This window comes from Hordeum vulgare, chromosome 2H (genome assembly GCF_904849725.1).
Source record: "Hordeum vulgare subsp. vulgare chromosome 2H, MorexV3_pseudomolecules_assembly, whole genome shotgun sequence".
NCBI classification, from domain to species: domain Eukaryota; kingdom Viridiplantae; phylum Streptophyta; class Magnoliopsida; order Poales; family Poaceae; genus Hordeum; species Hordeum vulgare.
In genome coordinates this window covers 565,550,581-565,622,669 of record NC_058519.1, presented here as the reverse complement: position 1 = coordinate 565,622,669, position 72,089 = coordinate 565,550,581, and the positions used below count along the sequence as shown (strand labels likewise).

Here is a 72,089-nt window from a genome sequence, read left to right as displayed (position 1 = left end):
CCTGCTCGTCCTCGAGTAGGGAAGTGATAAATAATGAATTTTTGATGTGGAATGCTACCCAGCATAGTTGTCCTTTGCAACTTCTTTCATGTGACATGAATGTTCAGATCCGTAAGATTCAAAACAACAGTTCGCTATTGACATGAAAACAACAATACTTCAAGCAAACTAGCAAGGTAATCATGAACTTTCAAAATAACAAGGCCAAAGAAAGTTATCCCTACAAAATCATATAGTCTGGCTATGCTCCATCATCCTCACACAGCCAATGTAAATCAGGCACACCCCGGTATTGGCCAAGTAATTGTTTTCGCACTCTTACTTTCTCAAACTTTTTATAACTATCACGCAATACATGAGCGTGAGCCATGGATATAGCACTATAAGTGGAATACAGTGTGGTGGTGGTTGTGAGACAAAAAGGAGGAGATGGTCACATTGACTCGGCATATCAAAAGGCTATGGAGATGCCCATTAATATATATCAATGTGAATGAGTAGAGATTGCCATACAAAGGATGCACTAGAGCTATAAGTATGTGAAAGCTCAAAAGGTAAACTAGTGGGTGTGCATCCAACTTGCTTGCTCACGAAGACCTAGGGAAATTTTGAGGAAGCCCATCATTGGAATATACATGCCAAGTTATATAATGAAGATTCCCACTAGCATATGGTGGTGACGAAACGAGAGGCTCTCAATCATGAAAAACATGGTGCTATTATGAAGCACAAGTGTGGAAAAAGATAGTAGCATTGTCCCTTCTCTCTTTTTTTTTATTTGGGCTCTTAGGCATCTTTTTTTTCTCTTCTCTTTTTTTATTTGGGCTCTTTGGCCTCTTTTTTTCCTCACATGGGACAATGCTCTAGTAATGATGATCATCACACTTTTATTTACTCACAACTCAAAGCTTAGAAATGACTCTATAGGAAATGCCTCCGGCAGTGTACCGGGATGTGCAATGATCTAGCTTGGCGCATGACGTTGAAACGTCTTGCTAGCTATCTTAAGATCATTCAATGGCAATATGAGAGTGACAGCTCAAGTCATGAGACGGAACGGTGGGAGTTGCATGGTGATAACCCACAAGTATAGGGGATCAATTGTAGCCTTTCTCGATAAGTAAGAGTGTCGAACCCAACGAGGAGCTAAAGGTTGGAGAAATATTCCCTCAAGTTCTATCGACCACCGATACAACTCTACGCACACTTTACGTTCGCTTTACCTAGAACAAGTATGAAACTAGAAGTACTTTGTAGGAGTGATAGGATATGCTTGCAAGAAAGTAAAGAACACGTAAATAAAACTAGGGGATGGTTAGATAAAGAAACAACTACGAGTGTCTAACGAGTGTGGAAAAGTGGTGGTAGGAGTTGCGGAATTGTCCCTAAGCAATTGACTACGTTACTAGATCGATAGCAAGTATCATGTGGGAGAGGCCTCTGCTAGCATGTCATCCCTTACTTGGAATTCTATGCACTTATGATTGGAACTATTAGCAAGCGTCTGCAACTACTAACGTTCATTAAGGTAAAACCCAACCATAGCAATTCATCAATCACCGATAGGACAACGATAATCTACTAACACATCATAGGATAGCAACACATCATTGGATAATAATATGTAGCATAAAGCACCATGTTCAAGTAGAGGGTATAGCAGGTTGCAGGAGAGTGAACCGTGCATCACCTCGCATTGATTCTTCTTCCCACAAATCATAAATATTCCAAAAAAATCCCCGTAAGTTTTTATTACGTTTGGACTTTGTTTGGTATGGATATTCTGCGAAACAAAAAACATGCAACAAACAGGAACTGGCACTGGGCACTGGATCAATATGTTAGTCCCAAAAATAGTATAAAAAGTTGCCAAAAGTATATGAAAGTTCTATTATATTGGCATGAAACAATCAAAAATTATAGATACAACGGAGACGTATCAGCATCCCAAGCTTAATTCCTGCTCATCCTCGAGTAGGTAAATGATAAAAAAGATAATTTTTGATGTGGAATGCTACCTAGCATAATCTTGATCATATAATCTATTCATGGCATGAATACTAAAACAAGAGTGATTCAAAGCAATAGTCTATCATTTGACATAAAGACAATAATATTTCAAGCATACTAACAAAGCAATCATGTCTTCTCAAAATATCATGGCCAAAGAAAGTTATCCCTACAAAATCATATAGTCTGGCTATGCTCCATGTTCCCCACACAACGTATTTAAATCATGCACAACCCCGGTTTTAGCCAAGCAATTGTTTCATACTTCAGTATTCTTAAAATTTTTCAACTTTCACGCAATACATGAGCGTGAGCCATGGACATAGAACTATAGGTGGAATAGAATATGGTGGTCGTGGAGAAGACAAAAAACGAGGAGATAGTCTCACATCAACTAGGCGTATCAACAGGCTATGGAGATGCCCATCAATAGATATCAATGTGAGTGAGTAGGGATTGCCACGCAACGGATGCACTAGAGCTTATAAGTGTATGCAAGCTCACAAAAGAAACTAGTGGGTGTGCACGCAACTTGCTTGCTCACGAAGACCTAGGGCAATTTTGAGGAAGCCCATCATTGGAATATACAAGCCAAGTTACATAATGAAAATTTCCCACTAGTATATGGAAGTGAGAACATAGGAGACTCTCTGTCATGAAGATCATAGTGCTATTTGAAGCACAAGTGTGGAAAGAGGATAGTAGCAATTGTCCCTTCTCTCTTTTCTCTCTTTTTTTGTGGGCTCTTTGGCCTCTCTTTTATATATATATATATATATTATTTTGGTGGGCATCTTTAGCCTATTTTTTGTAAATGGGCTTCGCTGGCCTCTTTTATTTCCTCACATGGGACAATGCTCTATTAATAATGATCATCACACTTACAATTCAATACTTAGAGCAATGATGACTCTATATGAAATGCCTTCGGTAGTGTACCGTGACAATGATCTAGCATAGCAATGACATCAAAAACGGACAAGCCATGGAAACATCATGCTAGCTATCTTACGATCATGCAATGGCAATATGGAAGTGGTGGCACATGTCATGAGACGGAACGGTGGTAGTTGCATGGAAATATATCTCGGAATGGCTATGAAAATGCCATAATAGGTAGGTATGGTGGCTGTTTTGAGGAAGGCTATATGGTGGGTGTAATGCACCGGCGAAAGTTGCGCGGTAGTAGAGAGGCTAGCAATGGTGAAAGGGTGAGAGTGCGTATAATCCATGGACTCAACATTAGTCATAAAGAACTCACATACTTATTGCAAAAGTCTATATGTCATCGAAACAAGGTACTACACGCATGCTCCTAGGGGAAAGGTTGGTAGGAGTTAACCATCGCGCGATCCCGACCTCCACACAAAGGATGGCAATCAATAAATAAATCATGCTCCGACTTCATCACATAACGGTTCACCATACGTGCATGCTACGGGAATCACAAACCTTAACACAAGTATTTCTACGAATACACAATTACTCACTAGCATGACTCTAATATCACATATTTATGTCGCAAAACTATTGCAAGGAATCAAACATATCATATTCAGTGATCTACAAGTTTTATGTAGGATTTTATGACTAACCATGTGAATGGCCAACTCCTGTTAACTCTCTAAATAGGTATAAGTGAAGCATGAGAGGTTAATTCTTTCTACAAAAGATATGCCCCGCTCTAACAAATATAAGTGAAGCAAAAGAGCATTCTGCAAATGGCAGTTTTCTATGTGTAGGGAAACAGGCAATCCAAACTTCAAAAGATATAAGTGAAGCACAAGAAGCATTCTGTAAATCCAACCTAGGACTATCTCATACCAGCATGGTGCAAAAAAGAAAAAGGAAAAATAAACACAAAAGACGCTCCAAGCATTTGCACATATCATGTGACGAATTAAAATATAGCTCCGAGTAAAATTACCGATAGATTGTAGACGAAAGAGGGGATGCCTTCCGGGGCATCCCCAAGCTTAGACGCTTGAGTCTTCCTTGAATATTACCTTGGGGTGCCTCGGGCATCCCCAAGCTTAGGCTCTTGCCTCTCCTTATTCACTCATCCATCATGCTCTCACCCAAAATTTGAAAACTTCAATCACACAAAACTCAACAAAACTTCGTGAGATCCGTTAGTATAATAAAATAAATCACCACTTCAAGTACTGTTGTGAACTCATTCTAAATTCATATTTGCATTATATCTACTGTAATCGAACTTCACCATGGTTCATACCCCCCGATACTACCCATAGATTTATCAAAATAAGAGAACAATGCATAGAAAACAGAATGTGTCAAAAGAGAACAGTGTGTAGCAATCTGTATATTCCGTATACTTCTGATATTTCAAAAAATCTGAAAAATTACGAACATCTGGAAAATTTGCATATAAATCAGCAGCAAAAAGAATAAACTCAAAAGATCTTCCAGAATAAAAATGAAAATTAATTTCGTGAGCAGAACGTTTCTGTCTTTTCTCAGTGTGATCAAACAACTATCACCCAAACTAATCGTAAAGGCTTTACTTGGCACATTATTTTTAAAAACACAAAAGAATTGTACAAGGGGATAATTATTTTTGTGAGAAACTTCCATGAAAAATTCTACATTGTTTCCATGAGCATGAACACAAGTGTTCAAGGTCGACCCTCACTTCCGCAATGCATCACCTTTCAATCGCTTCTCTTTTTGAAAAAGTTTTAAGTTCCCCTTTATATTTTTTTGTTTTTAAACTAAATAAAAGCACCCAACAGAAATAAATGACTCTCTAAAACTTCCGGGTTGTCTCCTAGGCAGCGCTTTCTTTAAAGCCATTAAGCTAGGCATAAAGTGCTCAAGTAATGGATCCACCCGGATCCCAAGGTATATCAAAGCCAATTTTAATTAGCAATGATTTGAAATTTAGTAGTGAGCACAAGGTAACATATACCAAGCAATGACGAAGTCTAACTCTCTTCCTATGCATTGGCATGTCATAAAAGAACAATTCATGCACACCAAGTAAAGGCCAATACATAGCATAAGCAGTTTCTTGCAATTTTGTCGTATTGGAAACATAGAGAGGTGGAGATGTAGTACCTCTCTCATAATAATTGCAAGTAGGAGCAGCAAGCACATGCATATTATATTCATCAAAATCATCATGTGTAACATAAGGAACTATAGCTAGCTCATCTTCATAAGCATCATTCATAATGGCATCATGGCCACAAGCATAGCAAGCATCAAGTTCATCAAAAAGGAATATTTCAAACGAATCCAAGGGATCATAGCATTCATCCTTCGGTAAGAACGAAGGGAAATTAAATGATGTATGAGTAGAAGAGTTACTCTCATTAGAAGGTGGACACGGGTAGCTAGTCCGCTCTTCCTCCTTTTGTTCTTCGCTCTCCTCTTCATCTTTTTCATCTAATGAGCTCACAATTTCAGCATTTTCTTCTTCCATAGTGTCCTGCAAAATAATAGTCTCTTCTTGGGCAGCATAGGATTTCTCCTTAAATCATTCAATATGGGCATTATATTCATAATTAGTATAACAATAAGGAAGCATAGCCAAATTTTCAGCTCGGTAAGGAGCATCATCATTATCATCACACCTTTTAAACACAGCCTCAATTTCATAAGCACCCATAAAAGCAACAAACTCTTCTATTTGATCCACATCATAGTAATAATATATACCAGTAGCATAAGAAGCCAAGGTTCTATGATCATTAAATTCACAAGAAAAGGGAAGGTGCGGAGCCTTCATCCTAGAGGAACAAGTAACACCATATCTCTTGCATAGTTCCCAAGCATACCATTTCAACAAATGGATTTGATCCCACAAAAGTTTCCCTTTTTGAGTCAAGCGATAATCCCTAAAGTATTCACGTTGATCCAACGTGTATCCCATTATATAATTGAATGGGGATTTCTCAGGATTATTAAAGAAGTGCATATTATTTTCCACATAACGAGCCTCGAGGGTTTTAGGAGGTTCCCCATCTCCATGAGTAGCAAGTACACCTAATTTTTTGGTATTTCGTGTTCCATATCCATAACTAAAGATAGAGAACAACTTAGAACAGCAAATAAATCTACTTAGTGATAAAGCAAACAAGCACGCACGAGAATATTCACCCCACGCTATTGCTCCCCGGAAACGGCGCCAGAAAAAGGTCTTGATAACGCACAAGTATAGGGGATCAATTGTAGCCTTTCTCGACAAGTAAGAGTGCCGAACCCAACGAGGAGCTAAAGGTAGGACAAATATTCCCTCAAGTTCTATCGACCACCGATACAACTCTACGCACACTTTACGTTCGCTTTACCTAGAACAAGTATGAAACTAGAAGTACTTTGTAGGAGTATAGGATAGGATTGCAAGAAAGTAAAGAACACGTAAATAAAACTAGGGGCTGGTTAGATAAAGAAACAACTACGAGTGTCTAACGAGGGTGGAAAAGTGGTGGTAGGAGTTGCGGAATTGTCCCTAAGAAATTGACTACGTTACTAGATTGATAGCAAGTATCATGTGGGAGAGGCCTCTGCTAGCATCCATCCCTTACTTGGAATTCTATGCGCTTATGATTTGAACTATTAGCAAGTGTCCGCAACTACTAACGTTCATTAAGGTAAAGCCCAACCATAGCAATTCATCAATCACCGATAGGACAACGATAATCTACTCAGACATCATAGGATAGCAACACATCATTGGATAATAATATGTAGCATAAAGCACCATGTTCAAGTAGAGGGTACAGCGGGTTGCGGGAGAGTGAACCGCTGAATTTAGATGGGGAAGACGATGGAGATGTTGGTGAAGATGACGGAGGTGTTGGTGTAGATCGCCGGCACACGATGATGTCCCGGGCGGCGTTCCGGCGCCACCGGGAGAGAGGGGGAGAGAGCTCCCCTCCTTCTTATTCTTCCTTGACCTCCTCCCTAGATGGGAGAAGGGTTTCCCCTCTCGTCCATGGTCTCCATGGTGGCGGAGGGGCGAGAGCCCCTCCGAGATTGGATCTCTCTCTCTGTGTCCTTCTATTTCTGCGCTCCCAGATTCTACATTTCACCGTTTCTTAAATTCCCGGAGATTCGTAACTCCGATTGGGCTGAAATTGTAACACGATTTTCTTCCGGATATTATCTTTCTTGTGGTGAAGGAAGGGCTCCAACCACCTTAAGGAGTGGCCAAAAGCCTGCCTGCCGCGGGCCCACCCCTGGTCGTGGCGACACAGCTTGTGGGCACTCTGTGCATCGCCTCGCGTTGATTCTTCTTCCCAAAAAAAATCCCCGTAAGTTTTTATTACGTTTGGACTTCGTTTGGTATGGATATTCTGTGAAACAAAAAACATGCAAGAAATAGGAACTGGCACTGGGCACTGGATCAATATGTTAGTCCCAAAAATAATATAAAAAGTTGCCAAAAGTATATGAAAGTTGTAGAATATTGGCATGAAACAATCAAAAATTATAGATACGAAGAAGACATATCACATGGCAATATATCTCGGAATGGTTATGAAAATGCCATAGTAGGTAGATATGGTGGCTGTTTTGAGGAAGGCATTTGGTGGATTTGTGTACCGGCGAGAATTGCGCGGCACTAGAGAGGCTAGCAATGGTGGAAGGTGAAAGTGCATCTATACCATGGACTCACATTAGTCATGAAGAACTCACATACTTGTTGTGAAAGTTTTTATTAGTAATCGAAACAAAGTGCTAAACGCATGCTACTAGGGGAAGGGTTGGTAGGTGTTAACCATCGCGCGATCCCGACCTCAACACAAAGGATGACAATCAATAGATCAATTATGCTCCGACTTCCTAACATAGCGGTTCACCATACGTGCATGCTACGGGAATCACTAACTTCAACACAAGTATTTCTAAATTCACAACACCCTACTAACATAACTCTTAGTATTACCAAATTCACGTCTCAAAACTAATTGAGAGGAATCAAGAACTTCTCTTTCTACTCAATGCACATGAAGATTGGAGGTTTTGTATCCTCTTTGGGTACCTATCACCTTTGGTACTACTTTCATAGCATAAGCCAACTACCAAGTCACGCACCGCCGTGCTCTAAAAGATCCAAGCGAAGCACATAGAGAAAAATTATCTAGCTCAAAAGATATAAGTGAAGCACAATGAGCATTCTAGCAAAAATCACGATGAGTGTATTTCTCTCTCAAAAGGTGTGCAGCAAGGATGATTGTGACACAACAAAAAGAAAAGACTCCTACGATACAAGACGCTCCAAGCAAAACACATATCATGTGGTGAATAAAAATATAGCTCCAAGTAATGTTACCGATGGATTGAAGACGAAAGAGGGGATGCCTTCCCGGGGCATCCCCGAGCTTAGGCTTTTTGGTGTCCTTAAATTAGGCTTGGGATGCCTTGGGCATCCCCAAGCTTGAGATCTTTCCACTCCTTATCTCTTTGTCCATGAGAACATCACCCAAAACTTAAAAACTTCACAACACAAAACTTAAACAGAAACTCGTGATATCATTAGCACAAGAAAACAAACTACCACCTCTTTAGGTACCGTAGAAATCTTGATTTCTATTTATATTGGTGTTGGGCTACTGTATTCTTACTTTCCCATGGCTAGTACCCCCCGATACTAACCATAGTTTCATCAAAACAAGCAACCAACTCAACAAGAACAGAATCTGTCAAAAACAGACCAGTCTGTAGCAATCTGTATACTTCGTATACTTATGGTGCCTCAAAAAATCTATACAATTACTAAGGTCTGGGAAAAAGCATATCAATCAGAAGCTAAAAGAATCAACTCAAAATCTCTTTCTGAATAAAAATGAAAAATCATCTCGTGAGCGAAAAGTTTCTGTCTTTTTCCAGCAGGATCAAACAACCATTACCAAGACTAGTGATAAAGGTTTTTCTTGGCTCAAACACAAAAAGAAACACAAAAAACACAATCACAACAGAATTATGAAAGTGTGGATGCAATAAAACAGAAATAAAAAGATAAATTCATTGGGTTGCCTCCCAACAAGCGCTATTGTTTAACGCCCTTAGCTAGGCATAAAAGCGATAGAATCACGTATCGTCGTCTTTGGTGCTCAAACCATAAGTAGCCCTCATCATAGATTTATAAGGCAATCTTATTTTTTTTCTAGTAAAGTGTTCCATGCCCTTCCTTAAAGGAAATTTAAATGTAATATGCCCTTCCTTCATATCGATGATAGCACCAATAGTCCTTAGGAAAGGTCTACCAAGAATAATAGGGCATGTAGGATTGCAATCAATGTCAAGCACAATGAAATCCATGGGTACATAGTTCCTATTTGCAATAATAAGAACATCATTGATCCTTCCCATGGGTTTCTTGATAGTAGAATCAGCAAGATGCAAATTAAGAGAACACTCTTCAATCTCATTAAAACCCAGAATATCACATAAAGACTTTGGAATCGTAGAAACACTAGCACCCAAATCACACAAAGCATTGCACTCATAGTTTTTGATTTTGATTTTGATGGTAAGTTCCCACTCATCATGAAGCTTTCTAGGTATAGAGACTTCCAATTCAAGTTTCTCTTCAAGAGATTTTATCATAGCTTCGACGATATGATCGATAAAGGCTTTGTTTTGGCTATAAGCGTGTGGAGAGTTTAACATGGATTGCATCAAAGAAATGCATTCAATCAAGGAGCAACTATCATAATTGAATTTCTTGAAATCCACGGTAGTAATTTCATTACTACTCAAAGTTTTAACGTCTTCTACTCCACTTTTAATGCTTTTAGCATCAAGATAGATGGACTCCGAATCATTGGGGCACTTTTCAACCAAAGTGGATTCATATCCAACCCCATAATCATTAGTTTTGACACAAGAAAACAAAGATTCAATGGGAGTCACATCAAGCACTTTAAGATCTTCGTGATTCTCATCATGAGAACACGCCTTTTTAAGCCATTCATGTCTAGCACGAATTTGGGCGGTTCTTTATTGGATCTCAATCATGGAAACACGCACAAAGTTTCTGTTGGGGAACGTCGCATGGGAAACAAAAATTTCCTACGCGCACGAAGACCTATCATGGTGATGTCCATCTACGAGAGGGGATGAGTGATCTACGTACCGTTGTAGATCGTACAGCAGAAGCGTTAGTGAACGCGGTTGATGTAGTGGAACGTCCTCACGTCCCTCGATCCGCCCCGCGAACAATCCCGCGATCAGTCCCACGATCTAGTACCGAACGGACGGCACCTCCGCGTTCAGCACACGTACAGCTCGACGATGATCTCGGCCTTCTTGATCCAGCAAGAGAGACGGAGAGGTAGAAGAGTTCTCCGGCAGCGTGACGGCGCTCCGGAGGTTGGTGATGACCTTGTCTCAGCAGGGCTCCGCCCGAGCTCCGCAGAAACGCGATCTAGAGGAAAAACCGTGGAGGTATGTGGTCGGGCTGCCGTGGAAAAGTCGTCTCAAATCAGCCCTAAAACCTCCGTATATATAGGTGGGAGGGAGGGGAGGAGGCAGCCTCAAAACCTAAAGGTTTGGCCGAAATTGGAGGTGGAGGAGTCCTACTCCAATCCTACTTGGAGTAGGATTCCACCTTCCCACTTGGAAACTCTTTCCACCTTGTGTTTTTTCCTTCTCAAACCTTATGGGCCTTAGTGGGAACTTATTCCAGCCCACTAGGGGCTGGTTTATCTCTTCCCATAGCCCATGAGACCCCTTGGGGCGTGACACCCCTCCCGATGGTCCCCGGCACCCCTCCCGGCACTCCCGGTACACTACCGATGAGCCCGAAACTTTTCCGGTAATGCACGAAAACCTTCCGGTAACCAAATGAGGTCATCCTATATATCAATCTTCGTTTCCGGACCATTCCGGAAACCCTCGTGATGTCCGTGATCTCATCCGGGAGTCCGAACAACATTCGGTAACCAACCATATAACTCAAATACGCATAAAACAACGTCGAACCTTAAGTGTGCAGACCCTGCGGGTTCGAGAACTATGTAGACATGACCCGAGAGACTCCTCGGTCAATATCCAATAGCGGGACCTGGATGCCCATATTGGATCCCACATATTCTACGAAGATCTTATCGTTTGAACCTCAGTGCCAAGGATTCGTATAATCCCGTATGTCATTCCCTTTGTCCTTCGGTATGTTACTTGCCCGAGATTCGATCGTCAGTATCCGCATACCTATTCCAATCTCGTTTACCGGCAAGTCTCTTTACTCGTTCCGTAATACAAGATCCCGTAACTTACACTAAGTCACATTGCTTGCAAGGCTTGTGTGTGATGTTGTATTACCGAGTGGGCCCCGAGATACCTCTCCGTCACACGGAGTGACAAATCCCAGTCTTGATCCATACTAACTCAACGAACACCTTCGGAGATACCTGTAGAGCATCTTTATAGTCACCCAGTTACGTTGCGATGTTTGATACACACAAAGCATTCCTCCGGTGTCCGTGAGTTATATGATCTCATGGTCATAGGAACAAATACTTGACACGCAGAAAACAGTAGCAACAAAATGACACGATCAACATGCTACGTCTATTAGTTTGGGTCTAGTCCATCACATGATTCTCCTAATGATGTGATCCCGTTATCAAGTGACAACACTTGCCTATGGCCAGGAAACCTTGACCATCTTTGATCAACGAGCTAGTCAACTAGAGGCTTACTAGGGACAGTGTTTTGTCTATGTATCCACACAAGTATTGTGTTTCCAATCAATACAATTATAGCATGGATAATAAACGATTATCATGAACTAAGAAATATAATAATAACTAATTTATTATTGCCTCTAGGGCATATTTCCAACAGTCTCCCACTTGCACTAGAGTCAATAATCTAGTTCACATCACCATGTGATTCCAACGAATCCAACACCCATATAGTTATGGGGTCTGATCACGTCTTGCTCGTGAGAGAGGTTTTAGTCAACGGTTCTGAAACTTTCAGATTCGTGCGTTCTTTACAAATCTTTATGTCATCTTATAGATGCTGCTACTACGTGCTATTCGGAAATGCTCCAAATATCTACTCTACTATACGAATCCGTTTCACTACTCATAGTTATCCGGATTAGTGTCAAAGCTTGCATTGACGTAACCCTTTACGACAAACTCTTTAACCACCTCCATAATCGAGAAAAATTCCTTAGTCCATTAGTTACTAAGGATAAATTTCGACCGCTGCTAGTGATTCAATCATGGATCACTCTCTGTACCTCTCAACATACTTTGAGTCAAGGCACACTTCAGGTGCGGTACACAGCATGGCATACTTTAGATTCTACGGCTAAGGCATAGAAGACGACCTTCGTCTATTCTCTTTATTCTGCCGTGGTCGGGTTTTGAGTCTTACTCAAATTCACACCTCACAACGCAACCAAGAACTCCGTCTTTGCTGGTCTATTTTGAACTCTTTCAAAAACTTGTCAAGGCATGCATCTTGTTGAAACTTCTATTAAGTGCTTTCGATCTATCTCCATAGACCTTTGATGCTCAACGTTCAAGTAGCGTAATCGAGGTACTCCTTTGAAAACTTATTTCAAACAACCTTGTATGCTTTACAGAAATTCTACATTACTTCTGATCCACAATATGTCAACCACATATACCTATCAGAAATTCTATAGTGCTCCCACTCACTTCTTTGGAAATACAAGTTTCTCATAAACCTTGTACAAACCCAAAATCTTTGATCATCTCATCAAAGTGTATATTCCAACTCCGAGATGCTTGCACCAGTCCATTGAAGGATCACTGGAGCTTGCATACTTGCTAGTATCTTTAGGATCGACAAAACCTTCTGGTTGTATCACATACAATGTTTGCTCAAGGAAACCGTCGAGAAAACAATGTTTTGACATCCTACGTGCAATATTTCATAAATAATGCATCAACAACTAACATAATTCTAACAGACCTTTAGCATCGCTACGAGTGAGAAAGTCTCATCATAGTCAACTGTTTGATCTTGTCGAAAACATCTTTGCGACAAGTCGAGCTTTTCTTAATAGTGACTTATCACCATCATCGTCTGTCTTCTTTTAAAGATCCATCTTTACTCAATAGTCTTATGACCATCAAGTAGTTCTTTCAAAGTCTACACTTTGTTTTCATACATGGATCCTCTCTCGGATTTCATGGCTTCCAGCCATTTGTCGGAATCTGGGCCCACCATCGCTTTCTCCATAACTCGTAGGTTCACTGTTGCTCAACAACATGACCTCCAAGACAGGGTTACCGTACCACTCTGTAGTAGTATGCGACCTTGTCAACCTACGAGGCTTGTAGTAACTTGATCCGATGCTTGATGATCACCATTATCAGCTTCCACTTCAATTGGTGTAGGCGCCACAGGAACAACTTCATGCGCCCTGCTACACACTGGTTGAAGTGTTGGTTCAATAACCTCATCAAGTTCCACTACCCTCCCACTCAATTCTTTCGAGAGAAACCTTTCCTCGAGAAAGGATCCGTTTCTAGAAACAAACACTTTGCTTTCGGATCTGAGATAGGAGATGTACCCAACTGTTTTGGATATCCTATGAAGATGCATTTATCCGCTTTGGGTTCGAGCTTATCAGACTGAAATTTTTTCACATAAGTGTCGAAGCCCCAAACTTTCAAGAAACGACAGTTTAGATTTCTCTAAACCTCAGTCTATACTGTGTCATCTCAACGGAAATACGTGGTGCCCTATTTAAAGTGAGTGCGGTTGTCTCTAATGCATAACCCATAAACGATAGTGGTAATTCGATAAGAGACATCATAGTATGCACCATACCAAATAGTGCGTGGCTATGACGTTCAGACACATCATCACACTATGATGTTCCTGGTGGCATGAACTGCGAAACATTGTCTTAACTGCGTACCAAAACTCGTAACTCAGATATTCATTTCCATGATCATATCGTAGACAGTTTATCCTCTTGTTACGACGAACTTCACTCTGAAACGGAATTGAACTTTTTCAACATTTCAGACTTGTGATTCATTAAGTAAATACTCCTGTATCTACTCAAATCGTCAGTGAAGTAAGAACATAATGATATCCACTACGTGCCTCAGCACCCATTGGACTGCATACATCAAAATGTATCACTTCCAACAAGTTACTATCTTATTTCATCTCAATGAAAACAAGGCCTTGCTCATGTGGTATGATTTGCATGTCACTTAGTGATTCGAAATCAGGTGAGTACAAAGATCCATCAGCATGGATCCTCTTCATGCAATTTATACTAAGATGACTCAAGCGGCAGTGCCACAAGTAAGTGGTACTATCATCATTAACTCGTATCTTTTGGCACCAATATCATGAACATGTGTAACACTACGATCGAGATTCAATAAACCATTGAAGGTGAATATTCAAGAAAATAGAGTAACCATTATTCTCCTTAAATGAATAATCGTATTGCAATAAACACGATCCAATCATGTTCATGCTTAACGCAAGCACCAAATAACAGTTATTTAGGTTTAACACCAATCCCGATGGTAGAGGGAGCGTGCGACGTTTGATCATATCAACCTTGGAAACACTTCCAACACGTATCGTCACCTCTCCTTTAGCTAGTCTCCGTTTATACCGTAGCTTTCATTTCGTGTTACTAATCACTTAGAAACCGAACCGGTATCCAATACCCTCATGCTACTAGGAGTACTAGTAAAGTACACATCAACATCATGTATATCAAATACACTACTTTCGACTTTTGCCAGCCTTCTTATCTACCAAGTATCTAGAGTTGCTCCGCCTCAGTGACTGTTCCCCTCATTACAGAAGCACTTAGTCTCGGGTTTGGGTTTAATCTTGGGTCTCTTCATTAGTGCAGCAACCGTTTTGCCGTTTCACGAAGTATCCCTTCTAGCCCTTGCCTTTCTTGAAACTTAGTGGTTTTACAAACCATCAACTATTGACGCTCCTTCTTGATTTCTACTTTCGCAGTGTCAAACATCGCGAATCGCTCAAGGATCATTGTATCTATCCTTGATATGTTATAGTTCATCACGAAGCTCTCACAGCTTGGTGGCAGTGACTTTGGAGAACCATCACTATCTCATCTGGAAGATTAACTCCCACTTGATTCAAGTGATTGTCGTACTCAGACAATCTGAGCAAACGCTCAACGATTGAGTTTTTCTCCTACTTTGTGGACAAAGAATCTTGTTGGAGGTCTCCTACCTCTTAACAAGGGCACAAGCATGAAATCACAATTTCATCTCTTTAGAACATCACTTATGTTCCGTGACGTTTTACAACGTTTTCGGCCCCTTGCTTCTAAGCCATTAAGTATTTTGCACTGACCTATCGTGTAGTCATCAGAAACGTGTATGTCGGATGTTCATAGCATCCACAGACGACGCTCGAGGTGCAGTACACCAAGTGGTGCATTAAGGACATAATCCTTCTGCATAGCAACGAGGACAATCCTCGGTTTTACAGACTCAGTCTGCAAAGTTTGCTACTATCAATTTTCAACTAAATTTTCTCTAGGAACATATAAAAACAGTAGAGCTATAGCGCAAGCTACATCGTAATTCGCAAAGACCATTAGACTATGTTCATGACAATTAGTTCAATTAATCATATTACTTCAGAACTCCCACTCAAAAAGTACATCTCTCTAGTCATTTGAGTGGTACATGATCCAAATCCGCTATCTCAAGTCCGATCATCACGTGAGTCGAGAATAGTTTCAGTGGTAAGCATCTCTATGCTAATAATATCAACTATACGATTCATGCTCGACCTTTCGGTCTCATGTGTTCCGAGGCCATGTCTGCACATGCTAGGCTCGTCAAGCTTAACCCGAGTGTTCCGCGTGCGCAACTGTTTTGCACCCGTTGTATGTGAACGTTGAGTCTATCACACCCGATCATCACGTGGTGTCTCGAAACGACGAACTGTAGCAACGGTGCACAGTCGGGGAGAACACAATTTCGTCTTGAAATTCTAGTGAGAGATCACCTCATAATGCTACCGTCGTTCTAAGCAAAATAAGGTGCATAAAAGGATTAACATCACATGCAATTCATAAGTGACATGATATGGCCATCATCACGTGCTTCTTGGTCTCCATCACCAAAGCACCGGCACGATCTTCTTGTCACCGGCGTCACACCATGATCTCCATCATCATGATCTCCATCAACGTGTCGCCATCGGGGTTGTCGTGCTACTCATGCTATTACTACTAAAGCTACGTCCTAGCAAAATAGTAAACGCATCTGCAAGCACAAACGTTAGTTATAAAGACAACCCTATGGCTCCTGCCGGTTGCCGTAGCATCGACGTGCAAGTCGATATTATCCATTACAACATGATCATCTCATACATCCAATATATCACATCACATCGTTGGCCATATCACATCACAAGCATACCCTGCAAAAACAAGTTAGACGTCCTCTAATTTTGTTGTTGCATGTTTTACGTGGTGACCATGGGTATCTAGTAGGATCGCATCTTACTTACGCAAACACCACAACGGAGATATATGAGTTGCTATTTAACCTCATCCAAGGACCTCCTCGGTCAAATCCGATTCAACTAAAGTTGGAGAAACCGACACTTGCCAGTCATCTTTGAGCAACGGGGTTACTCGTAGCGATGAAACCAGTCTCTCGTAAGCGTACGAGTAATGTCGGTCCAAGCCGCTTCAATCCAACAATACCGCGGAATCAAGAAAAGACTAAGTAGGGCAGCAAAACGCACATCACCGCCCACAAAAACTTTTGTGTTCTACTCGAGAAGACATCTACGCATGAACCTAGCTCATGATGCCACTGTTGGGGAACGTCGCATGGGAAACAAAAATTTCCTACGCGCACGAAGACCTATCATGGTGATGTCCATCTACGAGAGGGGATGAGTGATCTACGTACCGTTGTAGATCGTACAGCAGAAGCGTTAGTGAACGCGGTTGATGTAGTGGAACGTCCTCACGTCCCTCGATCCGCCCCGCGAACAATCCCGCGATCAGTCCCACGATCTAGTACCGAACGGACGTCACCTCCGCGTTCAGCACACGTACAGCTCGACGATGATCTCGGCCTTCTTGATCCAGCAAGAGAGACGGAGAGGTAGAAGAGTTCTCCGGCAGCGTGACGGCGCTCCGGAGGTTGGTGATGACCTTGTCTCAGCAGGGCTCCGCCCGAGCTCCGCAGAAACGCGATCTAGAGGAAAAACCGTGGAGGTATGTGGTCGGGCTGCCGTGGAAAAGTCGTCTCAAATCAGCCCTAAAACCTCCGTATATATAGGTGGGAGGGAGGGGAGGAGGCAGCCTCAAAACCTAAAGGTTTGGCCGAAATTGGAGGTGGAGGAGTCCTACTCCAATCCTACTTGGAGTAGGATTCCACCTTCCCACTTGGAAACTCTTTCCACCTTGTGTTTTTTCCTTCTCAAACCTTATGGGCCTTAGTGGGAACTTATTCCAGCCCACTAGGGGCTGGTTTATCTCTTACCATAGCCCATGAGACCCCTTGGGGCGTGACACCCCTCCCGATGGTCCCCGGCACCCCTCCCGGCACTCCCGGTACACTACCGATGAGCCCGAAACTTTTCCGGTAATGCACGAAAACCTTCCGGTAACCAAATGAGGTCATCCTATATATCAATCTTCGTTTCCGGACCATTCCGGAAACCCTCGTGATGTCCGTGATCTCATCCGGGACTCCGAACAACATTCGGTAACCAACCATATAACTCAAATACGCATAAAACAACGTCGAACCTTAAGTGTGCAGACCCTGCGGGTTCGAGAACTATGTAGACATGACCCGAGAGACTCCTCGGTCAATATCCAATAGCGGGACCTAGATGCCCATATTGGATCCCACATATTCTACGAAGATCTTATCGTTTGAACCTCAGTGCCAAGGATTCGTATAATCCCGTATGTCATTCCCTTTGTCCTTCGGTATGTTACTTGCCCGAGATTCGATCGTCAGTATCCGCATACCTATTCCAATCTCGTTTACCGGCAAGTCTCTTTACTCGTTCCGTAATACAAGATCCCGTAACTTACACTAAGTCACATTGCTTGCAAGGCTTGTGTGTGATGTTGTATTACCGAGTGGGCCCCGAGATACCTCTCCGTCACACGGAGTGACAAATCCCAGTCTTGATCCATACTAACTCAACGAACACCTTCGGAGATACCTGTAGAGCATCTTTATAGTCACCCAGTTACGTTGCGATGTTTGATACACACAAAGCATTCCTCCGGTGTCCGTGAGTTATATGATCTCATGGTCATAGGAACAAATACTTGACACGCAGAAAACAGTAGCAACAAAATGACACGATCAACATGCTACGTCTATTAGTTTGGGTCTAGTCCATCACATGATTCTCCTAATGATGTGATCCCGTTATCAAGTGACAACACTTGCCTATGGCCAGGAAACCTTGACCATCTTTGATCAACGAGCTAGTCAACTAGAGGCTTACTAGGGACAGTGTTTTGTCTATGTATCCACACAAGTATTGTGTTTCCAATCAATACAATTATAGCATGGATAATAAACGATTATCATGAACTAAGAAATATAATAATAACTAATTTATTATTGCCTCTAGGGCATATTTCCAACAGTTTCATCCATGTTGATTTTTGGAGGAGCACATCTAACTTTCAAAGCATCAACATCACAAGAAATCCTATCAACACTCTTAGCCAAATCGTCAATTTTGAGTAGTTTTTCCTCTATGGACGCATTGAAAATCTTTAAGTTGATGAACTCTTTGATATTACTCTCTAGATCAGAGGTTAATCTATTGTAATTTCCATGAGTATTGTTGTAGGAGTTGCTAAAGTTATTAGAGGAGTGACTAGGAAAAGACCTAGGAACATAGTTTCCTCTAAAAGCGTTATTGTTGCCAAAGTTATTCCTACCAACAAAATTAATGTCCAAGCTAGCGTTGCTACTCTCAATCAAAGAAGACAAAGGCATATCATTAGGATCCAAAGGAGCACTTCTACTAGCAAGCAAATTCATTAACTCATCCATCTTAGCACTCAACGAGTTAATTTCTTCTATAGCGTGTACCTTCTTACTAGTAGGTGACCTTTCAGTGTGCCACTGAGAGTAGTTCGTCATGATGTTGTCTCAGAGCTTTGTGGCTTCTCCTAACGTGATTTCCATGAACGTTCCACCTGAGGCGGAGTCCAAGATATTTCTAGAAGCGAAATTCAAGCCAGCCTAAAAGATTTGAATAATCATCCAAAGACTCAAGCCATGAGCGGGACAATTTCTAATCATTAATTTCATTCTCTCCCAAGCTTGTGCAACATGTTCATGATCAAGTTGCTTGAAATTCATGATATCATTACGGAGAGAGATGATCTTAGCCGGCGGAAAATACTTGGATATATAAGCATCTTTGAACTTATTCCAAGAATCGATACTATTTTTGGGCAAAGAAGAAAACCAAGTTTTTGCGCGATCTCGCAACGAGAAAGGAAAAAGCTTCAATTTAATCACGTCATTATCCACATATTTTTTCTTTTGCATATCGCAAAGCTCAATGAAGGTATTGAGATGGGATGCGGCATCTTCACTAGGAAGGCCACAAAATTGCTCTTTCATAACAAGATTCAGCAAAGCGGCGTTGATTTCGTATGACTCCGCACTAGTGGCGGGAGCAATCGGCGTAGTAATAAAATCATTATTATTAGTATTCGAGAAGTCACAAAGTTTGGTGTTTTCGTTCATGGTGACTTCAGCAAGCAAGCAAGCACACGAGCAAACAAAAAGCGGGCGAAAAAAGGGCGAACGAAAAGGCGAACGAAAAAGGCAAATTGCTGAAGTGGGGGAGAGGAAAACGAGAGCAACTCACAGACAAAGTAAATGCAAGAGATGAGTTTGCAAAACCTACTTAGATGAGTTCTTGACTTGATCTTCCTCCCCGGCAACGGCGCCAGAAATTCTTCTGTTGTGGCAACAAAAGTCCTTCCCTGGCGCGTAGGAATTCTTCAAGTTACTTCTCTGGTTTGCGTCGACTTTTCCATTCAAGAGGAAAGGGTGATGCAGCATAGGAGAAGTAAGTATTTCCCTCAGTTTGAGAACCAAGGTATCGAACCAAAAGGAGGGCTTCGTCAAGTCCAAAGTACCTGCCAAAAACAAACAAGCTTGCACCCAACGCTTCAAAGGGGTTGTCAATCCCTTCAAGATTGTTGGCAAAGTGAGATCTGAAGGCAGAAAGTGCAACGAAGTAAAAAAGTGTAAGGCTGGAAATATGGTGTGGAGTATACCCTGGGGGCCATAGTGTTCACTAGAGGCTTCTCTCATAATAGCAAATACCACGGTGGATGAACAAATTACTGTCGAGCAATTGATAGAACCGCGCAAAGTCATGACGATATCCAAGGCAATGATCTAGCATATAGGCATCACGTCCGAGACAAGTAGACCGATACTTTCTGCATCTACTACTATTACTCCACACATCGACCGCTATCCAGCATGCATCTAGTGTATTGAGTTCATGAAGAACAGAGTAACGCTTTAAGCAAGATGACATGATGTAGAGGGATAATCTCAAACCAATGATGAAAACCCCATCTTTTTACCCTTGATGGCAACAACACGATACGTGCCTCGCTACCCCTTCTGTCACTGGGTGAGGTCACCGCACAGTATGGACCATAAACCAAGCACTTCTCCCATTGCAAGAATCATAGATCTAGTTGGCCAAACAAAACCCACAACTCGAAGAGAATTACAAGGATATGAAATCATGCATAAGAGAGATCAGAAGAAACTCAAATAAGATTCATAGATAATCTGATCATAAATCCAGAATTCATCGGATCTCGACAAACACACCGCAAAAGAAGATTACATCGGATAGATCTCCATGAAGATCATGGAGAACTTTGTATTGAAGATCCAAGAGAGAGAAGAAGCCATCTAGTTACTAGCTATGGACCCGTAGGTCTATGGTGAACTACTCACGCATCATCGGAGAGGTCATGGTGTTGATGAAGAAGCCCTCCGTATCCGAATCTCCCCTCCGGCACGGCAGCAGGACGTGTCCCAGATGGGATCTTGCGGAGACAGAAGCTTGCGGCGGTGGAAAAGTAATTGCGATTGTCTCTTGATTTTTTTGGGAATATTTGGGAATTTATAGGCGCAAGATCTAGGTCAGGGGACCTCCAGGGGGCCCACAAGCCTGGATGGCGCGACCCCCCTGGCCACAGGGTGGGGGCTTGTGGGGCCCCTGGGGCTCTTCTGGCTTGGCTCCCAAGTCCTCTGACCTTCTTTCGTTCCAGAAAAAATCTTTTCGGGGATTTTCTTCTGTTTGGACTCCGTTTCAAAATCTCCTCTAAAAGGGGTCAAAAACATGGAAAAACAGGAACTGGGACTTGGCACTGAATTAATAAGTTAGTCCCAGAAAATAAATAAAAGGCATGCAAAACATCCAAAGTTTGACAAGATAATAGCATGAAAACATCAAAAATTATAGATACGTTGGAGACATATCACCCACTTAGTGACGTAATGAACAACAACTAGGATATGAGTATACCCGTTGGATTTTGGAAAAGGTCCCATATAATCAAAACCCCAAACATCAAATGGTTCAATGACAAGTGAATAATTCATAGGCATTTCTTGACGTTTACCGATATTACCTATTCTTTGACATTCGTCACAAGACAAGACAAACTTACGGGCATCCTTGAAGAGAGTGGGCCAATAGAAACCTGATTGCAATACCTTGTGTGCAGTTCTATCTCCCGCATGGTGTCCTCCGTAAGCCTCGGAGTGACACTTCTGTAGGATCTGTCCCTGTTCATGTTCAGGTATACAACGAATAATAACACCATCTACTCCTTTCTTATAAAGGTGAGGATCATCCCAAAACTAATGTCTCAAATCAAAGAAGAATTTCTTCTTTTTGGCTTGTATGTGAAACTAGGTGGTATATATTTGGCAACAATATAGTTTGCATAATCAGCATACCACGGTGTACTACGTGAAGTATTGATGACATTCAATTAATTATTAGGAAATCATTCATCAATAGGTCGTGGGTCATCAAGAACATTCTCCAACCTAGACAAGTTATCCGCTACGGGGTTCTCAGCACCCTTCCTATCAACAACATGCAAATCAAATTCTTGTAGCAAGAGAACCCATCAGATAAGTCTAGGTTTAGCATCTTTCTTTTCCATAAGGTACTTAATAGCAACATGATCAGTGTGAATAGTGACTTTGGAATCAACTATGTAAGATCTAAACTTTTCACATGCAAACACGACTGCTAAAAGTTCCTTTTCAGTAGTAGCATAGTTTCTTTGGGCACTGTCTAGAGTTTTACTGGCATAGTGAATAACATTCAACTTCTTATCAACTCTTTGTCCTAGAACAGCGCCAACAACATAATCACTAGCATCACACATGATTTCAAAAGGTAAGTTCCAATCAGGTGGTTGAACAATAGGCACAGTTATCAAGGCCTTTTTAACTATTTCAAAGGCTTCCTCACAATCATCGTCAAAAACAAAAGGAATATCCTTTTGCAAGAGATTGGTAAGAGCCCTAGAAATCTTAGAAAAGTCCTTAATGAACTTTCTATAGAAATCAGCATGACCAAGGAAACTTCTTATACCTTTGATATCTGTAGGGCATGGCATTTTCTCGATTGCATCAACCTTAGCCTTATCGACTTCAATACCTCTTTCAGAAATTTTATGTCCTAAGACGATGCCTTCACTAACCATAAAGTGGCACTTCTCCCAACTCAAGACAAGGTTGGTATCTTTACATCTCTGCAAGACTCGATCAAGGTTGCGGAGGCAATCATCAAAAGAAGATCCATAAACGGAGAAGTCATCCATGAAAACCTCAACAATCTTTTCACAAAAGTCAGAGAATATAGCCACCATACATCTTTGAAAGGTAGGAGGTGCATTACATAAGCCAAAAGGCATACGTCTGTAAGCAAAGGTACCGAAAGGGCAGGTGAAAGTAGTTTTCTCCTGATCAGATTGTGCAACTTGTATTTGGGAGAAACCAGAATAACCATCTAGAAAGCAGAAGTGTGTGTGTTTAGACAATCTTTCTAGCATTTGGTCGATAAAAGGCAAAGGGTAATGATCTTTCCTAGTGGCCTTATTCAATTTCCTAAAATCAATCACCATCCCATAGCGAGTAATAATCCTCTATGGGATCAATTCATCCTTATCATTAGGGACAACGGTAATACCTCCCTTCTTAGGGACGCAATGCACCGGACTTACCCAATCACTATGAGCAACAAGATAGATAATACCTGCTTCCAGGAGCTTTAGTATTTCTTTTCTTACTACCTCTTTCATCTTAGGATTTAATCTCCATTGATGATCGACAACTGGTTTGGAATCAGGATCGGTTTTTATTTTGTTCTGGCATAGAGTGGGACTAATGCCCTTAAGATCATCAAGAGTATATCCAATAACAGCACGGTGCTTCGTGAGAATTTTTAGTAACTTCTTTTCCTCATGCTCTGAGAGGCTAGCACTAATAATAACATGATATATCTCTTTTTCATCGAGATAAGCATACTTAAGAGTATCAGGTAACTGCTTAAGTTCAAACACAGGATCACCCTTTGGTGGGGATGGATCTCCAAGCAGTTCAACAGGCAAATTATTCTTAAAGATAGGATGTTGTTCAAAGATAACTCTATCTATCTCATTCATTTCATCCATACGCATATCATTTTCATGCTCAAGCAAGTATTGCTCCAAAGGATTAGTAGGAGGCATAGCAATAGAAGCTAGGGCAATAATTTCATCCTTACTAGGCAACTCTTTTTCATGAGGTTGTCTACCAAACTTGGAGAAATTGAACTGATGTGACACACCTTCAAAGCCAACAGTGACAGTTTGCTTCTCACAGTCAATATGAGTATTGACAGTATTGAGGAAAGGTCTGCCAAATATGATGGGACAAAAGCTATCTTGTGTGGTAGCAAGAACGAGAAAATCAGCAGGATACTTTGTTTTACCACACAAGACTTCAACATCTCTAACAATTCCCAAAGGGCAGATATTATCACTATTGGCAAGCTGAATAGTGACATCAATAGGTTCCATCTCAACAGGTGCAATCTCGTCTTTAATTTCATCATATAAGGATTGATGTATTGCACTAACACTAGCACCCATGTCACATAAACCATCATAACAATGATCTCCTATCTTAACAGAAACAACACGCGTGCCAACAACACGTCTATGTTTGTCTCTAGCATGTGGTTTAGCAATTCTAGCAGCATATTCATGATGTCTACTACGCAACCTTCTCCTTGTAGACGTTGTTGGGCCTCCAAGTGCGTAGGTTTGTAGGACAATAGCAATTTTCCCTCAAGTGGGTGACCTAAGGTTTATCAATCCGCAGGAGGCGTAGGATGAAGATGGTCTCTCTCAAGCAACCCTGCAGCCAAATAACAAAGAGTCTCTTGTGTCCCCAACACACCCAATACAATGGTAAGTTGTATAGGTGCACTAGTTCGGCGAAGAGATGGTGATACAAGTGCAATATGGATGGTAGATATAGGTTTTGGTAATCTGACATTACAAAAACAACAAGGTAACTAGTAACAAAAGTGAGCACGAACGGTATTGCAATGCGTGGAAACAACGCCTAGGGTTCATACTTTCACTAGTGAAGTTCTCTCAACAATGATAACATAATTGGATCATATAACTAGCCCTCAACATGCAACAAAGAGTCACTCCAAAGTCACTAATAGCGGAGAACAAACGAAGAGATTAGTGTCGGGTACGAAACCACCACAAAGTTATTCTTTCTGATCGATCTATTCAAGAGTCCGTAATAAAATAGCACGAAGCTATTCATTCCGTTCAATCTTTGATAGAGTTCGTACTAGAATAACACCTTAAGATACATATCAACGAAGACCCTAATGTCACCTAGATACTCCATTGTCACCTCAAGTATCCGTGGGTATGTTTATACGATATGCATCACATAATCTCAGGATCATCTATTCAACCAACACATAGAACTTCAAAGAGTGCCTCAAAGTTTCTATCGGAGAATCAAAACGTGTGCCAACCCCTATGCATAGGTTCCCAATGTCACGAACCCGCAAGTTGATCACCAAAACATACATCGAGTACTCACATGAATCAAACATGTGCCAACCCATATGCATAGGTTCCCAATGTCACAAACCCGCAAGTTGATCACCGCAGATAGACACGTGCAAGACATACATCAAGTGTTCTCAAAGACTCAATCTGATAAGATAACTTCAAAGGGGAAACTCAATTCATTACAAGAAGGGAGAGGGGGAAGAACATCATAAGATCCAACTATAGTAGCAAAGACCACGGTACATCGAGATCAAGACATCTCAAAAACACGAGAGAGAGAGAGATCAAACACATAGCTACTGGTACATACCCTCAGCCCCGAGGGAGAACTACTGCCTCCCCGTCAAGGAGATCGCCGGGATGATGAAGATGGCCAGTGGAGATGGATTCCCCCTCCGGCAGGGTGCCGGAACAGGCTCGAGATTGGTTTTTGGTGGCTACAGAGGCTTGCAGGTGGAACTCCCGATCTAGGTTTCTTTTGGGGGGTTTCTGTATTTATAGGAATTTATGGCGGTGGAATTACATCGGTTGGGCCCACGAGGAGGTCACAAGCGTGGTAGGTGCGGCCTAGGGGGGGTCGCGCCTCCCGGGCTTGTGACTCCCTCTTGGCTCTTCTCGCCTTCTTCCAAACCTTCGGGGGTCTCTTTTGGTCCCAAAAAAATCATTGTAATTTTTTATTACATTTGGACTCCGTCTGAAAAAGGGTCAAAAACACGGAAAAAACAGAAACTGGCACTTGGCACTGAGTTAATAGATTAGTCCCACAAAAGATATAAAATAGCATATTCATGCATATAAAACATCCAAAGTTGACAAGATAATAGCATGGAACCATCAAAAATTATAGATACGTTGGAGACGTATCAAGCATCCCCAAGCTTAACTCCTGCTCGTCCTCGAGTAGGGAAGTGATAAAGACTGAATGTTTGATGTGGAATTCTACCTAGCATAGTTGTCCTTTGTAACTTCTTTCATGTGACATGAATGTTCAGATCCATAAGATTCAAAAAAATAGTTTGCTATTGACATGAAAACAATAATACTTCAAGCAAACTAGCAAGGTAATCATGAACTTTTGAAATAACAAGGCCAAAGAAAGTTATCCCTACAAAAGCACATAGTCCGGCCATGCTCCATCATCCTCACACAACTAATTTAAATCATGCACAACCCAGGTATTGGGCAAGTAAATGTTTTCGCACTCTTACTTTCTCAAACTTTTTATAACTATCACGCAATACATGAGCGTGAGCCATGGATATAGCACTATAGGTGGAATAGAGTGTGGTGGTGGTAGTGAGACAAAAAGGAGGACATGGTCACATTGACTCTACGTATCAAAGGGCTATGGAGATGCTCATTAATAGATATCAATGTGAATGAGTAGGGATTGCCATACAAAGGATGCACTAGAGCTATTAGTATGTGAAATCTCAAAAAGGAGAACTAGTGGGTGTGCATCCAACTTGCTTGCTCATGAAGACCTAGGGCAATTTGAGGAAACCCATCATTGGGATATACAAGCCAAGTTATATAATGAAGATTTCCACTAGTATATGGTGGTGACAAAACGAGAGGCTCTCAATCATGAAGAACATGGTGCTATTATGAAGCACAACTGTGGAAAGAGATAGTAGCATTGTCCCTTCTCTCTTTTTCTCTCTCTTTTTTGTGTTTGGACTCTTGGGCCTCTTTTTTTATCTTTTTTTATTGTGGGCAACTTTGGCCTCTTTTTATTATTATTATTATTTCCTCACATGGGACAATGCTCTAATAATGATGATCATCACACTTTTATTTACTCATAGCTCAAAGCTCAGAACGATGATGACTCTATAGGAAATGCCTTCGGTAGTGTACCGGGATGTGCAATGATCTAGCTTACGATCATGCAATTGCAATATGAGAGTGACAACACAAGTCATGAGACGGAACGGTGGGAGTTGCATGGCAATATATCACGGAATGGCTATGAAAATGCCATAGTAGGTAGGTATGGTGGCTGTTTTGAGGAAGGCATATGGTGGGTTTGTGCATCGGCAAAAATTGCGCGGTACTAGAGAGGCTAGCAATGGTGGAAGGTGAAAGTGCATCTATACCATGGACTCACATTAGTCATGAAGAACTCACATACTTATTACGAAAGTTTTTATTAGTAATCGACACAAAGTGCTAAACGCATACTCCTAGGGGAAGGGTTGGCAGGTGTTAACCATCGCGCGATCCCGACCGCAACACAAAGGATGACAATCAATAGATCAATTATGCTCCGACTTCCTAACATAGCGGTTCACCATACGTGCATGTTACGGGAATCACTAACTTCAACACAAGTATTTCTAGATTCACAACACCTTACTAACATAACTCTTAATATTACCAAATCCACGTCTCAAAACTAATTGAGAGGAATCAAACTTCTCTTTCTACTCAATGCACATGAAGATGGAAATTTTTGTATCCTCTTTGGGTACCTATCACCTTTGGGACTACTTTCATAGCACAAGCCAACTACCAAGTAACGCACCGCCATGCTCTAAAAGATCTAAGTGAAGCACATAAGCAAAATGGTCTAGCTCAAAAGATATAAGTGGAGCCTAATGAGCATTCTAGCAAATTCACGATGAGTGCATGATAACCCACAAGTATAGGGGATCAATTGTATCGTTTGTCGATAAGTAAGAGTGTCGAACCCAACGAGGAGCTAAATGTAGGAACAATATTCCCTCAAGTTCTATCCACCACCAATACAACTCTACGCACACTTTACGTTCGCTTTACCTAGAACAAGTATGAACCTAGAAGTACTGTGTAGGAGTGATAGGATAGGCTTGCAAGAAAGTAAAGAACGCGTAAATAGAACTAGGGGCTGGTTAGATAAAGAATCAACTACGAGTGTCTAACGAGTGTGGAAAAGTGGTAGTAGGAGTTGCGGAATTGTCCCTAAGCAATTGACTACGTTACTAGATCGATAGCAAGTATCATGTGGGAGAGGCCTCTGCTAGCATGTCATCCCTTACTTGGAATTCTATGCACTTATGATTGGAACTATTAGCAAGCGTCCCCAACTACTAACGTTCATTGTTAAGGAAATCGGTAACTGGTAGCTGCTCGGTTGGCTTGGGAGTAGCGATTAATCAATGAATCGTCCTATTAACTGGATTAATCGGTCGGCCATTAATCGGTAGATTAAATAAGTACCTATGAACATATTCTAGTTTTTTATGTATTATACCCTATTCTCGTCCTGTCAGCTATGAGATATACCATAATAGGGTACTGTGTGATCAAATCCTAGCTATTGAGGAGCTAGAGGAGGATGGGAGAGGTTGCATGCCATATTTTTTGACCTTTTTGGCCTACGAGTTTGTAGGCCAACTAAGACTAATCGGCCTGACAACCTATTAATCGGTCTAACATGCCATTTAATTGACCTAACAAGCCATTTAACCGGTTCGACAAGTTAACTCGATGAATAGGTGTTATTCGAATCGGCCACCCAATGAGTAGAGATTAACTGGCCCATTAACTGATTAATCGGATGATTTCTTGAACAGTGCTAACGTTCATTAAGGTAAAACCCAACCATAGCAATAAGATATATTGGTCCCCCTTCAATCCCATATGCATCAATTTATATGCTAGGTTTGAAGCTTCTGTCACTCTAGCCTGCCAATACATAGTCCTATCAACATACAACTAACCCTATGGTGTGATCCACGCGCATGATCATATGATGGGCACCAAATGATAGCAACATAACCACAAGCAAATTAAACCAATCATAGCAATTCATCAATCACCGATAGAACAACGATAATCTACTCAGACATCATAGGATAACAACACATCATTGGATAATAATATGTAGCATAAAGCACCATGTTCAAGTAGAGGGTACAGAGGGTCGCGGGAGAGTGAACCGCTGAATATAGATGCGGGAAGATGACGGAGATGTTGGTGAAGATGACGGAGGTGTTGGTGTAGATCGCCGTCACACGATGATGTCTCGGGCAGCGTTCCGGCGCCGCCGGGAGAGAGGGGGAGAGAGCCCCCTCCTTCTTCTTCTTCCTTGACCTCCTCCCTAGATTGGAGAAGGGTTTCCCCTCTGGTCCATTGTCTCCATGGCGGTGGAGGGGCGAGAGCCCCTCCGAGATTAGATCTCTCTCTCTGTGTCCTTCTATTTCTGCGCTCCCAGATTCTATGTTTCACCGTTTCTTGAATTCTCGAAGATCCGTAACTCCGATTGGGCTGAACTTTTAACACGATTTTCCTCCGGATATTATCTTTTTTGTGGGGAAAGAAGGGCTCCAACTGCTTTAAGGAGTGGCCACAAGCCTGCCTACCGCGGGCCCACCCCCTCGCCGCGGCGACAAGGCTTGTGGGCACTCCGTGCATCGCCTCGCGTTGATTCTTCTTCCCAAAAATCATAAATATTCCAAAAAAATCCCCGTTAGTTTTTATTACGTTTGGACTTCGTTTGGTATGGATATTTTGCGAAACAAAAAACATGCAACAAACAGGAATTGGCACTCGGCACTGGATCAATATGTTAGTCCCAAAAATAGTATAAAAAGTTGCCAAAAGTATATGAAAGTTGTAGAATATTGGCATGAAACAATCAAAAATTATAGATACGACGGAGACGTATCAGCATCCCCAAGCTTAATTCCTGCTCGTCCTCGAGTAGGTAAATGATAAAAAGATAATTTTTAATGTGGAATGCTACCTAGCATAATCTTGATCATATAATATAATCATGGCATGAATACTAAAACACGAGTGCTTCGAAGCAGTAGTCTATCATTTGACATAAAGACAATAATATTTCAAGCATACTAACAAAGCAATCATGTCTTCTCAAAATATCATGGCCAAAGAAAGTTATCCCTACAAAATCATATAGTCTGACTATGCGCCATCTTCCCAACACAACGTATTTAAATCATGCACAACCCCGGTTTTAGCCAAGCAATTGTTTCATACTTTAGTGTTCTCAAACCTTTTCAACTTTCACGCAATACATGAGCGTGAGCCATGGACATAGCACTATAGGTGGAATAGAATATGGTGGTCGTGGAGAAGACAAAAAAGGAGGAGATAGTCTCACATCAACTAGGCGTATCAACGGGCTATGGAGATGCCCATCAATAGATATCAATGTGAGTAAGTAGGGATTGCCACGCAATGGATGCACTTGAGCTTATAAGTGTATGCAAGCTCACAAAAGAAACTAGTGGGTGTGCACCCAACTTGCTTGTTCACGAAGACCTGGGGCAATTTTGAGGAAGCCCATCATTGGAATATACAAGCCAAGTTATATAATGAAAATTTCCCACTAGTATATGGAAGTGACAACATAGGAGACTCTCTGTCATGAAGATCATAGTGCTATTTGAAGCACACGTGTGGAAAGAGGATAGTAGAAATTGTCCCTTCTCTCTTTTCTCTCATTTTTTTGTGGGCTCCTTGGCCTCTTTTTTTATTTTTTTTATTTTGGTGGGCATCTTTGGCCTCTTTTTTGTAAATGTGCTTCGTTGGGCTCTTTTATTTCCTCACATGGGACAATGCTCTATTAATAATGATCATCACACTTACAACTCAATACTTAGAGCAATGATGACTCTATATGAAATGCCTTCGGTAGTGTACCATGACAATGATCTAGCATAGCAATGACATAAAAAAACGGACAAGCCATGGAAACATCCTGCTAGCTATCTTACGATCATGCAATGGCAATATGGAAGTGGTGGCACATGTCATGAGACGGAACGGTGGTAGTTGCATGGCAATATATCTCGAAATGGCTATGAAAATGCCATAATAGGTAGGTATGGTGGCTGTTTTGAGGGAGGCTATATGGTGGGTGTAATGCACCGACGAAAGTTGCGCGGTACTAGAGAGGCTAGCAATGGTGGAAGGGTGAGAGTGCGTATAATCCATGGACTCAACATTAGTCATAAAGAACTCACATACTTATTGTAAAAGTCTATTAGTCATCGAAACAAGGTACTACACGCATGCTCCTAGGGGAAAGGTTGGTAGGAGTTAACCATCGCGCGATCCCGACCTCCACACAAAGGATGACAATCAATAAATAAATCATGCTCCGACTTCATCACATAACGGTTCACCATACGTGCATGCTACAGGAATCACAAACCTTAACACAAGTATTTCTAAAAAATATACAATTACTCACTAGCATGACTCTAATATCACATATTCATGTCGCAAAATTGTTGCAAGGAATCAAACATATTATATTCAGTGATCTACAAGTTTTATCTAGGATTTTATGACTAACCATGTGAATGACTAACTCCTGTTAACTCTCTAAATAGGTATAAGTGAAGCATGAGAGTTTAATTCTTTCTACAAAAGATATGCCCCGCTCTATCTAACAGATATAAGTGAAGCAAAAGAGCATTCTACAAATGGCGGTTTTCTATGTGTAGGGAAACAGGCAGTCCAAACTTCAAAAGATATAAGTGAAGAACAAGAAGAATTCTATAAAGACAACCAAGGACTATCTCATAACAGCATGGTGCATAAAATAAAAAGGAAAAATAAACACAAAATACGCTCCAAGCATTTGCACATATCATGTGACGAATTAAAATATAGCTCCGAGTAAAATTACCGATGGGTTGTAGACGAAAGAGGGGATGCCTTCCAGGGCATCCCCAAGCTTAGACGCTTGAGTCTTCCTTGAATATTACCTTGGGGTGGCTCGGGCATCCCAAGCTTAGGCTCTTGCCTATCCTTATTCCTTCATCCATCGTGCTCTCACCCAAAACTTGAAAACTTCAATCACGCAAAACTCAACAAAACTTCGTGAGATCCGTTAGTATAGTAAAATTAATCACCACTTCAAGTACTGTTGTGAACTCATTCTAAATACATATTAGCATTATATCTACTGTAATCCAACTTCACCATGGTTCATACCCCCCGATACTACCCATAGATTCATCAAAATAAGAGAACAATGCATAGAAAACAGAATGTGTCAAAACAGAACAGTCTGTAGCAATCTGTATATTCCGTATACTTTTGATATCTCAAAACATCTGAAGAATTACGAACGTCTGGAACATTTGCATATCAATCAGCAGAAAAAAGAATCAACTCGAAATCTCTTCCATAATAAAAATGAAAATTAATTTCGTGAGCAAAAAGTTTTGTCTTTTCTCAGTGTGATCAAACAACTATCATCCAAACTAATCGTAAAGGCTTTACTTGGTACATTATTTTTGAAAACACAAAGTAATTGTACAAGGGGATAATTATTTTTGTGAAAAACTTCCATGAAAAATTCTACATTGTTTCCATGAGCATGAACACAAGTGTTCAAGGTCGACCCTCACTTCCGCAATGCATCACCTTTCAATCGCTTCTCTTTTTGAAAAAGTTTTAAGTTCCCCTCTATATTTTTTTGTTTTTAAACTAAATAAAAGCACTCAACAGAAATAAATGACTCTCTAAAACTTCCGGGTTGTCTCCCAGGCAGCGCTTTCTTTAAAGCCATTAAGCTAGGCATAAAGTGCTCAAGTAATGGATCCACCCGGATCCCAAGGTATATCAAAGCCAATTTTAATAGCAATGATTTGAAATTTAGTAGTGAGCACAAGGTAACATATATCAAGCAATTACGAAGTCTAACTCTCTTCCTATGCATTGGCATGTCATAAAAGAACAATTCATGCACACCAAGTAAAGGCCAATACATAGCATAAGTAGTTTCTTGCAATTTTATCGTATTGGGAACATAGAGAGGTGGAGATGTAGTTCCTCTCTCATAATAATTGCAAGTAGGAGAAGCAAGCACGTGCATATTATATTCATCAAAATCATCATGTGTAACATAAGGAACTATAGCTAGCTCATCTTCATAAGCATCATTCATATTGGCATCATGGCCACAAGCATAGCAAGCATCAAGTTCATCAAAAAGGGATATTTCAAACGAATCCAAGGGATCATAGCATTCATCCTTCGGTAAGAACGAAGGTAAATTAAATAATGTATGAGTAGAAGAGTTACTCTCATTAGAAGGTGGACACGGGTAGCTAGTACGCTCTTCCTCCTTTTGTTCTTCGCTCTCCTCTTCATCTTTTTCATCTAATGAGCTCACAATTTTAGCATTTTCTTCTTCCATAGTTTCCTGCAAAATAATAGTCTATTCTTGGGAAGCATAGGATTTCTCCTTAAATCGTTCAATATGGGAATTATATTCATAATTAGTATAACAATAACGAAGCATAGCCAAATTTTCAGATCGGTAAGGAGCATCATCATTATCATCACACCTTTTAAACAGAGCCTCAATTTCATAAGCACCCATAAAAGCAACAAACTCTTCTATTTGATCCACATCATAGTAATCATATATAGCATTAGCATAAGAAGCCAAGGTTCTATGATCATTAAATTCACAAGAAAAGGGAAGGTGTGGAGCCTTCATCCTAGAGCAACAAGTAACACCATATCTCTTGCATAGTTCCCATGCATACCATTTCAACAAATGGATTTGATCCCATAAATGTTTCCCTTTTTGAGTCAAGCGATAATCCCTAAAGTATTCATGTTTATCCAACGTGTATCCCATTATATAATTCAATGGGGCTTTCTCAGGATTATTAAAGAAGTGCATAATATTTTCCACATAACGAGCCTCGAGGGTTTTAGGAGGTTCCCCATCTCCATGAGTAGCAAGTACACCTAATTTTTTTGGTATTTCGTGTTCCATATCCATAACTAAAGATAGAGAACAACTTAGAACAGCAAATAAATCTACTTACTGATAAAGCAAACAAGCACACACGAGGATATTCACCCCACGTTATTGCTCCCCGGCAACGGCGCCAGAAAAAGGTCTTGATAACCCACAAGTATAGGGGATCAATTGTAGCCTTTATCGATAAGTAAGAGTGTCGAACCCAACGAGGAGCTAAAGGTAGGACAAATATTCCCTTAAGTTCTATCGACCACCGATACAACTCTACGCACACTTTACGTTCGCTTTACCTAGAACAAGTATGAAACTAGAAGTACTTTGTAGGAGTGATAGGATAGGCTTGCAAGAAAGTAAAGAACAGGTAAATAAAACTAGGGGCTGGTTACATAAATAATCAACTACGAGTGTCTAGCGAGTGTGGAAAAGTGGTGGTAGGAGTTGCGGAATTGTACCTAAGCAATTGACTACGTTACTAGATCGATAGCAAGTATCATGTGGGAGAGGCCTCTGCTAGCATGTCATCCCTTACTTGGAATTCTATGCACTTATGATTGGAACTATTAGCAAGCGTCCACAACTACTAACGTTCATTAAGGTAAAACCCAACCATAGCAATAAGATATATTGGTCCCCCTTCAATCCCATATGCATCAATTTCTATGCTAGGTTTGAAGCTTCTGTCACTCTAGCCTGCCAATACATAGTCCTATCAACATACAACTAACCCTATGGTTTGATCCACGCGCGCGATCATATGATGGGCACCAAAGGACAACAACATAACCACAAGCAAATTAAACCAATCATAGCAATTCATCAATCACCGATAGGACAACGATAATCTACTCAGACATCATAGGAACAACACATCATTGGATAATAATATGTAGCATAAAGCACCATGTTCAAGTAGAGGGTACAGAGGGTTGCGGGAGAGTGAACCGCTGAATATAGATGCGGGAAGATGACGGAGATGTTGGTGAAGATGACGGAGGTGTTGGTGTAGATCGCCGTCACACGATGATGCCCCGGGCGGCGTTCCGGCGCCGCTGGGAGAGAGGGGGAGAGAGCCCCCCCTCCTTCTTCTTCTTCCTTGACCTCCACCCTAGATGGGACAAGGGTTTCCCCTCTGGTCCATGGTCTCCATGGCGGCGGAGGGGCGAGAGCCCCTCCGAGATTGGATCTCTCTCTCTGTGTCCTTCTGTTTCTGCGCTCCTAGATTCTGCGTTTCACCGTTTCTTAAATTCCCGGAGATCCGTAACTGCGATTGGGCTGAAATTTTAACATGATTTTATTCCGGATATTATCTTTCTTGCGGCGGAAGAAGGGCTCCAACCTCCTTAAGGAGTGGCCACAAGCCTGCCTGCTGCGGGTCCACCCCTAGCCGCCGCGACAGGGCTTGTGGGCACTCCGTGCATCGCCTCGCGTTGATTCTTCTTCCCAAAAATCATAAATATTCCAAAAAAATCCCCGTAAGTTTTTATTACGTTTGGACTTCGTTTGGTATGGATATTTTGCGAAACAAAAAACATGCAACAAACAGGAATTGGCACTCGGCACTGGATCAATATGTTAGTCCCAAAAATAGTATAAAAAGTTGCCAAAAGTATATGAAAGTTGTAGAATATTGGCATGAAACAATCAAAAATTATAGATACGACGGAGACGTATCACTGCATGTCTCTCTCAAAAGGTGTGCAGCAAGGATGATTGTGACACAACAAAAAGAAAAGACTCCTATGATACAAGATGCTCCAAGCAAAACACATATCATGTGGTGAATAAAAATATAGCTCCAAGTAATGTTACCGATGGATTGAAGACGAAAGAGGGGATGCCTTCCCGGGGCATCCCCAAGCTTAGGCTTTTTGGTGTCTTTGAATTTGGCTTGGGATGCCTTGGGCATCCCCAAGCTTGAGCTCTTTCCACTCCTTATCTCTTTGTCCATGAGAACGTCACCCAAAACTTGAAAACTTCACAACACAAAACTTAAACAGAAACTCGTGATAACATTAGCACAAGAAAACAAACTACCACCTATTTAGGTACTATAGCAATCTTGATTTCTATTTACATTGGTGTTATATTACTGTATTCTCACTTTTCCATGGCTAGTACCCCCCCCCCCCGCGATACTATCCATAGTTTCATCAAAACAAGCAACCAACTCAACAAAAACAGAATCTGTCAAAAACAGACCAGTCTGTATCAATCTGTATACTTCGTATACTTATGGTACCTCACAAATTCTGAAAACTTACGACTGCCTGGGCAAAAGGCATATCAACCAGCAGCAAAAAGAATCAACTCGGAATTTGTTTCTGAATAAAAATTAAAAATAATCTCGTGAGCGAAAAGGTTCTGTCTTTTTCCAGCAGGATCAAACAACCATCACCAAGACTAGTCATAAAGGTTTTTCTTGGCTCAAACACAAAAAGAAACACAAAAGACACAATCACAACAGAATTATGATGGTGTGGACACAACAAAACAGAAAAGAAAAAGATAAATTCATTGGGTTGCCTCCGAACAAGCGCTATTGTTTAACGCCCTTAGCTAGGCATGATGATTTCAATGATGCTCACATAAAAGGTAAGGATTGAAACACAACGAGAGCATCGTGGAGCATATGGCTAACACATTTAAATTTAACCCACTTCCTATGCATAGGGATTTTGTGAACAAACAACTTGTTGGAGCAAGAATCAACTAGCATAGGAAGGCAAAACAAGCATAGCTTCAAAAATTTCAACACATGGAGAGGAAGCTTGATACTATTGCAATAAGTAGAAGCATATGATCCTCTCTCATAGTAATTTTCAGTAGCATCATGAATGAATTCAACAATATAACTAGCACCTAAGGCTTTCTTTTCATCATCTACAAGCATAGGAATTTTACTACTCTCCACATAAGGAAATCTATTCTCAAGAATAGTAGTGGGAGTATCGTAAAAGACTTGAGCACTACAAATTGTGTGCACAATGAAAAAGCAAGGTTTACCAAAGGGGTTATCGAGAGTATGACAAGTTTTATCATCCCTCTTCTTTATAGCATAAGTATCCTCACAATAATCATCATAGATAGGGGGCATGCTTTCATCAAAATGATTTTGATCATTCAAAGTGGAAGAACTAAAAAGATCATCTTCATTAAATATAGCATCCCCAAGCTTGTGGCTTTGCATATCATTAGCATCATGGGTATTAGAAGAATTCATGCTAACAACATTGCAATCATGCTCATCATTCACATACTCTATGTCAAGCATTCTATGTAATTCTTCTTTCAGCACTTGAGCACAATTTTCCTTCCCATCATGCTCACGAAAGACATTGAAAAGATGGAGCATATCAGGCATCCTCAATTCCAATTTTTTTTGTTTTCTAGAGAAAGAACAAGAAACAAAAAGATTCGATTGCAAGATCTAAAGATATACCTTCAAGCGCTAACCTCCCCGGCAACGGCGCGAGAAAAGAGCTTGATGTCTACTACGCAACCTTCTCCTTGTAGACGTTGTTGGGCCTCCAAGTGCAGAGGTTTGTAGGACAGTAGAAATATTCCCTCAAGTGGGTGACCTAAGGTTTATCAATCCGCAGGAGGCGTAGGATGAAGATGGTCTCTCTCAAGCAACCCTGCAACCAAATAACAAAGAGTCTCTTGTGTCCCCAACACACCCAATACAATGGTAAGTTGTATAGGTGCACTAGTTCGGCGAAGAGATGGTGATACAAGTGCAATATGGATGATAGATATAGGTTTTTGTAATCTGAAATTACACAAACAGCAAGGTAACTAGTAACAAAAGTGAGCACGAATGGTATTGCAATGCGTGGAAACAAGGCCTAGGGTTCATACTTTCACTAGTGAAGTTCTCTCAACAATGATAACATAATTGGATCATATAACTAGCCCTCAACATGCAACAAAGAGTCAATCCAAAGTCACTAATAGCGGAGAACAAACGAAGAGATTATTGTCAGGTACGAAACCACCACAAAGTTATTCTTTCTGATCGATCTATTCAAGAGTTCGTAGTAAAATAGCACGAAGCTATTCTTTCCGTTCAATCTTTCATAGAGTTCGTACTAGAATAACACCTTAAGATACATATCAACCAAGACCCTAATGTCACCTAGATACTCCATTGTCACCTCAAGTATCCGTGGGCATGATTATACGATATGCATCACATAATCTCAGAATCATCTATTCAACCAACACATATAACTTCAAAGAGTGCCCCAAAGTTTCTATCGGAGTGTCAAAACGTGTGCCAACCCCTATGCATAGGTTCCCAATGTCACGAACCCGCAAGTTGATCACCAAAACATACATCGAGTACTCACATGAATCAAATGTGTGCCAACCCATATGCATAGGTTCCCAATGTCACAAACCCGCAAGTTGATCACCGCAGATAGACACGTGCAAGACATACATCAAGTGTTCTCAAAGACTCAATCCGATAAGATAACTTCAAAGGGGAAACTCAATTCATTACATGAAGGGAGAGGGGGAATAACACCATAAGATCCAACTATAGTAGCAAAGTCCACGGTACATCGAGATCAAGACATCTCAAGAACACGAGAGAGAGAGATCAAAGACATAGCTACTGGTACATACCCTCAGCCCCGAGGGAGAACTACTCCCTCCTCGTCAAGGAGATCGCCGGGATGATGAAGATGGCCACCGGAGATGGATTCCCCCTCCAGCAGGGTGCCGGAACGGGCTCCAGATTGGTTTTTGGTGGCTACAGAGGCTTGCAGCGGCGGAACTCCGATCTAGGTTTATTTTTGGGGGTTTATGTAATTATAGGAATTTATGGCGGTGGAATTACGTCGGTTGGGCCCACGAGGAGGTCACAAGCCTGGTAGGTGCGGCCTAGGGGGGGTCGCGCCTCTCGGTCTTGTGACTCCCTCGTGGCTCTTCTGGCCTTCTTCCAAACCTTCAGGGGTCTCTTTTGGTCCCAAAAAAATAAACGTAAATTTTTATTCCATTTGGACTCCATCTGAAAAAGAGTCAAAAACACGGAAAAAACAGAAACTGGCACTTGGCACTGAGTTAATAGATTAGTCCCAAAAAAGATATAAAATAGCATATTCATGCATATAAAACATCCAAAGTTGACAAGATAATAGCATGGAACCATAAAAAATTATAGATACGTTGGAGACGTATCACTTCACAGAAGTGAATATCATGGCCATCAACATTGTCGGACAAGAGATCTTTGAAAATAGCAATGCTAGGTTCAACTATAATTTGCTCAGGGGGTGTAGGTGTTCTAATGTAGCCCCTACGTATCATAGTTGAAGCTTTAGAATGATCCTTTATCCTAACAGGGAAAGGTGGTTTCTCAATGTAAGCACTAGGAACAATAGGATCGGCGATGACTTTCTCTTCAACTGGATTGGGTTTAACTACATTGACTTCTAAGGGAGGATGATATTTAAACCACTTCTCTTTAGGGAGATCAATATGAGCAACAAATGATTCACACAATGAAGCTACTATCTCAGAGTCAAGTCCAAATTTAGTGCTAAAATCACAAAAAGTATATGTTTCAACAAAGGATTTAACGCAATCAAACTTGAGATTCATACCTAAGTCCTTACCTTCATCAAACTCCCAATCTTCAGAGTTGCGTTTAATTCTTTCCAATAAATTCCATTTGATGTCAATATCTCTCTTCATAAAAGAACCGGTACAAGAAGTGTCAAGCATAGTGCGATTATCATGAGAAAGCCAAGCATAGAAGTTCTGAATGATAATTTCTCTCGAGAGCTCATGGTTGGGGCATGAATATAACATTGATTTAAGACTCCCCCAAGATTGAGCGATGCTTTCTCTATCACAAGGTCAAAAATTATAAATATAATTCCGATCACGATGTACCAAATGCATAGGATAAAACCTTTGATAAAATTCCAATTTCGATCGGTTGTAGTTCCATGATCCAGTATCATCACATAGCCTATACCATGTCAATGCTCTATCCCTCAAAGATAAGGGAAAGACCTTCTTCTTGACCTCATCCTCGGGCAAACCTGCAAGCTTAAATAAACCACAAACTTCATCTACATAGATTAGATGCAAGTCGGGATGTGATGTTCCATCTCCTCTAAAAGGATTAGCCAGCAGTTTCTCAAGCATACCCGAAGGAAATTCATAGCAAATATTTTCAGTAGGTGCAGCAGGTTGAGGAGCAACTACTTATTCTTCCGTTCGAGGTGAAGATACCCCGAACAAGCTCCTCAAAGGATTAGTTTCCATAGTAACAAGTGACAATAAATTTCAGCACACTATAAAAATGTTTCCTTACCAAATTCCACTTACCAAAGGCGCTTCACTCCCCGGCAACGGTGCCAGAAAAGAGTCTTGATGACCCACAAGTGTAGGGTATCTATCGTAGTCCTTTCAATAAGTAAGAGTGTCGAACCCAACGAGGAGCAGAAGGATCTGACAAGTGGTTTTCAGCAAGGTATTCTCTTCAAGCACTGAAATTATCAGTAACAGATAGTTGTGTGATAAGATGATTCGTAGCAAGTAGCAAGTAACAACGGTAACAAAGGTGCAGCAAAGTGGCCCAATACCTTTTGTAGCAAGGGACAAGCTTGGACAAACTCTTATAGGAGGTAAAGCGCTCTCGAGGAAACATGGGAATTTCTGTCAAGCTAGTTTTCAACATGTTCATATGATTCGCGTTCGCTACTTTGATAGTTTGATATGTGGGTGGACCGGCGCTTGGGTGCTACCCTTACTTGGACAAACATCCCACTTATGATTAACCCCTCTCGCAAGCATCCGCAACTACGAAATAAGAATTAAGACAAAGTCTAACCATAGCATTAAACTAGTGGATCCAAATAAGCCCCTTACGAAGCAACGCATAAACTAGGGTTTAAGCTTCTGTCACTCTAGCAACCCATCATATACTTACTACTTCCCAATGCCTTCCTATAGGCCCAAATAATGGTGAAGTGTTATGTAGTCGACGTTCACATAACACCACTAGAGGAAAAACAACATACAACACATCAAAATATCAAACGAATACAAAATTCACATGACTACTTATAGCATGACTTATCCCATGTCCTCAGGAACAAAAGTAACTACTCACAAAGCATAATAATATTCATGACCAGAGTGGTATTGAATAGCATCAAGGATCTGAACATATAATCTTCCACCGAGTAATCCAATTAGCATCAACTACAAAGAGTAATTAACACTACTAGCAACCTTACAAGTACCAATCGGAGTCGTGGGACGGAGATTGGTTACAAGAGATGAACTAGGGTTTGGAGATGAGATGGTGATGATGAATATGTTGATGGTGACGAGTCCCCTCTGATGAGAGGAGTGTTGGTGATGACGATGGCGACGATTTCCCCCTCCAGGAGGGAAGTTTCCCCGGCAGGACGACCTTGCTGGAGCTCTAGATTGGTTCTGCTCAAGTTCCGCCTCGTGGCGGCGGCGATTCCTCCCGAAAGCCTCCTCTTGATTTTGTTTCTGGAACAAAACCCTCCTTATCACTAGTGGGGACAGGAGCTTTAGTCCCGGCCCGTAAGGGGCTTTAGTCCCGGTTCACCAACCGGGACTAAAGGCCTAACCTTTAGTCCCGGCCCTGTTCCAAGCCGGGACCAAAGGTGCTCCACGTGGCCGCCTCGGAGGGAGTACCTTTAATCCCGGTTCTACTTACGAACCGGGACTAAAGGATCCGTCTGTTTTTTTTTGTTTGTTTAACCCGAAAAGGTAGATTTTTTTTTATTTTTTTCAAATTTTATTTTTGAATATTTTTTATGTTTTATTCCAATTTTCTAATCTTTGAATTATTTGACAATTTAATCTCTAATCACCCATCCTCACTGCTCTAGTGTGGATCACTCATTTTAAATCGTCTAACTTCCCGGCCAATCACCCATCCTTTCACTACTTCATCCCGAGCACGCTTAACTTTCTCGTTCTATCGCCCCTAGTTGCCAAGTGTGCACTTGTTGTTTTCCTCACAATAGTAAGCTATCAATCCTAAACAACTTGGGTCTTGATCTCATGTCACATGATTTAATTTTTTGAATTACAAACAATTATTAAAATAAACTTAATAAGTAACAATAATAGTGAATTTCAATGAAAACAACCTAATATTTTTAAATAAAATTATTATTTTATTTTTTTTGGAAAAAACTTCTTTTTGAAATAACTTTTTTTCCATTTGGAATTTTGAGCATGTGAGAAAACTTCACCGGGCAAGCCTGGGTGAAATCAAATACCAATTTTTTCTAGTTTTTTTTATATATTAATTTTTTTTGGACGTCGTATGCAAAAGTTATGGCCGTTTATTTTTTTTCCTTTTTTTGCAAAAACGGTCAAAATTCATATCTTAAAATTTCTATACCGACTAGACACTAAAACCTAACAACATCTCAAAGGATTTTATTTTTTGAAGATTTTATCATTTTTGTTTATTTTTTGATGATTTTATCATTTTTGTTTATTTTCTACAAAACTCAAAGTATCAAGGTTTCAGACGAAAACCCATCTGCTACAAAGGAATTTTTTTTAAATTAATTGAACTGTAGATTTTTTTTGTGCATTAAATATGCATCATACTACAACATGTTAAAATATACAGAAAGAACTAACTAAAAATAATAAAAGACAACAATTAAATGACTAAAACAACTATATAAGCAAAACAATATTTCTTTAATTAAAATCCTAATTTAAATTATTCTAAAAATAACCAAATAAATCTTACTGTGACAACAATCTAACACATGAGTGGGAGCAAAAAGAATTAAATTAAAAACTATTTGTAAACTCAAGTTATTCAAAAACTGGGTTTGAAGCAAATTTAAACAAATTCAAATTTAAACCATTCAAATTTGAAAACTAATGGCACAAACAGAAACTAGACAAAATTTTGAATCTAATGCAAAAAGAATCAATCAAAAACATCAAATATCCTAAAAGATATAAGCAATTTAAAACAGAAACTACAAACAAGAATTTAAAAACAGAAAAAAAAATCTGAACACCTTTAGTCCCGGTTCGTGTCACGAACCGGGACTAAAGGTCTACCCTTTAGTCCCGGTTCAAGACACCAACCGGGACTAAATCCTCCAAACCTTTTAGTCCCGGTTCGAGACACGAACCGGGACTAAAGGTCCAAGACACGAACCGGGACTAAATCCTCCAAACCCTTTAGTCCCGGTTCGAGACACAAACCGGGACTAAAGGCTCCTTACGGGCCGGGACCAAAGCCTCATGCGATTTGGGGCGACATGGCCGGGCCTTTAGTCCCGGCCCAGAGGCAGGCCGGGACTAAAGGGTCCAGGCCAAAGGCCCTTTTTCTACTAGTGTATAGCAAAAGAGGGGGGCCAGAGGGCCAACTAGGATCCCACAAGCCCCCTAGGCGCGGCCAGGGGGTAGGCAGCGCCTAGCAGGCTTGTGGCCTCCTGGTGGCTCCCCTCTGGTACTTCTTCCGCCCAGCATTTTTTATAAATTCCAAAATAAATCCTCGTTGATTTTGACGGCTTTTGGAGTTGCGCAGAATATGTATCTCAAACTTGCTCCTTTTTCACGCCAGAATTCCAGCTGCCGGAATTCTCCCTCTTCATTTAAACCTTGCAAAATAAGAGAGAAAAGGCATAAGTATTGTACCGTGAAGTGTAATAATAGCCCATAAAGCGATAAATATCAACATAAAAGCATGATGCAAAATGGACGTATCAGCTGGTATGTGAAACTAGGTGGTATATATTTGGCAACGATATAATTTGCATAATCAGCATACCACGGTGTACTACGTGAAGCATTGATGACATTCAATTGCTCAACCAGAAAGCTATCATCAATAGGTTGTGGGTCATCAAGAACATTCTCCAACCTAGACAAGTTATCTGCCACGGGGTTCTCAGCACCCTTCCGATCGACAACATGCAAATCAAATTCTTGTAGCAAGAGAACCCATCTGATAAGTCTAGGTTTATCATATTTCTTTTCCATGAGATACTTAATAGCAGCGTGATCAGTGTGAATAGTGACTTTGGAATCAACTATGTAAGATATGAACTTTTCACATGCAAACACGACTGCTAAAAATTCCTTTTCAGTAGTAGCATAGTTTCTTTGGGCACTGTCTAGAGTTTTACTAGCATAATGAATAACATTCAACTTCTTATCTACTCTTTGTCCTAGAACAGTGCCAACAACATAATCACTAGCATCACACATGATTTCAAAAGGTAAGTTCCAATCAGGTGGTTGAACAATAGGCGCATTTATCAAGGCCTTTTTAAGTATTTCGAAAGCTTCCTCACAATCATCGTCAAAAACAAAAGGAATATCCTTTTGCAAGAGATTGGTAAGAGGCCTAGAAATCTTAGAAAAGTCCTTAATGAACCTTCTATAGAAACCAGCATGACCAAGGAAACTTCTTATACCTTTGATATCTGTAGGGCATGGCATTTTCCCGATCGCATCAACTTTAGCCTTATCGACTTCAATACCTCTTTCAGAAATTTTATGTCCTAAGACGATGCCTTCATTAACCATAAAGTGGCACTTCTCCCAATTCAAGACAAGATTGGTATCTTTACATCTCTGCAAAACTCGATCAAGGTTGCTCAGGCAATCATCAAAAGAAGACCCGTAAACGGGAAGTCATCCATGAAAACCTCAACAATCTTTTCACAAAAGTCAGAGAATATAGCCATCATACATCTTTGAAAGGTAGCAGGTGCATTACATAAGCCAAAAGGCATACGTCTGTAAGCAAAGGTACCGAAAGGGCAGGTGAAATTGGTTTTCTCCGGATCAAATTGTGCAACAGGTATTTGGGAGAAACCAGAATAACCATCTAGAAAGCAGAAGTGTGTGTGTTTAGACAATCTTTCTAGCATTTGGTCAATAAAAGGCAAAGGGTAATGATCTTTCCTTGTGGCCTTATTCAATTTCCTAAAATCAATCACCATTCTATAGCCAGTAATAATCCTCTGTGGGATCAATTCATCCTTATCATTAGGGACAACGGTAATACCTCCCTTCTTAGGGACGCAATGCACTGGACTTAGCCAATCACTATGAGCAACAGGATAGATAATACATGGTTCCAGGAGCTTTAGTATTTCTTTTCTTACTACCTTTTTCATCTTAGGATTTAATCTCCGTTGATGATCGGCAACTGGTTTGGAATCAGGATCGGTTTTAATTTTGTGCTCGCATAGAGTGGGACTAATGCCCTTAAGATCATCAAGAGTATATCCAATAGGAGCACGATGCTTCCTCAGATTTTTTAGTAACTTCTTTTCATCATGCTCTGAGAGGCTAGCACTAATAATAACATGATATATCTCTTTTTCATCAAGATAAGCATACTTAAGAGTATCAGGTAACTGTTTAAGCTCGAACACAGGATCACCCTTTGGTGGGGGTGGATCTCCAAGTAGTTCAACGGGCAAATTATTCTTAATGATAGGATGTTGTTCAAAGATAACTCTATCTATCTCATTCCTTTCATCCATATGCATATCATTTTCATGCTCAAGCAAGTATTGCTCTAAAGGATCAGTTGGAGGCACAGCAATAGAAGCTAGAGCAATAATTTCATCCTTACTAGACAACTCTTTTTCATGAGGTTGTCTACCAAACTTGGAGAAATTTAACTCATGTGACACACCTTCAAAGCCAACAGTGACAGTTTGCTTCTCACAGTCAATATGAGCATTGATAGTATTGAGAAAAGGTCTGCCAAATATGATGGGAGAAAAGCTATCTTGTGTGGTAGCAAGAACGAGAAAATCAGCAAGATACTTAGTTTTACCACACAAGACTTCAACATCTCTAACAATTCCCAAAGGGAAGATAGTTTCTCTATTGGCAAGCTGAATAGTGACATCAATAGGTTCCATCTCAATAGGTGCAATCTCGTCTTTAATTTCATCATATAAAGATTGAGGTATTGCACTAACACTAGCACCCACGTCACATAAACCATCATAACAATTCTAGCAATTCTAGCAGCATCTTCACAGAAGTGAATATCATGGCCATCAACATTGTGGGACAGGAGATCTTTGATAATAGCAATGCTAGGTTCAACTCAAATTTGCTCAGGGGGTGTAGGTGTTCTAATGTAGCCCCTACGTATCACAGTTGAAACTTTATAATGATCCTTTATCCTAACAGGTAAACGTGGTTTCTCAATGTAAGTACTCGGAACAATAGGATCATTATAAGCAATGACTTTCTCTTCAACTCGATTGGGTTTAACTACATTGACTTCTAAGGAAGGATGATATTTAAACCACTTCTCTTTAGGGAGATCAATATGAGCAGCAAATGATTCACACAATGAAGCTACTATCTCAGAGTCAAGTCCATATTTAGCGCTAAAATCACAAAAAGTATTTGTTTCAACAAAGGATTTTACGCAATTGAACTTAAGATTCATATCTGACTCCTTGCCTTCATCAAACTCCCAATCTATAGAGTTGCGTTTAATTCTTTCCAATAAATTCCATCTGAAGTCAATATCTCTCTTCATAAAAGAACCGGTACAAGAAGTGTCAAGCATGGTGCGATCATCATGAGAAAGCCGAATATAGAAGTTCTGAATTTCTCTCGAGAGCTCATGGTTGGGGCATGAATATAACATTGATTTAAGCCTCCCCAAAGCTTGAGCGATACTTTCTCTATCACGAGGCCAAATATTATAGATATAATTCCGATCACAATGTACCAAATGCATAGGATAAAACTTTTGATGAAATTCCAATTTCAATCGGTTGTAGTTCCATGATCCAGTATCATCACATAGCCTATACCATGTCAATGCTTTATCCCTCAAAGATAAGGCAAAGACCTTTTTCTTGACCTCATCCTCGGGCAAACCTGCAAGCTTAAATAAACCACAAACTTCATCTACATAGATTAGATGCAAGTCGGGATGTGATGTTCCATCTCCTGTAAAAGGATTAGCCAACAGTTTCTCAAGCATACCCGAAGAAAATTCATAGAAAATATTTTCAGTAGGTGCAGCAGGTTGAGGAGCAACTCCTTCTGCTTCCGTTCAAGGTGAAGATACCCCGAACAAGCTCCTCAAAGGATTAGTTTCCATAGTAACAAGTGACAATAAATTTCAGCACACTATATAATGTTTCCTTACCAAATTCCACTTACCAAAGGCGCTTCACTCCCCGGCAACGGCGCGAGAAAAGAGTCTTGATGACCCACAAGTGTAGGGGATCTATCGTAATTCTTTCAGTAAGTAAGAGTGTTGAACCCAACGAGGAGAAGAAGGATCTGACAAGTGGTTTTCAACAAGGTATTCTCTGCAAGCTCTGAAATTATCGGTAACAGATAGTTGTGTGATAAGATGATTCCTAGCAAGTAGCAAGCAACAATAGTAACAAAGGTGCAGCAAAGTGGCCCAATCCCTTTTGTAGCAAGGGACAAGGCTGGACAAACTCTTAGGAGGTAAAGCGATCCCGAGGACACATGGGAATTTCTGTCAAGCTAGTTTTCATCATGTTCATATGATTCGCGTTCGCTACTTTGATAGTTTGATATGTGGGTGGACCAGTGCTTGGGTGTTGCCCTTACTTGGACAAACCTCCCACTTATGATTAACCCCTCTCGCAAGCATCCACAACTACGAAAGAAGAATTAAGACAAAGTCTAACCATAGCATTAAACTAGTGGATCGAAATCAGCCCCTTACGAAGCAACGCATAAACTAGGGTTTAAGCTTCTGTCACTCGAGCAACCCATCATCTACTTATTACTTCCCAATGCCTTCCTATAGGTCCAAATAATGGTGAAGTGTTATCTAGTCGACGTTCACATAACACCACTAGAGGAAAAACAACATACAACGCATCAAAATATTGAACGAATACCAAATTCACATGACTACATATAGCAAGACTTATCCCATGTCCTCAGGAACAAAAGTAACTACTCACAAGGCATAATTGTGTTCATGACCAGAGAGGTATTGAATAGCATCAAGGATCTGAACATATAATCTTCCACCGAGTAATCCAACTAGCATCAACTACAAAGAGTAATTAACACTACTAGCAACCTTACAAGTACCAATCGGAGTCGCGAGACGGAGATTAGTTACAAGAGATGAACTAGGGTTTGGAGATGAGATGGTGCTGATGAAGATGTTGATGGTGATGAGTCCCCTCCGATTAGAGGAGTGTTGGTGAGGACGATGGCGACGATTTCCCCCTCCGGGAGGGAAGTTTCCCCGGAAGGACGACCCTGCCGGAGCTCTAGATTGGTTCTGCTCAAGTTCTGCCTTGTGGCGGCGGCGATTCCTCCCGAAAACCTCCTCTTGATTTTTTGTGGAACGAAACCCTCCTTATAGCAATAGAGGGGAGCCAGAGGGCCAACAGGGAGCCCACAAGCCCCCTAGGCGCGGCCAAGGGGTAGGCCACGCCTAGCAGGCTTGTGGCCTCCTGGTGGCTCCCCTCTGGTACTTCTTCCGCCCAGTATCTTTTATAAATTCCAAAATAATTCCTCGTTGATTTTCACGGCATTTGGAGTTGTGCAGAATAGGTATCTCAAACTTGCTCCTTTTTCAGGCCAGAATTCCAGCTGCCGGCATTCTCCCTCTAAATGTAAACCTTGTAAAATAAGAGAGAAAAGGCATATGTATTGTACCGTGAAGTGTAATAACAGCCCATAAAGCGATAAATATCAACATAAAAGCATGATGCAAAATGGACGTATCATCCACTAACTAAACCTCTTCCACGGGAAAAACATGATCAACCCCAGAATTATATGGGTGTTAGATTTATTACAATGTAAATCGCATGGCGATGTGAGGACTAGATTATCGACTCTAGTGCAAGTGGGAGACTGTTGGAAATATACCCTAGAGGCAATGATAAAATAGTTATTATTATATTTCCTGTTTCAAGATAATCGTTTATTGTCCATGCTATAATTGTATTGAATGAAAACATAGATACATGTGTGGATACATAGACAAAACAATGTACCTAGCAAGCCTCTAGTTGTCTAGCCAGTGGATCAAGGATAGTCAAGGTTTTCTGACTATATGCAAGTGTTGTCACTTGATAAGTGGATCACATCATTAGGAGAATCATGTGATGGACTAGACCCAAACTATGAACGTAGCATATGATCGTGTCATTTTGTTGCTATTGTTTTCTGCGTGTCAAGTATTTATTCCTATGACCATGAGATCATATAACTCACTGGCACTGGAGGAATACCTTGTGTGTATCAATGCAAGGTGTTGTGTAGGTATCTCCGAAGATGTCCGATGAGTTAGTATGGATCAAGACTGGGATTTGTCACTCCGTGTGATGGAGAGGTATCTCGGGGCCCACTCGGTAATACAACATCACACACAAGACTTGCAAGCAATGTGACTAAGTGTAAGTCACGAGATCTTGTATTACGAAATGAGTAAAGAGACTTGCCGGTAACGAGATTGAAATAGGTTTGCGGATACCGACGATCAAATCTCGGGCAAGTAACATATCGCAGGACAAAGGGAATGACATGCGGGATTATATGAATCCTTGGCACTGAGGTTCAACCGATAAGATCTTTGGAGAATATGCAGGATCCAATATGGGCATCCAGGCCCCGCGATTGGATGTTGACCGAGGGGTGTCTCGGGTTATGTCTGCATAGTTCTCGAACCCGCAGGGTCTGCACACTTCAGGTTCGATGATGATTTAGTATAGTTGAGTTATATGTGTGGTTACCGAATGTTGTTGGGAGTCCCGGATGAGATCACAGACGTCACGAGGGTTTCCGGAATGGTCCGAAAATGAGGATTGATATATAGGATGGTTTCATTTGGTCACCGGAAAGTTTCGGGCATTTCCGGCAGTGTACCGTGAGTGACGAATGGGTTCCGGGTGTTCACCGGGAGGAGCCCACCCACCCGGAAGTGAGCCCATGGCCTTAGAGTTGCGCACCAGCCCTTAGTGAGCTGGTGGAGTCAGCCCAAGAAGGCCTATGGCGCCACAAGTGAAAATACCAAAGGAAAGGAAGAAAAATAAGGAAAGAGGGAGGTGGGAAGGAAGAGGAAGACTCCTCCTTCCCAAACCGAATTGCAGGAGGAGTCCTCCTCCACCTTCGGCCGGCGCACCCTTGGGGCCCTTGTGCCCCAAGGCTAGCCCCTCCCCTCCTCCTATATATATTGGTGGTTTAGGGCTTTTTGAGACACAACTTTGCCACGTGCAACTCAAGCCTATTCCACATAGTTTTGCCTCTAGATCGGATTTCCGCGGAGCTCGGGCGGAGCCCTGCGGGAGTATATCATCACCACCACCGGAGCACCATCACGCTACCGGAGAACTCATCTACTTCTCCGTCTCTCTTGTTGGATCAAGAAGGCCGAGATCGTCATCGAGTTGTCGGTGTGCTGAACGCGTAGGTGCCGTCCGTTCGGCGCTAGATCGGAACGGATCGTGGGACGACGATGATTTGAATCACGAAGGTGTACCACTACATCAACCGCGTTTATTAATGCTTCCCGCTTAGCGATCTACAAGGGTACGTAGATCTAATCTCCTCTCGTAGATGGACATCACCATGATAGGTCTTCGTGTGCGTAGGAATTTTTTTGTTTCCCATGCAACGTTCCCCAACACCGCGCATATCTAATTGATTCAAATTTTCATCAATATATGATTACCATGCTTGCTTATCAGTTTGATTGAACTCTATTCTCTTAAAGTGCTTGAACCAGGAAGGTGGAACTGAGTTATGTGCATACTACGTATGCGAGCTAATTCGCCTATCGACCTCTGAGCGGGGGGGGGGCATATATGAGAAACAATATCAAGTACGTAAATAATATTCACAATTTTATTTTATATATGACCATCAATTGTGTTGAATTTTATTCATATATATGCTTATATTGACCCCCTTATTTAAATTAGATCTGGCAGATGCGGGATGAAGTCCTAACACATGATCGCATACGAGCAATTCAAGAGGAATTGGCGGGATTCTTTCTTGACCATGTCATATCTAAAGACGGAGAATACTATGTGGGTTATTTGTGATTGGATCTTAGGTAGATGATTTTAGGGATTGTAAAATATGTTATATTGTAAAAGATGTTAGGGATTGTAAATGGTTTCCTTCATTTTGTTATTAGCTAGCGTCAAGTTCTTTCTATATGTATAGTAGTTAGCGTCGACCAAGCACGGAGAAAGAGAGGACACTTCTCTCTATTAGATAGCTAACACAATATGAAACCACTAAATTAACCCTCCAAAACCCCCCACCCCCCCATTAAAAAAACCCAGCTCCAGCCAGATGCTGACGCGTGGATGCCATTTGGTCCCGGTTGGTGTGACAAACCGGGACTAAAGTTCCTCCCGCCCGGGCTCCCGCAGCGGCCACGGGGAGACACTTCTGTCCCGGTTCGTAAGCCAACCGGGACTAAAGGATTTGGGCTTTACTCCAGACCCTTTAGTCTTGGTTCCAGAACCGGGGCTAATGGGTCTCTGGAACCGGAACAAATGGGCCTTTTTCTACTAGTGAAGGCTTGTACAGAAATGTTGAAACACGCGACTCGCTAACAACAATATAGGCGCAAAAAAGAATTTTTTATCCTAACCCACTCCATCTAGTGACAGGAACTTCTCCTGTCCCCTCGATGACTCATGAGAACTGGAATGAGCTGGTGGAAAGCTGGAAGGATCCCAAAAAGATGGTAAGTTTCTTCCTGGAGACAAATCACTCGCCTTCTACATGTTAATATAGAAAGTGTGCCTTACATCTACTCATTCTAGATGTAGGGGGTATCTAAAATTAACAAAAATAATCGAGCTCAAGTTAAGTTTCACCAAACTAATGGGGCACGCAACTACACAGTACACTTTGATAATCTTGTAAGTCAAACATGTGGTTGTGTATGTGCATTGTGATGACAAATGTTCTTGACCACAGGTTCATGTAAACTATTGTTTCCATGGAGTAACTGTGTATGATTCTCCCTTCCCTTCATATATGTTTTTTTCAGGGAGACAAATACAAAGATAAAAAACCACTGCCTTGGATCTGTTCAAAGAATGCCACTATATCAAGGAAAAGAAATGCTATATTGATGTTGTGCAAGCTGCAATTGTAAGTCAGCTTCCAAAGACCAACCATCATTTTTTGCCTTTTGCACGGATACTCAATTAGATATGTTAGCTCTTCTCTTTGAAAAGTATGGAACTCTGTCCTGCTGATTTATTCAGTTCACTAATTCGTTCTCAATTGTTTTGTCTAGCAGCAATATGTTTCTTCATAAGTTCTTTTCTCGCACATGCTCATAATTATATCTTCCTTGAATGTTTAATTCTCTTCTTCATTTCATTCATGGACTTGATTTGTTTCTCTAATAAATACACATCAGTAAACATCCTTTATTCTTTCGAGAAACTGATTAAACACTATTGTAGTTACATATCTACAAGTATCCAAGGTCTGTATCTTTATTTACACGTATTTGTGCTAGGCTGATTTGGTATGATAAACCTTAGGTTGTACCCTCTGTATGCACACCAGTTCATGTCTCTAATTCATGAACTAGAAAGATACAGCTAAAAGAGTTTACATATTTTGCTCCCCATCAGGTAGTTTTACTTAGCTTGAAACAACTCCCATCAATTATGCGAGCAGGTGCAAGAGGCATCAATATTGGGCAATTGAGGTTAACTTATGTTACCTCTTGTTCTTATGAGAAAGTAGTGAAATACTGAGAATTACCCTTGGTCTAAATGCATCGTTTTATTTACTGGTTTTGGATCAACTATGAGCATTGGAGCAAATTCGTCGGGTAGAACTAACACTTTGTTGATCTGACTCTATTATCATAAATTCCTAGTTGTAAAGTACTTCTCTACTTGTGCTTAAGTTGTCTTACAATCGTGTTTGTTACTTTCATTGCTACACTGAGATGGAAAACTAGCCCCCTCAACCTATAGAAGATGGTGAGAAATCCAACTATGCAACCGAGGATGTAGATGAAGTGCTTGCTAAGCACACTAAGAAGCCAAGGTTTCTTCAGCATGTGTGGATCCAACACGTCCATGCGAGATCCAATGCTAGCAAATGCGAAGCAAAATTGGCAGCATAAAAGAGTAATGTTGAGCTTCAGGCATGTGTTAACACCTTCACCAAGTTCTTGAAAGAATCTGAAGAAGCAAAGATCAGGCAAGACAAGACGAACATGAAGAGAGATGAGGAGAACATGAAGAAGCAAGCTAAGATGGATGCAAAACTAGACTTTTTGCTAAGTCAGATGCAACCAAGATCAGCTCAAGGGTAAGTTGTTAGACCAAACAAAAAAATGGTGGAAGCTATGTGAATGTGATATATTGCTAGAACATGCCTTCTTATTTTGTGATGCTTTTGTTGTGCAAGCTGCATACTTGTGGATGCAAACTTGTTGCATTTTGCTGCTGCAGGGTTAGTGGATGTGGAGATGCACGCTTAATGTTATGCTGGATTAGTATTTCTCATGGACTTATGCTTTGTTTTGTCGTGCCTCTTATTTTGTATGTGATGTTGTGCCTTTTTGTCAAGTGAAGTTACTAGATCTGGAAATGTAAGCTCAATGGTACACATGTTTTGGTTAAGCACAAGTGGCCATAATTTTAACGGGCTGGTGTGTTTATTGGGCACTTAGAAATAACTACCAGCCGACCCGAAAAATGGGCCAACCAATGCAACTGGAAATGGGTTCACAAGCCTTGACGACCCAAAATGAATGGCCCAGAACTTATCGGGCCAAAGGTTGCATGAGTGTGTAGGACGCCATGTCTGCTCCACGATGTCGCGACGTCAAATCCTCCTTGTTGCCACGTCAGATTCGTGTTGGCGCCACGTCCGACCCATGGAGATGCCACACCAGACAAATTCCGATACACTTCATGTAAAACCGTGACAGAATATACCATCACAAAGGGACGAGTCGAACGGGTTTGGGGGCTTATCGGTGACGGAAACATACCGTCATGGTTCGTGACGGAAGGAGAAATCCGTCAAGGATGTAGGACGGACAAATTATGAAGCGATATGCATGACATATTTTGGAATCATCGTGCGTGACCATCATTGACAGTTTTTGGCTCTTTCGTGACGGACGTTGTGTCACAGATTAACAACTTTCTTGTAGTGAAGTTGCGCCCCTACAAGGCAACAAACCGAATTTGAACGGACCATTCACGCGCATGTCGCGTGCACGCGTCGCCCGTGCCCGAGCCAGGCGAGGCCAGCAAGCACGCACGTCTTTTCTTTTATTTCTCTCATTCACACATTACTAAGTATGGTACACATAATTCACTATATAAAGAGTTTCAACTTTTCCTCAACTTTCCATGTGACTAAACATAGAGCCATCACTTATTCATGGGCCACTATTTGAAATTTCATAAATTGTTATGGATCTCGCCAATTTATTTCTAATATAAAGTTGGTCAAACTTAAACGTGTAATTTTGAGGCCCATGCTCTAGTTAAGCCAGCTGTTTCCCTTCTAGTCGGTCGCCATTTGTGGCTAGGGTTATTATCAAACATCATTTGTATTTAAAATTTCCTTGACTTTTAATAAAGACCCTAGTTCACCTAAAAAATATACAAATTTGACTTTGGATAAACTGAGAACTTCATATATTTTGTAGTGGAGGAAGCAAGTTTTAAACATTTCCCTACAGAAGCAAATAGTGTTGCTCAGAGCATAGTTAGTGTTGTGGTGGATCCTCAAACTACTTTCTGAAATATAACCCCTTTTTTCTTGGCTAGTATTTTTAGCAAGCGATATACTCCTATCTATTATGCCCAGATTAATATTATTATTTTTAGAAAAGGAGGATATACCCCTGCCTCTGCATCTAGACGATGCATACATCCATTTTATTAATTATTCACAGAGACCATACAAAGTAATACATCAGTCAGCCTGAAGCCATCATCTAGACAACACATGTTGCTACTTCTATTCCTTGATGAAGGTGTGCTGAATATCCGGGCCAAATACCAAACAGATATCGCACCAAATCCTAACATCTATAGTCTGATGCTCCAGCTCAGCCACCACTGAGACTGGATCCCAAACTGGTCCGGCGCAGAGGCCGCCTCAACCATCTACCACCGTACCCTCTCCACAGCTAGAACAAACGCATCATCCTTGCAAGGTCTGCCGTCGATGCCACCACGGTGCCAGACAGCGCCACCATCCTGCACGTATCCGCCTACACGTGCCTGTCGACGAACCACCGCAGCATCATGCCACCAGGCTACATGGTATGGCTGACGGTAGACCAAACACCGATCCTCCTCTTGTCCCATCCACCTAGCACGTACTCCAAAATGATGCCCTCATGAGGGAAATGACATCGAAGATGTCACCATCGTCCGACCGGTAGATCCAGATCTAAGGTTTCCCTCGGAGCATCACGAGTGTGGTGCCACGACCTGCAACAACGATGCCATGGGCTGGTAACGACGTCCTAGACGCCGCCATCGTCGGCCATGATCGAGGTCGGCGCGGTTTTCACCGGAAGTCGCGACCCCCCGATCTCGTGGCTGGATGGAACCGAGGAAGGCACGTCATGTAGACGAAGACCGCCGTCGGCATGCCGGCAGGGGCCTCGCCGCCCAACACCGATCCTCCTCGCGCCACCGGCCAAAGAAGTCCAAGCCATGACGAATCTGGGCAGGAAACGCCAGATCCGCAGCCCTCGATGACCGCCCTTGCGCGCAGCCGCTGCCCTCGCCGGATGGAGCGCCTCCGCCGCCATCCAACCTGACCATGGCCGGCCATGGGGCCACGAACGCCGCCGCACATCAAGTCCGCCGCCCCCGTCTTCCCCGCACGCGGCGGCCCCTCCGCCTCGTTGGGGCTCCGCGGCACCACCCGCCCCGGCTCTAAGGCGCAGGCCCGTCGCCACCGCGGCCCTTGCCGGCGGCAGCGGCGGCCGGGGAAGGAGGGAACCGCTCTAGCGGCTAGGGCTTCGGGGGGCCCTAGCATCGCCCGAGGGGAGGCGACGCGAGGGGGTACGGGCTTTCTGACCTTGCCCAGATTAAGGCCCTGTTTGGAACCACCCAGATTATATAATCCAGTTTTTATAATCTATTATGTCTCCAAACAGGACAGCTTGTGGTGTAGATTATAAAAACTAAATTGAGAGATTATTAAAAACTCATAATCTACTCTATACCAGCTAAAATCAGATTATGGATTGCTAATGACCCATTACCCTTGTAAAGTTGGAGATAATTACATTCTACCACCGCCGCCCTCCTCTTTTTTTTAAAAAAAAAGGCAGAAAGGTCATTATGTAATGTAAAATCTGGATTACAGTTTGTATAATCTGGCCTCCAAACATGTCCACCTAGATTATTTTTATAAACCATATTATATAATCTATCTTCATAATCCAGATTATCATAATCTATTATGGTTCCAAACAGGCCTAATATAATTCACCATGAAGGTTTTTCCTAAAAACAAGAGGGGCGATGACCGCGTAGCATCTGAAAATGGAGGACACATCACTCAGTTTGGGAAATAAGCACACACAATGACTTGATGATCCGCCAACGAGCTTCCGTCACTCAAAAAGTGATGATTTGCCAATAACAAACCAAATCAAAGCAGTAACGAAGCATCCAAGTTCCAAAGTGATGATTTGCCAATAACAAACCAAATCAAAGCAGTAACGAAGCATCCAAGCTCCAACAAAAAATCTATAGTGACCTACCAACTGACATCAACAACTGACGTAGGAACGAACATAGCAGATTCCTGCAAATGGAGCGAAGATCGCAAACCGCGGAAGATCCAGCTTTCTTCTACCCTCCCACTCCATCACATGCAGCAACGCCGGGGAGCGCCACAAGTGTCACCGTGCAAGCTCGCCGCGAGTCCCATGATCACCGGCCGAGGCAAAGGGGAACACGCGTGCATGGGGTTGGGTGGCATGGATGGAAGCTTTTCTCTACGTAGTACAACCGACTCGCCATGACTTGACTCCGGCCCAGCTTGCTTTCCTGGCGCGTGAGCGTTAGTGCCTCCACTCCGGTCAGTCGGTGCATGTATGGACCGATTTGTTTTGCTTTCTGGATTTAGTATGTCGCCGGCCAGGTCGAATGGTGGACGCGCCAGCTGATTGATTGGTCCTTCTTTTTGTATGTATAGTTTGGCCCTTGTTTTTTTGTACTCCAAAGTATGAGGAAGGGCCCTTTTTAGTTGGAATTTTGCTGTCATGCTGTTTCTCTATCACTTGTGAGTTGTGAGAATCATGCCCCATACTTCGCAAAAAGAAATGGTAGTGGAAGAAATGATACGAGGAAATTATGTGCCTTAGTTCGACGGTAAGGTTAATTACTGGCCTGATAATGCACGTCTGATCACAGTGGATAGATTCATCGATGTCAACAGCCAACTATGAGCTATAATGTTATAGTTCAAGGTCAGAGTATGGTTTCCATCAGCTACTATCTATTCTCTCCGTCCCGTAATATAATAACGTTTTTTGTAACAAAGGAAGTACATCCCACTTGATTTCTTGTGGATAATTTTCGATCATACTGCCATGCTACTTAAAAGTGTTGCATAAGTGTTAAGATGCAGTGTCAACGCGTTAAAATTATAATTTGCCTTTTGCCAAATAATACGTAATAATTTGTCAACTATAATAGCGATTGGTCTCCCACATGCGAGTTCTTCTTTGTATTATACATATCGTAATTGTTAGATCATAAAAGAATCATATACTTCATGCATTTGCTATCTTCATGCACCTCAAAGTATTGAGCATGACAGTCGAATCGAGCTCAAGCTAGGGATGCCGCAGGCCAGCATTCCGGGTGGAGGCAAGGGGGTGGCTTAATGGATCTGGGTTTGCCGGCGCCAGAGTTAGTGGGCTGGGTATGAAGGGGAGACCGGGGGAGGTGAGAACACGACGACTCGAGCAAGGCGGGGTAGCAATGCGGCTGGTGGATTGGCCATTAGTAAGGAGGGGGTAGGAGAAGGAAGATACCACAACCGATGGATAGCTAATTGTACGAAAAAAGTGCATAATAGTCAGGTCTTGTATTTCGAGCAAATTTATATCCGACTATTTTGCAACATTATATGTGTGCCTTTTCCCTCTCCTTTTCATTTTCTTTTCTCTCCCGTGTTCGTCCCGTTTGGTGTTTGTCGGTCTCTCCTCCCTAAGTTGTGAGTCAGAGCATCGTGAACACTTGGTAGAAACAAAAACCAAAACTTAGAGCTTGAGAACTTTCCATAGAGATTGGGGGTTTAGGTTGGGTGGAGGGTCACCGACACTAGAGATGTACAAGTGGTCATCGGGCTTAGAGGAAAGAAGGGAAGTGGTGTGGAGAGAAATTTGGTGGGCCATGTTCAAGGATGGGGGTGACGTCACATGAGCCGTTGTCGGGGGTTCGGTGATACGCCATGTTGGCTTGGACGTTCGGTTAGACAGAAACGATCGATTTGGTCTAACCAAACAAATTGATTTGGTGTCTTTGTGTTGTGAAGAAACTCGGTCTAGTTGAGGGGGTGTGGCAGTGCTGTCTAGGCATCTGCACGGTAGCAAGGCAACACATATTGGCCGACTATCCAGTAGGCTTATGTCAGGGTTGGCAGGAGACTATATGAGCTTGTTCAGGGTTCCTATGTTTGGTTGATAAGAGAAAGGTGGGCGTGTCAAGAAGCTCGCCTAGGTGGGATGGTAATGAGACAAGGATTGTGGAGTAGTAGACATTGTCTAAACTGAGTTTCATAATCGGTTTTGCTAAAACACATGTAGATGTAAGATAAGTATTGCATATCTAAGTTCTATATGGTTGATCTTACACAAAGATTAGTGTGAACATTTCCTTTTTCCTTTTTATTTTTATTTTTGTGCTTGATTTAGTCATTTAGATGTGTAATAACTATGTCACATCTAGATGTGTCCTAGACACACCCATTCGCAATATGCCCACCCATAATTGATGTGGTGGGTAGGTTGATGAGGAGAAGATTCAACTATGCTTAAAGCATTTATGGCTGGACGCCCCAAACTCACCTCAAATGCCCGATCGGATGGGCCGGTCCATAAACTCCGACTTAGACGGATGCCACCAACCTGACTCAAACGCTCGGGCTGACCTGCATCCCTCATATCTAGCGCAAATATGAGGTGGATATGGGGAGGCACGGGCATCACCGGTCGCGTCCACCACATCGGACCCAACTTACGCTGGCCCACCTGACCCCAGATATATTCATTTAAATCCCCTCCTCGGATCAAACCCTAGCCACTCCACTTCACTCCCCTCCGCACCATTCCGTCACCCAAGTTTCCGTCCAGCGATCTACGACCTTCTCCAACATGGCGGACAACAGATTCGAGCCCTACACCTCCAAATCCGTTGACCATCAACTCATCCCACGCGGCCCCGAGGAGAAGATGGACGTCCGGTTTGCGCTCCGCGGCTCCCGGGAGGAGGGCGCCCGAGGGTAGCGCCCAAACTCCTTCCGCCAGGAATCAATTGCATCACGCAGCCGACACATGGATCCGTCGGTAGGGGTGCCATCGTTGCCTCATCGGAGGCGGTGCGGTCCACTTGGCGTCCATACGCGCTGGCGTATGCACAACCCCTCTGTTGGGGCGCCGAACTAGTGGACGCGCCATGGGCTTCCTTCGACGTAAACATGGTGTGATTGGCATGTCGTGCCAAGGCAATGGGTGAGGGAGGCAGCAACAGCCATCACGGCGATGGACGTCAGTGATGTGGAGTCGCTTTCTCTGTTGCCCCGTATGGTGAACCAGTGTGTGCGCCACAACCGCTTCATGATGGACGTCGGCTCCTCACGGGAGGGATCCATCATAGATCTCACGTCCACGGGCACCATCCGGCTTGCGGGCTCCTACGAGGAAGAGTAAGATATAGGAGACGGCGGGAGCTCGACTCCGGTGAGTCGGCTAGCTAGTGTCCCATCTCCTACTCTACCTCGACGCTGACCAGGCCAACACTCTAGGGAGTGAAGCGGGTCGTCGGACATGGGCAGGGAAGAGGTGGACGAACTCTACTTAAAGATCATTTTACGTTATTTGTAATAGTATGGATTTGAGGTTTTTAATTTAAGGTATCTAGTTGTAGAATGTATTATTTAGGCTTGTCCGACAATCGTTTGAGGGATCGAATTTGCCAAGTTCGGATGTAGATGCCCTTAGGTCCTAGTGTAGGAGGAGGTGACGGTAAAGGAAAATCTGATGGTCTAAGCCGCCATAGACGTGAAAGGAGGGGGTTGAGTGTGTTAGCGAGCAAAAGAGGCGTGGAAAAAAAAGCATGAGGGAGGAGAGAGCCTTTAGGATTTAGTAGAAAAGGGAAATACCCAACATAACCTTTTGTAACTAGTTATTCATAGATAATAGTAAAATGGGTTTTGGTAAGAATTAGCTAAAAACTTATTTTCTTTACCTATACATAATAATAAAGCATGAAGTGCTTCTGTCCGCTCACGGTCATTGAAATTTTTGTTTGAAGGCAACACCAATTCTCATTAAGTAGGACGGCGTGAGGGCAAATCCCTCTCAACACAAACTGCCACTTAGGCAGGAACAATGTTTCCCCACTCCTCAAAGTGGTTTGTTACATAAGTACGACACATACAAGCTAGTTGATGCGCAACACCATTGGCTTCGCGGCGACAAAGTGAAATCTTCTGTTGGGAGAACCAGATCTTCAGTTGGTATTTCATGTCCTCTATGACCGCAGCATACGCTGATGCATCCGCACGAGTTAGATCCATAGCCTCCATCAATAGTGTGCTATCAGTTTCAAATATCACTCGTACCACCCCCAGCTCCGCCGCCATTGTTATTGCATGTGAGAGGGCATATATCTTAGCAGCGAAAGCATCCTCGGCCTGTGCCTGGCGACCCGCCCGAGCAGCTAAGACTTCTCCGTTGTTGTCTCTAGCGACAACACCCCAACTCGAGTCTGCTTGCCCTGGAATAAAGGATTCATCCGCATTGATCTTGATCATACCACTCGGAGGTGGTTTCCATTTCGTAGGGCACTTGCCTTTGCCTGGAGCGTTGAAGATCTGTGTATACTCCATAACATTGGCCCAAGTTCTTCGCGCCACTTCCTCGGCTTTCTCTGGCAACTCCCCTTCCCTCAGCTTGTTTCGATTGGACCACCATAGCGACCAGAACGAAAGGATGTGCATGCGCTTGATCTCGCTTAGTCCCCATATATAGTCCAGGGCTTGATGCACCGAGGTGATTTCCTGCAGCATCCCTTGTTCCTGCTCCATCTCCAACGCCCTCCAGACTCCCTTGACATGTTCGCATTTGATGAACAGATGGCCTCCATCCTCCTCCGCCTTGCCACAGAAGATGCATGTTGTGTCCTCCACCGGAATACCCCTCTTTTTCAGGTTTGAGCGGAGTGCTAGTGATTCATGTTTCAACCGCCAAGTGAACATCTGAATATTCCTAGGGCCTGGGAGTTTCCACAAACGGGTCCAGCTATCATCCGTGCGTTGATTAATACTCGTTGTGGCTGAGCTTGCGCCCACTTCCCCCTGTATCAGTGGCTTGCCCAGCTTCACTTGCAGCTTATATGCGCTTCTCACCGAGTGTTCGCCCTTGCTATCATACTGCCAGGCCATGAGGTCCGGAACCCCTTCCCTCAGCGGTATTCGGAGTATATGGTGAACATCATCAGTCCAGAAAGTCTCCCGCACTAGTCGTTCGTCCCAAACCCCTGATGTCGGATCAATAAGCTCACTGACATATTCTAGCAGATTACCTCGCCGTGGTGTAATCACCCGTCTCGACCACGGCCGGGGGATCCAGGGATCGCGCCAGATGTTAACCCTTTCCCCATCGCCGATCCGCCAGATATACCCCTCCTTGATGAGCTCCAGGCCATGCAACAGGCTCCGCCAAGAGTAGGAGATGCCCGGCTTTGGCGACGCGTCGAGCACATGTGTGTTGGGGAAGTATCTTGCCTTGAGAACCCTGACGCACAAGGAGTCTGGGAACTGGATCAACCGCCATATTTGCCGTGATAACATAACGGTCATTGAAATTACTCTTAAAGTTAGCGATAATTGCCAACCAATGCCACCCATAAGTTAAAAAAAACAATTCTTTTTTCTTCAGAAATCGTGTCCGCTTTGGTTCATTTAAAGAAACCCCCTTCATGTATCTTGCGAAGGTAAGTAGTGCAGTGCTTAGAGCGTCAATGTTGTACACAGGAGACCCGGGTTTGATACCCTTTACTCCCTATTTTGCTCTCTTTTCTCTCTAGAGATGCTGGTGGGCGTACGATATAACTGTCCTCCCAAGCATCACTTAGCAGATGGGATGCACACAATTTTGGCCCAGCTACTCTATGTTTTGCCTTTTTTTTGGGCAGATCAAATATTTCTCAAAAAATCATAACTTTGAAACCCTATTTCCAAATCTAAAATGTTATATATGAAAATCCCTCAAGAATGTGTAGATTTCATATATTGCTATTATATTGCATGTTAATCATTTCTAAATTGCTTTAAGATACAAACTTAATTGTATACAATATCTTCTCTATATGGGGTATTTTGGAAATGCCTATTATATATGTTTCCTACCCTATTCAAATTTGGTAGATATGACAGTTTCATGTTCTCACAAAATCTATTATTGACACCATAGAGGATGCTGATTTCTATCAACTACCATATCATAAAGGTTAAAACAGGTACAACATCATCTTCTCTATTTCACACAGTGCACTACCAACCCCTATACGATGACGCACAATAAACTGCTGATGTGAGTTTTATGTAAACCAGTGGGTTTACATCTATTTTCATATTGTTTGAAATTATGCCCATAAAGATTATCTTTAGAATATTGTTTGTTGATGTTGTCGAATGTGTGTATGAGGGATGATTTTTTTTCCCTTCCGTTGAAAGGCACAGACATGTTTTGCTAGTCTATATACATATGGCTAATGTTCGTTATTAAATAATATACTGCCATCCTATGCATGATACTAGCATCATATGTAATATTATTGTATGATACTCCCCACTATGATCAGCCTTTGGTTCATTTATTTTAGTTTTCTTTCCTAGTCCAGTTCAGTTTGGCAATAAATTAGGCCATGTACAACTATGAATGATGGGATGCCTTTCAAGGAAAACCCAATAGACGTGCATCCAACAACAATTTTTCACTCACTTATCCACTAGCTTGGAATACAGCTTATAGCTGTTGGATGACTTTTTTTATTAGGGACGCATTATTTACATATACTTCCTCATTTTTTAAATATAAGTTTTTTTAAAACTTTCATTAAGGAAGTATATACAACTATATACAGACATACTTTAAAGTATATATTCACTCATTTTGCTTCGTATGTAGTCCTCTAATGAAATTCTTAAAAAGACTTGTATTTAGGAAGGAGAGAGTATCTTGTAAGAGAGGAAATAAGACCACCTAAGGTCCCAGCTGTGATAAATCCAGTAGGGTGAAACAATGTTAATTCTTTGTGCGCCGCGCATAGTTGAAAAACACTCCTTGCTAGCCATCTTAATCGTTGGAAAATCGTTCGAGATCACACATGGCCTACCTACCTACATTTGCTTGGGCAGGGCAAAAGCTAATTAAATGGAGCCCCCACAAACCGCTCAAGGGTGCGTTGCATGTGGACAAGGCACGAACAAAAATCAAGGGGTTGGCTTATGCAGCTTCAAATCAATTAGAAAATGTGTTAGTCGGGCGTTGGCTGATTCATCAGTGACACAAACGGCAGCACGAAATAGGGCGGGACCTAAACAACCACCAGAGCCACCAGGATCTTGTCGGCTACGCGAAGACTGCCCCTTTTTCCCCTCGCTCTTCCTGACCTGGTTTGTTATAGGCTGTCAAAGGGGCGCAACCTGCAAGGTGCAAGCTCTTGATTGGGACACCCATAATAACGTAACAAAAAGCTTATGGCTCTTCGGATCCCAAGCTTCTCTACGTACGTTGATGCAACCAAGTCGTTCATGCATGCATTCCATCCTTATCTGGCACACTGTGGAGGGGGAGGCCCAGCCTCGATTTCATGTGATCTATTGCGGATATGTTGCTCTGCGCCGTTGCTTTCTGCCAACGATCCGCCAGCTTTATGAGGCCTCCATTCGATTCGAAAGTTTGGGAACAGATTGATACTATTAGGGGCAAGACATTTGAGCAGGCAAGTGGTAGGGGTAGGCTAGATTGAAGGCAGTGGTTTTGTGATATTGCTTCAGATCGCCCGCTTGCATTACACCCCCTGGGTAAGGAAAGAACGAGTTCGTTAGTGTTTGGGTTACTAATGGACCACGTAATAACGTACTGACTATATCCGAGCCGGGGTAGTTTTACTGGGTCATAGTGGGATTCCAGGGGGTCATATACAAAGATTATTGGACAAAAAAGCATAGTGCATGAAGCACTTGCAAGTTGCCAGAACAGATCAGAAAGTGTGCGGTGTGGGCGGCCAAATTGGTCAACATGAATGCATTCGTTTGAGATGCCGACGCCGTACGTATAGACCGACCAATTTGCACACCATAATACGCGGTTCTTTCAGCTCCGACACTAATAATCTAACACCGTAATAATCTAGCGCACATGTTTATATTCGTAGTCGGTTTCCTCGTTTCCACGCCTTTTCGTTTCACGCAACCAAAGCAAAAGCATATTTTAAATTTTTGGTCAATGCAATGCAAAGGCCAATTCGAACTTATCCATTTTGACCCTTTTAAAAAACCAGAGCCCCAACAACCAGGAATTCCGGCCGATCTCTATCCCCGTCCCCGCGCAACACCGCAATGGCTTCGAGGGGAAATCAATCGTAATGGGACATAAACAATGCAGATTATATTAGACGATCATCGCTGATGACAGGGAAGCCTTAACGCACCCATATTCAATATGCAGATGCATATCTCATACAGTACTACTCCTATCTCTGAGCTGGTTTATTTTCCTCTGAAGGTCGCCGTCTCACGATAGGAAATGACAGCATGCGCTCATGGCTCGAGCCATCTGGCTGGGCTGGCTCGCCACCAAACCCACGAGGCCACGCCACGACCGTCCGACGCCGAGGAGGTTCGCTGACGAGGCGCGTCGTCGGACGCGAGGCTGACTCAGCCCGCCGTGGGCGCCATGGAAGAAAAGCTAGCGGAGGCGAAGAAACCAGAGAAACCTAGGGTTGAGATTGGAGAAGAAAAAGGGGCTGAGACTGAGACTGATCGAACGTGCAGTGACGGTGCCTTCCATTCCATGCACGCGCGAACCTTCTTTACTTCTTCTTCTTCTTCTTCTTGGTGTACGTAGGGCCGGCTGCGCCAATTTTATCCAGTCCTGCTGCCACGCCATCGCTGTCGCCGAATCAGCTCGTAGAAAAGTGCGGTAACGTGCGAAGTACATGGTCGTGGCACGATGGCATTGCATCCGCTCAAAGCTTTCTCGACTTTGAACACACTACACTTGCCCTGCAAACCCCAAAATAATCTGAAGAAGAAAGTGAGAATTCGGCTGCGTTGCGTAGTGACTATATACTTTGCAGAAACAGGTTTTTTTCTAGGCGGGGACAACTCACCGCCCGGCCGGCGATCGACAGACTTACGGAGCACTGATTTTTTTTTTCTACACCCTAGCCCAATTGCATGCATGGGTGCATGTGACAGCCGGTGGGGCGAAGGCATCGCCGATTGATCTGATCATGGTCCATGCATGCATGGATGACTAGATGTCACTCGTGACATGCACAAAAGTTTTGCAGTGGACCCTTGCACTGTTGCACATGCACCACAACACTAGGCATGCACTATAGCCAGCGGGTCCAGCTCCACCTTGGAAGCACTTATTTTATCCAGAATCCTGGTGGGCGCGGGTGACTGTTCCATTCAAAAGCTAGTTGGATAAACATTGGAGAAGTTTTCACAGGTTCCGATCCAGAGCTTATAAAAGGAGCCCCCTCCTACCCATCCAGAGCACGGAGCTCCAGCACCAACCCACACACAAGCACCAACAAGCCACCAGCAACCTCAGACAGAGGCCGGAAACTCAGCCGCAAAGCAAGGAAAGAAGTCTTCGGTTCTTAATTCCATTCCAAATTTCCAACAGCAAATGGAGAAGGTAGGACATGAGCATGTGATCGGCATCCCGGTCAGCAGCACTGCTATCGGCATCGAGGAGCCGGAGTTCACGAGCGATGCCAAGTATTCGACGAGCGCCCGTGCCGGAGGCAAATCGGGCAAGTTTGCGAGGGGCATCAAAGAACATGGTAAGCCCTCCTTCTCCAGTCCGTCTGGATGAATTCTTTCATCTTCATAGCTTCGGCTGCGAATCGGACGCTGAGCATAGATATGTCCCTTGATCATTCTGCAGTGACTCTCGGCCCAAAGTTGTACGAGACCGTGAGGGGCAAGCTGTCGCTGGGCGCAAGGATCATCCAGGCCGGCGGCGTGGAGAAAGTCTTCCGGCGGTGGTTCGCCGTGGAGAAGGGCGAGAAGCTCCTCAAGGCCTCGCAGTGCTACCTGTCCACCACCGCCGGACCGATCGCCGGAGTGCTCTTCGTATCGTCGGAGAGGGTGGCCTTCCGCAGCGACCGGTCGCTGGAGCTGACCTCGCCCAAGGGCGACACGGTGCGTGTGCCGTACAAGGTGGCCGTCCCGCTGAGGAGGGTGAAGGCGGCCAGGCCGAGCGAGAACCAGCACCGGCCGGAGCAGAAGTACGTCCAGCTGGTGACCGACGACGGCTTCGAGTTCTGGTTCATGGGCTTCGTCAGCTACCAGGCGTCCCTGCAGCACCTCGAGCAGGCCATCGCGGAGTCGCACGTCGTCTGATCCGACTGATTGATCAAATCGCACGTATGCGCGCTGTGTGTTCTCGTCTGGGTTTGCCGTTGTACGTGTCGTGTGTGCTGGTCCGGTTGACCTGGTGTGTAGCGCATAGGTAAGTAGGGTTTCATGGTGGATTGCTTGTCGTTTTTGGCATTGGAGCAACTCCGGTAATACTTACAATGGTAGGAGAAATTTAATTTAGGGCGTGAAGAATTCTTCATGTTGAAGTAATACTGTATGCATGGTACAGTCGCCACGGCAAAAGTGCCATCATAATAACGTGTGGTATGCACTACCAGTTCAGTGAGAAAAAACACGAATTGTTTGTTCTACATCTTTAGAACTTGCAAGTGCGTCCAGCTCATCTCTTTCAGCATTTCTTTTTGAGGACATGTTCATGAGGGGCCTCTAAAGCTAAAGCTTTAGGCTGAGACAGGCTGTATATGCTCACATAAAGAAATGTATCTATATTATCAAGAGAAATCAAACCTAACATGAGCTGTCCAGTGGCCATAATGTTTGCAACTGCCCTAACCTACATTATTTGTTGAATTGAATAGTGCAGAAGAAAAAGAAACTACACTGGCAGAACCAAATTTGTGGAACAATACCAAAGAGAACACCGGATGTCCATCGGTGACACATGGACCTGCAACCACAAGTGGTGACAACTAGCTGCATGCATGATGCAAAGCTCCATTCAGTGTTATGTCCCAAATATATTTCTAAGCATCACTTTTTTGTGAATGCCATTAAGTTAATCCTAACAAAATTAATACTGCAATATATGGCCTCGCCAGCTGATTCCCATCGAATATTCTGATAACAGATGCATGTGGCTATTTTATTCTACTCTCTTCAACCATATTTAAGAACATAATGAGTAATTAATAAGAGAAGGGTTCATATGGAATGGACAGTGTATATTCCACTGCAACTGTTTTCTCTTAACAAAGGCAAATGCTTTGCCATGTTAATTCAGTAGTATGGTTTTATAATTAACATGTACAAAAGAGAATTAAAAAAGGTCAAAACGAAAGCATATTCCAATATCAAATCTCCTAATTGCTTTGCTTCGGCAATCATCCAAGCTTTTGGTAACAAGAACTAAACACTTCTGAAGGCTTGTGTTCAGCTCATTCCAAATTATTTATGGTACAACAACATAATGGTTGTGATGTGCCATGTTGTGGAGGGAAACCATCAACTAGTGATGCAAGGAAACGGCATACCGTAAGTTTGGACATATGTCACATTGTTCGCCAAGATTTTACATCCACAACGACTCCAAGTTTGACGAAGATGAGTGGCGTCGAGGATCCATGCGACACTGAGATGCCTCCAAGCAGCCCCTTACCTTTCAGTGTACGCATGCCTTACCTTTCCTTACTGTTAGCTTTGCTCGGAACTTAATTTAGGCGGGGCCATCTAGCCTCATGAGTTGACGAATTTTCACACGGCGAGGATTTCAATGGTCGGTAATTTAAATGGCCATGTCGGGCATATATAGCTTAGGGGTCCTAACAAATGATCATGGCCACCATTGAAGAGAAGAGGTGACGAAAAAGTGTTAACCCCCCCCCCCCCCCCCCCGTCGCTTTATACACAACATCGATCAACAGATCCAAGTACAAGAGGAAAACAGAAAACAACAAAGGTACAAGACATCGAAAGAGACACTAACAAACTTCGAATGCCCCGGAGAGGCTTGGGCGTCGACGCTCTTGGCGAACAAGATCCTGCATACGACACGACGAGGACGAGGGAGTAGCCCGTAGCTGGAGCAAAATCGTGCTTCATCAACTCGGAAGGCCAACCCTAGTTGGTCTGTCATCCGTCTCTGCCACCAAAGAGAGCATCCCTGCCTTCGCGTCATAGGGAGCCACACCATCGGCAAGCAAAGCCGCTCACCACTAAGCGGAAGGAACAAGGCCAACGGGTTGTAGTGGAGAGAAAGAGGACAACTACCTCACCGTCCAAGGCGACGCCCTAAACTTCGTCATGGCAGTCGGCAAGGATCACATCCACCGCAAGTAGCCAAGCGGGAGCCCCCACTGAAGGAATCGGTAGACCACCCGCGCCACCGCATCCCCGACCACCACGCCACAGTCCAAAGGTGGCGTCTTCAAGAAGAACTAAGACGCCGGAGCGCCGTCGCCACCCAATCCCTGGATTTGAGTTTTCACCCGGAACCTGGAGGAAGGGGCATTGGAAGGATCGCGATGCCTCCTTCGGGAAGGGGAGCGACACCCAGAGCGCCACCGGCATCGCGGTTGCACCAGCCAGCCAAAGGTTTCCCCCGATCCAAACCAGCCCCACACTCTCACCCGGCCACCAGATCCGGCAAGCCGGAGGACCACTAGCCGGTAGCATGGGTTGGCGAGGCAAGAAGGGGCGCGGGGGGGGGGGGTACCACAAGCTTTCCGTTACAAGGACCGCAGGTAAGTCTCGGGAGCAAGCTCCACGCCCGCCACCAACCCGCCGCCCACACGGCCAGGCCGACGTTCTTCCCCATCTGCCCCTGCCACACGCTGTAGGGAAATATGGGAGCCCCACGCATTCGGACGCCGTCACAGCTCCACGCGCATCCATGCAGAAACCACCGAGCTAACGCGTTGCCGCCGGACACCGGTCCTGCCACCACCGCCCATCGCCGCACCCTCGGCCAACACAGCACCACTGATTGCAGATCCCGACCCGTGTCGGCCCTCGCGAGCAGGGGAAGAACCCCCCGTTGTCGCCGAGGCTAACTGGGCTTCGCCCGTCCGTGCGAACCGAGAGCGACGAGGGGGGAGGAAGGAAGGAGGGGGGACTTTGACGGAGGGCTAGGGTTACCCCTCCGTGTCACTCGCGGGAGCCCCCTCGAGGGGGAGAAGTGAACCAAGATGAGTCCTTACCAAGCTCTGAGGAGAAGAGGTGGGACGATAGAATTGTAGGTAAATTTCCATCCTTTGACCCATGTGCTAGTGTTAAAACTCTCGTGTAGGGGGTCTTGACCTATGGATCTAAGTTAATTGGTAACAAGGTACTTAGGGAGACGATGTTTACCCAGGTTCTCGAAGAGGTAAAACCCTATGTCCTACTTTGATTGTATTGATCATGGGGTATCGAGTAGAGGATGATGATCAAGATCGTTGTGTATGTTTTAACCCTAGGGTGAATAAGTTGGCCTCTAAGAGCTAAACATCCGGGCTTATATAGATACGGAGAGGGTCTAGGTTTACATGATAGGCCGGTTGTAGGCATGCCTAATACAGGATTGTTTCTGGATTGCATGCCAAAGCTTCAATAATATCTATATGCACGCACAAGTCTTGATACTAATGGGCTTTTTTTGCCTCACACTATATATATTGGCCAGTTGTGTAGTAGTAATCATATAACAACAACTCTTTGTTGTTGATATGAGTCATGCATGAATTATATGCAAATCTACAACTCCCACCTTGATTCCAATTTCTTCCTGGCATGCAAGTTTTCCCCATCCACTTTCACCATTAGCCCAAATGCAGAAAACATATCACAACCCTCCATAAGGTGTATGAAGCAATGAGGTACTCGAGACATGGTCACCCAAATGGAGTGTATTTTTCCTCTAGCTCTATCATTAGGTTAAAAAATCCACCTCTATGACATCATTTATACAAAGCAAGGAAACACAACTTGAAGTTCTTCACTTCAATGATCTTGGCCATGTTAGGACACATCATAAGAAAAGTCTTTGGTTTTGTAATTTGGCCCTCCAAGCCCAGCTACAGTCAAACATGCTATGTAAATCTTGGGATAAGTAAGTTCCATTCAGTTCGCAAGAATTCACACTAATAATTGGCATTGAGTTTGCATGTTCAGTAGAGGAAATCTCTTTAGTATTTTGTCACGCAGTAGACATTACATGCTCAATCTTTATTCCCATGTCCAATCCCTTTGCACTTGCCACATATGTGATCCCTAATTCAGCCATCTTTTCTCTCCCTTTTGTGGCAAGACTCCATGTTGGACACCTCTTTGTCATTTGAGGGCACATACAACACACTTGTGTTAGGAACATTAGACATGAGCTACTGATAGTGTTGTCCCATTTGTTAAGTGTGCATAAAACTGACCAGCCCCATTCCCAAGCCAACACACATCAACTGAGGGAAATTTTAAATTGACAAAGGAAATTGTAATGGCAACTGCCGCAAATTCCCCATCTAAGCTATTCCACCCATTTGTTGATTATAAGGACCTAGATTGCCCATGCGTACCCCTTGTTGTTGTGCTCCAAATGCATGCCTTTGGTCAGGCATAAAGAGGTTATTACTAAACTGACCTTGCCATCCCCCATTACTTTGACCCTTAGGGCATGTCTAATTAGGGAAACTTACACCTCAATTCTTCTAAAAGACCTCTACATCACCACAACCACAATTGTTCCCACGGAAACCACCTCTAAATCCTCCATCACCATATACTCCATCAAAATGATCCCATTTTCTGCTATTGTGTCTGTTATAATCCTCCCTGCCCCCTAAAGAACCAATTCTAAATTCGAAATTTCTACATTTACTACCTTGTGAGCCCCTGTTAAGCCTAGATTGTCAATTTCCTTGTCTTCATGCCATGCACCTCCAGTCTATTCTTGTTCTTCCTCACTGAAACTAAAAGAGCAAGCTGCCACAAAATCCTCAATCAAGGTGGGGAGGCCGAACAATCAAGACAAACTAGTGCAGAAATGGTGGGGGGGGGGGGGGGGTAGTAATGTCTAATAAGTCTCTCTCCAAAGCAACCCAATCGATAACATAACTGTGACATTCTATCCTCGTACTCTGACTCAAAACAAACCCATTTTTACTAAGATTCATGCAATCACGCGTTAGTTATTAGAAATATTTGTATTACATCAAAGGTCGTTGGCCCCTACTCATGAGCGAACCGGGCAGCTATCAATTAAGAATTTTCTCAACAATGGTCATTGGTATCAATTCCGGGTTAGCAGTATAGCATCTACACATGGCTTCCACAAATTCCCCTCAGCAATCTACAGATGTGCCCGGTCAATGACCATATAGTAGAGAGAAGGAAAAAAAGTGACCCAACCGGATCCCTCGTACCATCTCTATATGTGTGAGTTGTCCTTATATTAAGATAAAACATAGGAAGGATATGAGGGCTCGTAGATTTTTGCGTCCGGACAGTCCACCATGTAGGACAAGACCCATCATGTACTACATTTTCTCTCTCTTCATTTTCAACAATCACATGCAAGAGACCGAACAAATAAGGGGAAAATGAGGAGTATGTATGCATGAATGAAAAAATAAAGGCTCAAAA

General features: G+C 42.6%; 1 protein-coding gene and 1 pseudogene across 1 annotated transcript; both read left to right on the top strand.

Annotated features, from left to right (window-relative positions):
• The first annotated feature begins 51,430 nt into the window (after positions 1-51,430).
• On the top strand, positions 51,431-53,034 carry LOC123428656 (annotated as a pseudogene).
• A 12,853-nt stretch (positions 53,035-65,887) lies between these two features.
• On the top strand, positions 65,888-67,112 carry LOC123427298 (putative GEM-like protein 8). The gene is made up of 2 exons (XM_045111304.1): positions 65,888-66,217; positions 66,322-67,112. The coding sequence occupies exons 1-2, from the start codon at positions 66,061-66,063 to the stop codon at positions 66,777-66,779; spliced, it is 615 nt and encodes a 204-aa protein (XP_044967239.1). The 5' UTR covers positions 65,888-66,060; the 3' UTR covers positions 66,780-67,112.
• Positions 67,113-72,089: the final 4,977 nt, after the last annotated feature.

Coding starts and splice junctions, on each gene's coding strand:
- LOC123427298 (XM_045111304.1), top strand. CDS start 66,061: ATGGAGAAGGTAGGACATGAGCATGTGATCGGCATCCCGGTCAGCAGC. Junction 66,218..66,321: donor GAGGGGCATCAAAGAACATG/GTAAGCCCTCCT, acceptor ATCATTCTGCAG/TGACTCTCGGCCCAAAGTTG.